Source organism: Haliotis rubra, unplaced genomic scaffold, assembly GCF_003918875.1.
Source record: "Haliotis rubra isolate DU_JTF1 unplaced genomic scaffold, ASM391887v1 Scf11, whole genome shotgun sequence".
NCBI classification, from domain to species: Eukaryota; Metazoa; Mollusca; class Gastropoda; order Lepetellida; family Haliotidae; genus Haliotis; species Haliotis rubra.
The window spans coordinates 3,103,804-3,175,892 of NW_025765003.1; the positions used below are offsets into that span (position 1 = coordinate 3,103,804).

A 72,089-nucleotide genomic window follows, 5' to 3' on the forward strand; every position below is an offset into this window, starting at 1 on the left:
ATTAATCAGGATGAGGAAACTAAATGATGCTCACGTCTCACGGTTGTTGATATTTACAGTACTGTTTGGTCAGATTGTGACGTCATGGTATCCCGACACCACAGATTGTATTTGTATGATGTCCTTATCAGTACCGGTTGTGCCTATGAATTATGGTTTGGAGTGAGTATGGTTTTACGCCGCTATCAGTAATATTCCAGCTCTCTGGCGGCGGTCTGTAAATAATCGAGTCTGGACCAGACAATCCAGTGATCAACATATTTTATTTGAAAATTGCAAAAGTAACAAGAAAACTCGAAAAGAACAGTTTATAATATTCACTTCTACACTGCAAGAAATCTGTCTTGAGTGAGTGAGGTTAGTTTTACGCCGCACTCAGCAATATTCCAGCTCTCTGGCGGCGGTCTGTAAATTATCAAGTCTGGACCAGACAATCCAGTGATCAACATATTTTATTTGAAAATTGCAAAAGTAACAAGAAAACTGGAAAAGAAAAATGTATAATATTCACTTCTACACTGCAAGAAATCTGTCTTGAGTGAGTGAGTTTAGTTTTACGCTGCACTCAGCAATATTCCACCTATATGGCGGCGGTCTGTAAATGATCGAGTCTGGACCAGACAATCCAGTGATCAACAGCATGAGCAACGATCTCCGCAGCTGAGATACGATGACATTTGTCAACCAAGTCAGTGAGCCTGGCCACCCGGTCCCGCTAGTCGCTTCTTACGACAAGCATGGGTTTCTGAAGACCAATTCTAACCCGGATCTTCACCCGTCTCGACTCGACTCGATTATTTACAGACCGCCGCCATATAGCTAGAACATTGCTGAGTACGGCGTAAAACGACATACACACAGATGGCGTGCTGTATTTGCAAATGGCGTAACGTATACGAGGCGTACTGTAGACTGATCATAGGTCAGAGAAGATCTACGTGCTAAATGTGTTCTATGGATGGACCTAAATACACCCAACAACCCTCCTCCGCAGACAACGACGTAGTCTGTCAGGAAGTCCATGAACCACATTATTTTCCTACTGCCTAAATGAAGCCAGTCCCGCATCTCCCATCTTACTGGGGCTCCTTTTCAATTTAAATGGGATTATTTGTTACTTTCAAAATTATATGTATTCAGAGACTAAGCGTTAGCCTTGGTTTGTTCACTAGCGTGTACAGGGCGGGGTTTGTTTCAATCTATCTCACAGTCCCTGAACCACATTGTTTTCCCTAATGCCCAGCCCTCCCTGCAATGCTAGAGCTCTAAATGAAGCAAGTCTAGATCTCCCAACTCAATAGGGCTCCTTTTCAATTTAAATAATATCATATGTTACCATCAAAATTATATATATTCAGAGACTAAGCGTTAGTCTAACCACGATATGAAACCATGCTCACGGGCTAAATATTGCTGTCTGACGTTGGTTAACTTCATCCAGACGCAGCAGTTGGGATCGTGTTGTTGCTGGAATATTGCTGAATGGAGTGTTAAACCAGAATTCACTCGCCTTCCATGCCGTCGCTGCATGTCGGGAACTTGTACACGAGAAACAACATGGTTAATTTGAACATCATGAAAACATACACACACTAAATAGCGAGATCATGATCTGGCTAGCGAGTGACCGTTTTCATTTACACTGTGCACGTTTATCCTTCCAAAAGTCATCTACATCCAGACACGCCATCAGGTTAAACATCGACTTGACTTTGGTCAATATTTATACCACAGCGTGACTACATGACGACCAACTCCTGCAACCCAGACATCAACATTGGGCGAAAATAATCGCCCCAACACGAGTCTTTTCTACGTGACTATTCATTTATTATGTTCTTATAATTCCTCTTAGTTCAATTACGTACATATCACTGTTTAACTAGATAAGCAGGGTTAGGTACTTATATAGACTAGTCCAGATGAAAGTTCTTTATTCTCCAGGGGAGCTTCAGGATGAACATCCTACTGCAGAGACGTCCTTCTGGTAAGACTGTTTGTCTACGTACATATCTGACAACTTCAGTGCCATAATCCTTAAGGACAAAACCTGGTTGCAGTTCACACTAATTCTCGACGTTACACCTTAGTGTTTTACCCGTGAAGATCCGGGTGAGAATTGATCTTCAGTAACCCATGCTTGTCGTAAGGCGACTAACGGGATCGGGTGGTCAGGCTTGGTTGACACATGCCATCGGTTCCCAATTGCGCAGATCGATGTTCATGCTGTTGCTCACTGGACTGTCTGGTCCAGACTCGATTATTGACAGACCGCTGCCATATAGCTGGAATATTGCTGAGTGCGGCGTAAAACTAAACTCACTCACTCCTTAGTGTTTTATGATCTAGTGATGTCACTGTAGCTATGGAGACAGAGTTAATTTATGTTCTTTAAACTATTTCAATAAAGTTGAAATCCATGTTGACATGCTGCAGCTTCAAATATGTTTTTAAAAGATATGGTACACTGTTTAGTTGATGGGACAAATGTTTGTTTCAAGATTTAACAAAAAGGGAAACTTTTGAATCATGATTCTTAATGTGAACTATGTGCGATCAACATTGAGCGATGTGGAAATGAATCCAAATCGATGTCGAAACAGTTAGAAAGTGACGAAATTGCGAAATTTGTTCTTTTCTTCTACATTAAATACTTTCTGAAATGTCCCTATCTAAGTAAACATGTAATCTGCGTCTACCTGTTTGCGACTTGTCTACATACGAGAAACCAATAGAGGGAGCACAATAAAACAAACATGCTAATAATGTTCGACTTGTCTGGTCCATTTTGTGCCAAGACTTACAAACTGACAAACGTTTGTCGACAATCACAAACTGTTTGAATGAATAATATGAAACTGCATTTTTATTATTTTAAAATGTGCATCCCGACATAATGCCAGCATCACTTGTAGAGCGTTTCACGGGTATGCCAGCATCACTTGTAGAGAGTTTCACGGGTATGCTAGCACCAGTTGTAGTGTTTCACAGGTATGCCAGCATCACTTGTAGAGCGTTTCACGGGTATGCCAGCATCACTTGTAGTGTTTCACAGGTATGCCAGCACCAGCGTTTCACGGGTATGTAGCATCACTTGTAGAGGTTTCACGGGTATGCTAGCCAGTGCATCACATCACTTGTAGAGCGTTTCACGGGTATGCTAGCATCACTTGTAGAGAGTTTCACGGGTATGCTAGCACCAGTTGTAGTGTTTCACAGGTATGCCAGCATCACTTGTAGAGCGTTTCACGGGTATGCTAGCATCACTTGTAGAGCGTTTCACGGGTATGCTAGCACCAGTTGTAGTGTTTCACGGGTATGCCAGCATCACTTGTAGAGCGTTTTACGGGCATGGTAGCACCACCTGTAGAGTGTTTCACGGGTATGCCGGCCTCACATGTAGAGAGTTTCACAGGTATGCCAGCATCACATATACAGCTTTTCACGGGTATGCTAGCGCCACATGGAGATTGTTTCACGGGTATGGTAGCATCACATGTAGAGTGTTTCCCGGGTATACCAGCATCACATGTAGAGCGTTTCACGAGTATGCGAGCCTAATATGTAGAGTGTTTCACGGGTATGCCAGCATCACATGTACAGCGTTTCATGGGTATGCTAGAGCCACATGGAGATTGTTTCACGGGTATACCAGCATCACATGTAGAGAGTTTCACAGGTATGCTATCATCACATGTAGAGTGTTTCACGGGTATGCCAGCATCACCTAGAGAGCGTTTTATGGGTATGCTAGCATCACATGTACAGCGTTTCACGGGTATGCTAGCATCACATGTAGAGTGTTTCACGGGTATGCTATCATCACATGTAGAGAGTTTACCGGGTATGCCAGCATCACATGTAGAGCGTTTCACGGGTATACCAGCATCACATGTAGAGCGTTTCACGGGTATGCTAGCATCACTTGTAGAGCGTTTCACGGGTATGCCAGCATCACATGTACAGCGTTTCACGGGTATGCTAGCATCACATGTAGAGTGTTTCACGGGTATGCTATCATCACATGTAGAGAGTTTACCGGGTATGCCAGCATCACATGTAGAGCGTTTCACGGGTATACCAGCATCACATGTAGAGCGTTTCACGGGTATGGTAGCATCACTTGTAGAGCGTTTCACGGGTATGCCAGCATCACATTTCGATGTATTTTGACAGAAATCGTCAATAAGACAATTCCTATGTTTGAATTCCGTTAATCATGTCGTGGTTGTTGTGTAATGCACGCACACGCATCCCAAAATGTGCTTGTAAACGTTTGTCATAAAAAATGCAGTGTATTGCAGGAAAGACAAGTTTTCCACATAATGCACGTGCAATGTGTCGGAACATGAATGGTGACATCAACTGTAAAGGGCGAAAGCAAATTGATCATTTCAATACGAAATTTACGACGTAAACGAAGATCAACAATACCAAGATTGAATGCTACTGACCGAAATATCGCCATCGATCATGACATCGATATACCCGCTTCCATTCGACCCAAGATTATTCCAGAAGTGGAAGATCAAGGGTGACCACTCCTACTCAGGATCGATCATCCGGGTGTCTCATCTACCTCATCGATTTGCTACAGCAACATATACTGCAGGAGAGGTGTCTGGTCTTCGCAGAATTTCTGACCAAACCATCAGAAATCGTCTGAGAGAAGTGGGAATTTGAGCATATCGACCGAAAGTTGGACCTGTCCTGACACGACTACACCAACAACGACGTGTTCAATGGTGCAACAGGGTACAGGCATGGAACCTGGAGAATTGGCCACGCCTTTTGTTCAGCGTTGAATGGGAGACAAGTTTTATCGACGTCGACACGAGCGTGGACAGATTTGGTGGAGAAGGCGTCATGGTTTGGGGAGCCATGTCCTGCACGGGTTGATCAGAGTAAGTGGTGGTTCAAGGCAATCTTACAGCAAATCGCTACATCGACCAAATCCTGCGACCTCACCTCCTTCCACTTTTTAACTGCCAGAGGGTGCAGTTTCAACATGACAACGCTCGACCCCACATAGCTCGTGTAACAGTTGCCTATCTCGCCAATGCAAACGCCAATGTTCTTCCATGGCCTTCCAACAAATCGCCTGATCAAAACCCGATCAAGCATCTAAGGGATATACTTGATCGACGCGTCTGTAAACGTCACCATCGTCCTCAGACATTTACACAGCTTGCCAATGTGTTGCAGGAGGAATGGCGAAGAATGGGGTGGGGTGGTCCAAGGCGGGTGGCAGTGACGGGTGCAAGGGGTGGTGTGACCAGGTACTGACCTGAAAGGCCCCATGTGTCCACACACATGCAGAGAGTGAATTGAATTAATGCTGACAATGACAACAATACATTTGTTCATCCCTGTGTCGAATTTCCTTCAGATAGTCCTTTATGTGGGATGTGCACCTCACAGTTCAATCTGTAACGTGAAATGAATTGACGATAGATTTCTTGGACCGAAGGTACTTCTCTTTGCGTAAATTGGCTCGGACGTGATCGTCAAGACCTTTGTCCCAGACTTTCGTTGATGGGAAGGCGGAATAATGAGTGTTTTGTTTAAGAAAGATCCAAGTCGACGTTGTGTGAATTGCCCACGTAAAACCACTCCTGGAACCTGACGACCACGCCCGACGCCATGGGAAGCAGCTGTTCTTCCGGCCTGGACAAGGGGAGAACGTTCTCAGACCCGGGACAGTAAGTAATGTTACGCACTTGCCACGTTCAACACACATGGGCTTGTAACACTATAAGCTAGCAGCAAATTAATTTTTTGCCAACTATTTTGGAACACATGTTATATTTGGGATTACTCTTTCTCAGATTCTAGTGCTGTAGTTGGGTTGAGTCCCATCCGGAATTCGAACCCACACCTTCAGAGTCAGGCACCTAATTGCCAGCACACAAAATCAGCCGTCTAACCCACGCTGCCACCGGGGCTTCGGTGTGTTGGCGATTAGGTGCCTAACGCTGTGGGTGTGGGTTCGAATCCCGGATGGGACTCAACACTACAAAAGTACTAGAATCTGTACGTAACTGAAAAAGGGGCGTTCCAAATATAACATGTGTTACCATTTGACCACTTTCTAAATGGCATTGTGTATTCACCAATCTATTATAGGGCATATTCACATACTGAGGCACATTCTGTTATTTTGAACTAACCATGAGCCACCTGGCAGCACTTGTAACATTAACTCACGTTCCACCCTCTCCTTGCTCGAGACCCGTGAAGGTCCGGGTTAGAGTATTGATCTTCAGTAACCCATGCTTGTCGTAAGAGGCGACTAACGGGATCGGCTGGTCAGGCTCGCTGACTTGGTTGACACATGTCATCGGTTCCCAATTGCGCAGATCGATGGTCATGCTGTAGATCACTGGATTGTCTGGTCCAGTGCGGCGTAAAGCTAAACTCACTCACTCACTCCCCTTGCTCGAATTGCCGAACTGTTGGCACAACATCTGCAATGTACCAGCCTTAATGTTGTATCTCGAAAGAATGATGTAAGCCACATGTTCCGGATATTTACGATATTTTCGGAATGAAACAGATGTAGGGTTGTCATCTCAGATTGTTTTCGTCTGCTTTTTTTACAATGAATGATAATAATAACTGAAAAGCTCGGGTTCGATTCATACATCGGTAGAATGTGCTTCATTCTGATGTTATTGCCAGAATAGCGCTTAGAACGGCTTGACAATAACTTACCCATTATTGCATCTAAAGCATTTAATGTTAGACCCATTCACACCATTACGTACGTCACCCGTGAAGATCCGGGTTAGAAATGATCTTCAGCAACCCATGCTTGTCGTGAGAGGCAGCTATCGCAATCGGGTGGTCAGACACATGTCATCGTATCCCAGTAGTGTAGATCAATGGTCACATGTCATCGTATCCCAGTAGTGTAGATCAATGGTCATGCTATTGTTAACTGGATTGTCTTGTCCAGTCTCGATTATTTACAGACCGCCTCCATATAGCTGGTATATTGCTGACTTCAGCGTTAAACAACAAACCAACCAATCAACATTACGTACTTACAACGTGCAAGTTAATTACAGTGAACGTGATATTGCGCTGATGGGTTCAGAACAATGGAACCCTGCCAGGTGAGGTGAGGTGAGGTGAAATTGGGTTTTACGTCGTGCTTGAGAATATTTCGCTCATATGACGACGTGCATGCGTGTGTATGTGTATGTGTATGTGCGGCTGCTTGTACTAGCCCAGACTTAAGCTGGTTTTATAGTGCTAGCCCACTGAGATACCATGCCGTAGTGAAGCATGAATATCCCACTCAGACACATTATACTGACTCCGAGCCGACCAGTCCTTGTTGTACCCATTAATGCCGAGCGCCAGGCAGGGGCCAACAAGTACCATATTTTAACGTCTTTTGGTATGACGCGGTCGGGGATGTCGTACAGGGTCAACCCCGTTATAGTTGAACCTCATCTGTACAAGAGTGAGTGAGTTGGATTTTACACCGCTTTAAGCAATATTCCAGCAATATCACGGCGGGGTAACAAGAGAAATGGGCTTCACACACTGCACCGATGTGGGAATCGGGCTTTAGGCGTGACGAGCGAACGCTTTAACCACTAGGCTACCCCACCCAGCCCCCCCACGATGCTCCAGAGTCCGTGGTTGGCTCGAGGAATCTAATGATACAACTAACTGTAGTCCAATAAAGTGAGTGATTTTAGTTTTACGCCGCCATTAGAAATATACCAGTAACATCACGGCGGGTGACACCAGAAATGGGTTTCACACAGTGTACCCATGTGGAGAATCGAATCCGAGTTTTGGGCGTGATGAGCGAACGTTATAACCACTCGGCTACCCCACCGCCACAGAGGAATCCTTGGACAGTGGTCAGCAGTATCCCATGATGTCGTAGGACCCTACTTATGACGTAGGTGACGTAACGACGTGTCACCCAGCTTCGTATGGCTTCTTTCTTCGACGGTGACTTGTCTCTTGTAAGATTGGATGTAGCCTCGCAGTCCCTGAACCACATTATTTTCCTTTCTGCCTTGCCCTTTTGGCAATGCTAAAACCCTCCGGTTCTGAATCTACCTTCTCACTGGGGCTCCTTTTCACTTTAAAAGGAATTGTTTCTTTCTATCGAAATTAGTAAATACATATTCCATTCACAACCTGTTATGAATTCCATGCAAACACGCAATTTCGTGCAAGAGTTTTTTTGTGATGCGCACGTGAACATGGTCCGGTTAACCATCCGATGATCCCGTCAGTCGCCCCAACGACAAGCATGGGTTCCTGAAGACCGAATCTAACCCAGATCTTCATGGGCCGTCGCTTATGGTATGTGACAGGCAGAACACCTTCAAAGGGTATTCGAGGACGTGTTCGATTTCAGAAACAAACAGTCCCCGAACTCGAGGAACGTTCAACCAAACAGTAACACATGAGACCACAGAAACAAACAGTCCCCGAACTAGAAGAACGTTCTACCCAACGGTAACACATGGGACCACAGAAACAAACCGTCCCCGAACTCGAGGAACGTTCTACCCAACGGTAACACATGGGACCACAGAAACAAACAGTCCCCGAACTAGAAGAACGTTCTACCCAACAGTAACACATGGGACCACAGAAACAAACAGTCCCCGAACTCGAGGAACGTTCTACCCAACAGTAACACATGGGAGGAACGAACTTCTACCCAACAGTAACACATGGGACCACAGAAACAAACCGTCCCCGAACTCGAGGAACGTTCTACCCAACAGTAACACATGGGACCACAGAAACAAACAGTCCCCGAACTCGAGGAACGTTCTACCCAACAGTAACACATGGGACCACAGAAACAAACAGTCCCCGAACTCGAGGAACGTTCTACCCAACAGTAACACATGGGACCACAGAAACAAACAGTCCCCGAACTAGAAGAACGTTCTACGCAACATGGGTATTCGAGGACGTGCTCGATGTCAGAAACAAACAGTCCCCGAACTCGAGGAACGTTCTACCCAACAGTAACACATGGGACCACAGAAACAAACAGTCCCCGAACTCGAGGCACGTTCTACCCAACAGTAACACATGGGACCACAGAAACAAACAGTCCCCGAACTCGAGGAACGTTCTACCCAACAATAACACATGGGACCACAGAAACAAACAGTACCCAACAGTAACACATGGGACCACAGAAACAAACAGTCCCCGAACTCGAGGAACGTTCTACCCAACAGTAACACATGGGACCACAGAAACAAACAGTCCCCGAACTCGAGGAACGTTCTACCCAACAAGTTCTACCCAACAGTAAACATGGGACCACAGAAACAAACAGTCCCGAACTCGAGGAACGTTCTACCCAACAGTAACACATGGGACCACAGAAACAAACAGTCCCCGGAACGTTCTACCCAACGGTAACACATGGGAACGAACTCGAGGAACGTTCTACCCAACAGTAACACATGGGGGACCACAGAAACAAACAGTCCCCGAACGAACTCGAGGAACGTTCTACCCAACAGTAACACATGGGACCACAGAAACAAAAACAGTCCCCGAACTCGAGGAACGTTCTACCCAACAGTAACACATGGGACCACAGAAACAAACAGTCCCCGAACTCGAGGAACGTTCTACCCAACAGTAACACATGGGACCACACAAAAACAAACAGTACCCCCACGAACAACAGTAACAGGAACGTTCTACCCAACAATAACACATGGGACCACAGAAACAGTCCCCGAACTCGAGGAACGTTCTACCAACGGTAACACATGGGACCACAGTAACGCATGGACCACAGAAACAAACAGTCCCCCGAACTCGAGGAACGTTCTACCCAACAGTAACGCATGGGACCACAGAAACAAACAGTCCCCGAACTCGAGGAACGTTCTACCCAACAGTAACACATGGGACCACAGAAACAAACAGTCCCCGAACTCGAGGAACGTTCTACCCAACAGTAACACATGGGACCACAGAAACAAACAGTTCCCGAACTCGAGGAACGTTCTACCCAACAGTAACACATGGGACCACAGAAACAAACAGTCCCCGAACTCGCGGAACGTTCTACGACCAACAGTAACACATGGGAGAACAGAAACAAACAGTTCCCGAACTCGAGGAACGTTCTACCCAACAGTAACACATGGGACCACAGAAACAAACAAGAACGTTCTACCCAACAGTAACACGTGAGACCCCTGAGAATCGGGCTACAATACTGATGTAGGGCCTACTGTCGATTGTTTCCTGAACACCACGTGGTGGTTATCGACTCTTTTTAACGCGACAGTCAACAATAGTCTATCTATGCTACGTCGGTCTTTGAACAATAACTCCTGACCTGACAATCTAGTGATCAACGTCATGAGCATCTATACTATGGGGTACTATGACATGAGTCAACCAAGTCATCGACCTGAACACCCTTCCCGATAGTATTCCATTACCACACTGGCGCGGTTGGCAAGACGGTTAAATAGTAATTAGAACAAACCCATGAAGATCCGGGTTAGAATTGGTCTTCAGCAACCCATGCTTTTCGTAAAAGGCGACTAACAGCATCGGCGCTGACGTGGTTGACACATTTCATCGTATCCAAATTGCGTAGGTCCATGTTCATGATGTTGTTCACTGGATTATCTGGTCCAGATTCGATTATTTACAGACCGCCGGAATATAGCTGGAATATTGCTGAGTGTGGCGTTAAACAACAGGAACAAGCAAAATATTGTCTCCAAACTATAATTCGTAGGCATATTTCATAGGCATAAAGCAGTGCTGATAAAAAAAAAATGAAGAAAATGCCATTGCCTTGAGCATGTACTAGTTGTGTGGATATGTGCGCTATATAAATATCATATAATAAGAAAAAGAAGAAGATGTTCGTTACAATAACAATCTGCAGTGTCGGGATACCATGACGTCACAACGTCACCAAACAGTACCGGAAGCATCAACAAGCGTGAGACATGAGCATCTTTTAATTTCCTCATCCTGATTAGTGGCGACATTCCTGAATACCATCCCTAGCGTGAGTGTGTGAGTGAGTTTGGTTTTACGCCGCACTCAGAAATATTCCAGCTATATGGCGGCGGTCTGTAAATAATCGAGTCTGGACCAGACAATCCACTGATCAACAGCATGAGCATCGATCTGCACAATTGGGAAAAGATGGCATGTGTCAACCATTTCAGCGAGCCTGACTACCCGATCCCGTTAGTCGCCTCTTACGACAAGCATGGGTTACTGAAGATCAATATTCTAACCCGGACCTTCACGGGTAGCCATCCCTAGCATTTGGTTTCAGAAAATAATGTTTTTTAATATTATCCTGAATATAAATCATCATAAACTGCATCTTTAATGTATTCTGACGTGAGATAGTAATCAAGCTTTAAATTATTCTACAAAAAATGGTTATTAACATATGGAAATGGTAACGGATACAAAACCAATTGAGTCGTCCTATACCTGAAATATTGCTGAGAACGACGTTAACCAACATACAAGACAAACAAATACCTGGAAACATACATCATCAAAACTATGTAACACTTATGTACTGGTAAGATTTTGTAGGAAGTTCATCATGATACAGTTTTTGTCGGTTACAATTCATGGTTGATACTCGCATATTGATATAGGTGATGATTGGTGGACCTGTGGAGGAGAAGTCTGACCACAAATTATTAGTAATTAGTTATTAAAGTACATAATAACATACAAAAAAATCGCAAAATATATACGTCACTACTTAGGTGGCTTCCAATTGGTCACACGAGTTCTCTGACATTGGAACCCCGAATGACTTGAAGGACAAGGAATTGCTGCTGAAGACGTATAGGGCTTCCATTCCCCAAACGTTAAATGCCTGTTATAATGTTAAACCTGTGCGTACTCGGCAGACCAGGACGTCCTGTGGTGGCCTTGGAGACTATCATTTGTCTGGATAATGTCCAGTGTGTGGTGTTTGTTTGTTTTAACCCAATACTCAGTGATATTCCAGCTCTATTGTCGGTCACTGGAGGCCCGTGAAGATCTTCAGTAACCCATGCTTGTCGTAAAAGGCGATTAACGGGATCGGGTGGTTAGGTTTGCTGACTTGGTTGACACATGTCATCGTATCCCAGCTGCATAGAGCGATGCTCATGGTGTTGATCACTGGATTGTCTGGTCCATATTCGATTGTTTACAGACCGCCGCCACATAGCTGAAACATTGCGGAGTTCGGCGTAACACTAAACTCACCCACTCAATCTTTCTAACAGAGTGTGGCGTTAATCAACCACCAACCAACCATCAATCACTGGATTGTTTGGTCCAGACCCGGGTAATTATAGAGGACATACATATAGTTTGAATATTACCGACAATAAACACAGCGGAATAGGAATGCGGCCCAGGAAGTTTAGATCTGACTCAAAGTTACATAAATCTGTGACTTCTAATTGCTAATCCATTCACACCTTATTTATGTCATGACTATCAGTGAAATGCGAATCTTTCATTCAGGTCAAAGGGTCCTCGGGGTCGGCAGAAACGCATTCACAGCTTGACGTCATCGAGTGACGTTAACTTGCACGTGGAAGAGTCCTCGAAAGCCGCCAACCAATCAAAGCCAGTCAAATCTGAAAAAGAGGCCAGTGCGAATGCGGAAAGCAGACCTGCGAAGCAGTTTTCTTCTGAAACTATTGAGAATAAGTCGTTCAAAATTCCAACCCCGGTTGGGTCTCATCGAACAAGCCAGACATCCATCGGCCACAGAGGAATCAGCCTTGACGATTATCCAAAGTCCGTGCAGCATTTGTTGCTAGGCAACGTGAACGAGTTCAAGGATGAGAGGCCCAGAGAGATTCGTCTCTTCGTTGCAGCCTGTGAATCAGGTAAGCTTCGTTAGCTCACCTGGATCCCGCTCCACAAAGCGATCATAAGTCTGTATTAAAGAAGTGGAGTTACGTGCATCTTAGTCAATACGTACACAACTTTGACAACTTACGCACAACTTTGTGGAACAGGGTCCATATTCGAATAGTTTTGCGCAAATGTCACGTTTGCATGATATAATATTGTACTGGACACTAATTCAACGTTTATTTACAGTTGTGATTTTAGGCTTCACTAAGCAATACATAAGCTATTAGTCTAAGTAAACTTAGGCTCAGTATTATTCGTTACACTGCTATAGTAAACTTAGGCTCAGTATTATTCGTTACACTGTTATAGTAAACTTAGGTTCAATATTATTCGTTACACTGCTATAATAAACTTAGGCCAGTATTATTCGTTACACTGCTATAGTAAACTTAGGCCAGTATTATTCGTTACACTGCTATAGTAAACTTAAGTTCAGTATTATTCGTTACACTGCTATAGTAAACTTAGGTTCAGTATTATTCGTTACACTGCTATAAGTAAACTTAGGCCAGTATTATTCGTTACACTGCTATAGTAAACTTAGGCCAGTATTATTCGTTACACTGCTATAGTAAACTTAGGTTCAGTATTAGGTTCAGTATTATTCGTTACACTGCTATAGTAAACTTAGGTTATAGTAAACTTAGGTTCAGTATTATTCGTTACACTGCTATAGTAAACTTAGGCTCGTTACACTGCTATAGTAAACTTAGGTTCAGTATTATTCGTTACACTGCTATAGTAAACTTAGGCCAGTATTATTCGTTACACTGCTATAGTAAACTTAGGCCAGTATTATTCGTTACACTGCTATAGTAAACTTAGGTTCAGTATTATTATTCGTTACACTGCTATAGTAAACTTAGGTTCAGTATTATTCGTTACACTGCTATAGTAAACTTAGGCCAGTATTATTCGTTACACTGCTATAGTAAACTTAGGTTCAGTATTATTCGTTACACTGCTATAGTAAACTTAGGTTCAGTATTATTCGTTACACTGCTATAGTAAACTTAGGTTCAGTATTATTCGTTACACTGCTATAGTAAACTTAGGCCAGTATTATTCGTTACACTGCTATAGTAAACTTAGGTTCAGTATTATTCGTTACACTGCTATAGTAAACTTAGGCTCAGTATTATTCGTTACACTGCTATAGTAAACTTAGGCTCAGTATTATTCGTTACACTGCTATAGTAAACTTAGGCTCGTTACACTGCTATAGTAAACTTAGGCCAGTATTATTCGTTACACTGCTATAGTAAACTTAGGCCAGTATTATTTGTTACACTGCTATAGTAAACTTAGGCCAGTATTATTCGTTACACTGCTATAGTAAACTTAGGCCAGTGTTATTCGTTACACTGCTATAGTAAACTTAGGCCACCATTATTCGTTACACTGCTTAAGTAAACTTAGGCCAGTATTATTCGTTACACTGCTGTAGTAAACTTAGGTCAGTATTATTCGTTACACTGCTATAGTAAACTTAGGCCAGTATTATTCGTTACACTGCTATAGTAAACTTAGGTTCAGTATTATTCGTTACACTGCTAAAGTAAACTTAGGCCAGTATTATTCATTACACTGCTATAGTAAACTTAGGTTCAGTGTTATTATCGCTCGCTCACTCACTCATGACACACGCACACACAAACTCACTCATGAACTCATGAAACAGTTGTTCAGGCCAAAAATGTTATTGTCAGAAAAAGACTATTTTTCAAATTTCCCACATCACATGAACCATGCTCATTAAAAAAATAATAATAATAATTATTTGTCTCACAACACTGCTCACTTGTCAGACAATAGTGCACAACCAACATTTGGGGTGATGTTTGAGCAGCCTTTGGTACTGAATCCATTTACTTGGCTCTCAGATTCATAGATGTACACTGAGATGATCAAGTGTGTCTCCTTCATTGAAGTCTGCTAATGAAAAATATAAAACCATCTATTGTAAAGAAGATCAATACTGGACTTACTTCAAAGTTGCCCTCAAGGGAACACCATCCCTTCAGTAAATGAAACAATTTCAAGCTTTCAACCATAGTTTTATGAGATTAATTAAAATATTGTTTTTGCAAGAGTATATCAATTCTAATGTGAATCATTATTCTATTAATAACCATGAGAAAAGTTAATAAAGGTCTTAAGGTCTGTGAGAGTCCTCCCAGGATCACCAGCTGAACCGATCTCATTGTGTTATTGATGTAAGCTTGCTGGCTGGGCTCTCTCCAGGCACAATGTCAGCAAGTATTTATTGGATTTCTTTGAGGGCGTGGACCAGCGGAAAGAAAAGTGTCATTACTTGAACAAATACATCAAGCTTAGTGCTCTCGTTAAAGCTGAACCATGGTTGTACAGGTGTAATTAGCCGGTATTAACAGGGGAATGGTATTGAACAAAGGCTATGATGCTGGTATTGATCAGTGGTTATGTGTTGTGTTATCTACCTGACTAAAACACTAGTTAGATAGCAACAGTACAACTGGTGGAGACATTACTCCAGGTAGATAGGGACATTACTCCAGGTAGATAGCAACAGTACAACTGGTGGAGACATTACTCCAGGTAGATAGAGACATTACACCAGTTAGATAGCAACAGTACAACTGGTGGAGACATTACTCCAGGTAGATAGGGACATTACAACTGGTGGAGACATTACTCCAGGTAGATAGGGACATTACTCCAGGTAGATAGCAACAATACCACTGGTGGAGACATTACTCCAGGTAGATAGGGACATTACTCCAGGTAGATAGCAACAATACAACTGGTGGAGACATTACTCCAGGTAGATAGCAACAGATAGCAACTGGTGGTGGAGACATTACCCAGGTAGATAGGGACATTACTCCATAGCAACAATACAACTGGTGGAGACATTACTCCAGGTAGATAGGGACATTACTCCAGGTAGATAGCAACAGTACAACTGGTGGAGACATTACTCCAGGTAGATAGCAACAGTACAACTGGTGGAGACATTACTCCAGGTAGATAGGGACATGGCATTAGGTAGAGACATTACTCCAGGTAGATAGGGACATTACTCCAGGTAGATAGCAACAATACAACTGGTGGAGACATTACTCCAGGTAGATAGGGACATTACTCCAGGTAGATAGCAACAGTACAACTGGTGGAGACATTACTCCAGGTAGATAGGGACATTACTCCAGGTAGATAGCAACAGTACAACTGGTGGAGACATTACTCCAGGTAGATAGGGACATTACTCCAGGTAGATAGCAACAGTACAACTGGTGGAGACATTACTCCAGGTAGATAGGGACATTACTCCAGGTAGATAGCAACAGTACAACTGGTGGAGACATTACTACAGGTAGGTAGGGACATGGCACCAGGTAGGGACATTACTCCAGGTAGATAGCAACAGTACAACTGGTGGAGACATTACCCAGGTAGGTAGGGACATTACACCAGGTAGGTAGGACAGTACAACTGGTGGAGACATTACTCCAGGTAGATAGCAACATTACAACCAGGTGGAGACATTACACTCCAGGTAGGACAGGGACATTACTCCAGGTAGATATTGCAACCAGTACCACTGGTGGAGACATTACAACAGGTAGGACATTACACCAGGTAGATAGCAACAGGTAGGGACAACAGGTAGGTAGGGGACATTACTCCAGGTAGGTAGCAACATTGCAACAGGTGGAGACATTATTCCAGGTAGGTAGGGACATTGCAACCAGGTAGGATAGCAACAGGTACAACTGGTGGAGACATTACTCCAGGTAGATAGGACATTTACAACCAGGTAGAGGACATTACTCCAGGTAGGTAGGGGCATTGCACCAGGTAGAGACATTACACCAGGTAGGCATTGCAACCAGATAGGGACATTGCACACCAGGTAGGACATTACCCAGGTAGGTAGGACATTGTGCCTGGTAGGGACATTACACCAGGTAGGTAGGGACATTGCACCCAGTAGGGACATTACACCAGGTAGGTACATTGCACCAGGTAGGGACATTACACCAGGTAGGGACATTACACCAGGTAGGTAGGGACATTACACCAAGCAGGTAGGTAGGACATTACACCAGGTAGGTAGGGACATTGCACCCAGCCAGGTAGGGACATTACACCAGGTAGGTAGGGACATTTGCACCAGGTAGGTAGGACATTACAACCACCAGGTAGGGACATTACACACACCAGGACATTAGGTAGGGACATTGCACCAGGTAGGTAGGTAGGGACATTACACCAGGTAGGACATTACACCAGGTAGGTAGGGACATTGCACCAGGTAGGTAGGGACATTACACCAGGTAGGGACATTACACCAGGTAGGTAGGGACATTACACCAGTAGGTAGACATTACATCCAGGTAGGGAGGACATTGCACCCAGGTAGGGACATTACACCAGGTAGGGACATTACACCAGGTAGGGACAGGTAGGGACACACCAGGTAGGGACATTACACCAGGTAGGTAGGGACATTACACCAGGTAGGTAGGTAGGGACATTGCACCAGGTAGGGACATTACACCAGGTAGGACATTACACCAGGGGACATTACACCAGGTAGGTACCAGGTAGACATTACACCAGGTAGGGACATTACACCAGGTAGGTAGGGACATGCACCAGGCAGGTACACCAGGTAGTAGGGACATTACACCAGGTAGGTACATTACAACCAGGTAGGGACATTACACCAGGTACCAGGACATTGCAGGTTAGGGAGATTACAGGTAGGTAGGGACATTGCACCAGGTAGGGGCATTGCACCAGGTAGGACATTACACCAGGTAGGGACATTGCACCAGAGGGACATTACACCAGGTAGGACATTACTCTCCAGGTAGGTAGGGACATTGCACCAGGTAGGGACATTACACCAGGTAGGTAGGGACAGGTAAGTAGGGACATTGCACCAGGTAGGTAGGGACATTACACCAGGTAGGGACATTACACCAGGTAGGTAGGACATTGCACCAGGTTGGGACATTATCTCAGGTAGGTAGGTGCACCAGGTAGGTAGGGGACATTACACCAGGTAGGTAGGTAGGGACATTACACACCAGGTAGGTAGGTAGGGACATTGCACCAGGTAGGGACATTACACCAGGTACCAGGTAGGGACATTGCACCAGGTTGGGGGACCTGGTGGGTAGGGGACATTACACCAGGTAGGTAGGTAGGGACATTGCAACAGGTAGGTAGGTAGGGACATTACACCAGGTAGGGGCATTGCACCAGGTAGGTAGGTAGGGACATTGCAACAGGTAGGTAGGGACATTACACCAAGTAGGGACATTACACCAGGTAGAGGGGACATTACACCAGGTAGGTAGGAACATTACACCAGGTAGGTAGGAACATTACACCAGGTAGGTAGGTAGGGACATTACACCAGGTAGGTAGGTAGGGACATTACACCAGGTATGAAGGGACATTACACCAGCTAGGTAGGGACATTACAACAGGTAGAGAAGGACAATACAACAGGTAGAAAAGGCCAATACAACAGGTAGAGAATGATATTACACCAGGGGCTCCTTTCACGAAGCAACCTTTACTAAGGTTAACCTTAACTCCCATTCTTTAGCATTGCATTAAGGTTACCTTAGTGACTTACGATCACCTGAGTGCTTTGTGAAAGGAGGACCAAGTAGGACAACACACCAGAAAGTGCTGAACCAACACACTCAATATTGACATATTTTTTTTCAGACAGTTGTGTGGAGAGGCTCGCCATTATGCGTGACGTGTTCCAGCCTCTCTCGGATATGTGTTACAGTAATGGCTTCAGTTTGGAAATCCTTGATCCTCACTGGACAGGTTCCAATCAGTCAGCACCAAACCAGAGCTATCTGACTCAACAACTACTGCGGGAAAGTGAGAATGTACCAACTGTTATGCTAGTAAGTACTTCATACCAAATACCATTCTTCTTATTCAACATCTTTAAGAAATCCTTAGATAGTGAGTGAGTGAGTTTGGTTTTATGCCCCTTTTAGCAATATTCCAGCAATATCACGGCGGGGGACACCAGAAATGGGCTTCACACATTTTACCCATGTGGGAAATCGAACCCGGGCCTTCGGAGTGACGAGTGAACGCTTTACCCACTAGGCTACCCCACCACCCCTAAGTCCTTAGATAACAGAATATAGTAGCAAATAGTTTTCATTTCAATACATTTTAATGCTTTTTACAAAGAAATGTTTCACTTTATTTTGTAAATTATATGATTTTTATGCATTATTTTCCTAAATATTTAGGAGAGAAATAATTAAAAATCAGAGAACGAATGCCTTCTTCAGTCAAGTCAGTCAGCTGGGTTACTGTAACTTAAATGCCACACTTCTCTAAAAATCAACATTGCATTTCTCTCATTAATCAGTCCCCAGCAAAGCTACCATATAATTTATTCAGAATGAATTTACGTATTAAGATTACAATATGAAATTAAAAAAGTTCGAATGAATTAATGCAACATTGCATTAAATCAACCCTCTCACCCTCTACCAACCAAACTTTATTTCAAGCAAACCCCATAGAGTTATGTCCCTTGGAACGGTCTTTAAGAATATCCTATAACACAACTTGTGATTGAGGCCAGTTCAGGACACACCCACATAATGCGACCGTTTTCGATGTACGGATTTACATTCCATACATGGCAAGTGTTATCTGTTTGGAAGCTGTTCGCCTCAAAGTTGTAAGGGATAATTTTTGTATCAATATGAAGCTAAAGTGAGTGCATATGCCCCAATATATATATTATAGACCAACATATTGTGGAGCATGACATTGTGCCTTTAACGTTAGACAATAGCTTTAATCAAGATCTGTCAAGATGGGTCATATCAGATTTCTGTCAATGTAGCAGTAAATATTATAAACCTTTCTTTCCCAGGTCTCAAGTTACTTTTTTAATGTCCAAATAAAATATCTGTTTTTCCAGGTTTTGCTAAATGACAAGCTGGGCAGTTGTCTCCCCTGGATAATACCGGATGATGTTTTCACAGACACTTTGTCACTCATTTCTGATGAAACTGAAAAAAAGCTGCTTGAGTCAAGTTACCGTAGTGATGACACTGTTCAACCTCTCACCTATAACCTGACAGTGGTCAACTCAAATGAAAGTAAGAAGGTTAAGAACGCACAGAAGAAAATGGCTCAGATCGAGGAGGTGTTGAGGAAATACATGAGCGAGGAACACAAGGAGAAATACCTTAAGTCAGGTAAAATGGTTGATAAGTTCACACAACCCATAACCTTAGTATTTACCCATAGTGAGTGAGTGGGTCTTACAACGCTTTTAGCAATTTTAAAGCTATATCACGGCGGATGACACCAGAAATGGGCTTCACCCATTGTACCCATGTAGGGTATCGAACCCGGGTCTTGGTGTGACGAGCGACCACTTTAACCACTTGTCACCACCAACAGCAACATCCAAAACATTCTCTTAGCAATACTATCAGCCAAACAAGTCAGTTAAAATGGTATGGGTTGCCCTATGTGGTAACATAGGATTTGAATCCCATACATTCAGAAAGAATAAGCGGACGTATCTTGTTCCAATGTAATGTTTACTGTGAACTTTAGTATAAGCGGCACCATCACATAGCACTTAGCCCCTTGCATGCATTTCCTGTGAGGTCTCATTGCATAAGATTGTATAGGGACCATTAATTTATAATAATAATAATAGTCCATTTATCATGCACATTTCTCCACGCATAATGCATGCTCGAAGCACCCAAACAATCTGATTATTATTACCCCGGATAGCCAAAGCTGCCTGTGAAGCGTTGAAGGTTAATAGTCACATGACTTATTCCACCGTGTACGTATTTTCTGCTGGGTGAACAGAGGCGATTTTGAATAAACTCACTTGCCTATGGTGAGCCCACACGTATCACGTGCTTCATCATGAGACAGGAATGAAGTCCTAGAAACTCTCAGGAGTCAAGCTGCCAAACACAGTCACCTATCCAAGGACTCTCCATGCTCAACTGATGGCCCTTGTGTATTGTTGTACTGACTGACTGAGTTTAGTTTTACGCCGCTTTTAGCAATATTCCAGCAATATCACGGCGGGGGACACCAGAAAGTGTATTGTTGTATGGCTATGAGCTTGGAAATTTTTCTTCTGACTGTTTAAATTCAAAGTCTCCAATTCAATTCCAGTCTCTGAAAATATATCAATAGATATTTGTCATTTTATTAAAATACAAAAATACTTTTCGCACTGCTGCCATAAACATACAAACATTTTCCAAGAGTGAGTGAGTGAATTTATTTTTACGATGCTTTTAGCAATATTCCAGCAACATCAGGGCAGGGGAACCAGAAATGGGCTTCACACATAGTACCCATGTGGGTATTCGAACCCGGCTCTTCTGCGTGACGATGCGTGACGAGCGAACGCTTTAACCACTAGGCTAACCCACCACCCCATTTTCCAAGAAGCATGCATCATATTTTCAGCTTTTCTCATGAAATAGCGCATGAAAATTGTTTAATGTCTTTGCATTGGTCTGTGGACCCTTGAAACACTACATTCTGTGATATAATTCAAACTCTGGTATTGTTTCAAGGAAGTTCACTCCCTCACTCTTTCATTAAAGTATTCATTCATTCATTCATCATTCATTCAGTACCAAAATCACTCCTTTGTTGCATTCACTCTGACATCATACATTAACTCATGATCTCACACTCGGGCGGTGGGGTAGCCTAGTGATTAAAGTGTTCGCGAGACCCGGGTTCGATTCCCCACATGGGTACAATGTGTGAAGCCCATTTCTGGTGTCCCCCACCGTGATATTGCTGGAATATTGCTAAAAGCGGCGTAAAACCCAACTCACTCACTCACTCATGATCTCACTCATTCCCACCCGTAGAAAACAATGTCCCCTCAGATGATTAAAAATCCAACACAGCAAGTATTCAGCAATATTACAGCTGTTGTAAATGGGACGGTGCGGTAGCCTAGTGATATTGCTGGAATATTGCTAAAAGCGGCGTAAAACTAAACTCACTCACTCACTCACCTGTTGTAATTGATGGAGCACAAGAAGCAGCGATTCAGGTGGTCGGAGTGACATCATGCTCATTCACACATCATACACATCCATCACTATAGGCTTACCCGGGTCTTCGGGGTGACGAGCAGAGACTTTAACCACTGGGCTACCCACTGCTGCACTTGAGAATGTAGAGCACAAAGTAATTAGAGCTTTTCACGAAAATTTTTAAAATTTCATTTTAATTTCAGGTTTGGAAACAGAGATAAATCTTGGCCTTGTATCGAAGAGAGTTCAGCCGGACAATGTGTTTGTGGTGATGCGGTCTTTCAAGGATGTGTCGAGCGTGTCAGAGGTGCACATGGACGTAGTGAACGGGGAGAGGGACCAGCACTCCCTGGAAACTATACAACATTTGAAGGAAATTATCAACAATAATGTGCCAAATTCCAACATTGTTAAGTTTGAGCTGCAGTGGACGCCGTATGACTTTGACCCCGCGAAGGTTCATGAGCATGATCAGTACATAGAGAATCTCCGTGAAACCATTCAAAAGGAGCTGAGAAAAAAGTTGCAAAGCATCATGGACAACTACAGCCCGACCATCTTACCATTCAGTGAGTCATATGCATGTGTTTTCTATTAGTTCAATGTTATCTCGTCTTAGTACATTGAACCTGAGTAAACATTACCTATATGTTCTCTTATGAAAATGTGTTAGTTCAGTCAATGGAGTTGTATTGGCCTGCTCTTAGAGTTAGGCCTGTTAGTTTTATCTAACTTATACCATTTTCTCTTTCTCTCAAGGAATCACATTTCAGGAAATATACACAAACCCATGCATTGATTTCCATTAGTCTCAGAATGTGAAATTACCTCCCCTTGTTTTTCGTTAACATTTTACCAGGAAACCAAAAGTGAAGATAAAGAAACCGTAAGGGGAGGTAACTCATATTGCCTAGGAAGCAAAGCTTGCACCTGTTTGGATGAACATGAAGACATCCTCTCCAACAGAAATAATTTTGATGGCCTTCTTTTCCATCTTAGTCAGTTTTTCAGTGTTAAATTTCTCTATTGTAATTAATGGGACAGGCCGTCATGTTGAAACTATACCAAACCCAACCTTGAGCCTGTTTGTAACTCACATACTAATTAATTCATTAGAGTTGGTAGTGTAGCAAATCACACTGGCCTTGGAAAAACAATGGCAGGTAATTTAAGATTTACAAGAACCACTGGAATCAGAGACCATATAATAAATTAATAGAATATTTATATGGTCTCTGCTGGAATGCTTCAAGGAATTTGAGTCAGTTTACTGAAATGCGAGCCTTGGAGATAAAGAGGAGGAAATATTTGTTGCTGCCATAAAATTCCCTATCCCCACAAACCTTGTCCACATAACCTCAGTGTGCGATATAGTTTCCAAATTTTGCTAGCCAGTTGGGCTAGTTATGCCTGAAAGTTAGTAGTCCACCACAAAATAATTCACAATCTTGCATGATTTAAAAATGTATTAGAACTTAACAAGTTGGAGAGAGTGATATATTTACAAAATGACCCCATGAAAATTCACTAGCCAGTTGGGCCAGTGACTGTGGAGATGTACTGACCCGACTGGATTTTTACTGGCCACGTGCTAGCAGGCCAGTGGCTATTTCACACACTCCATAACCTTGTCCAAAGAGATTAACTCCATCCACTAACTGGCAAGATAAGGATGTCAATTGTGGGAAGAATACTGGACTGCCACATTGTCTCTGAGTAATCATTTTGATAGAAACAATGAATTCATGTTTAATTAAAAAGGAGCCCCAGTGAGTTGGGATATTCAGAACCCGAGGAAATGTAGACCTACTTCATTTAGGGTTTAGCATTGCAGGGAGGGCTGGACAGAAGGGGAAATAATGTGGTTCAGGGACTGTGAGACAACCTACATTGCAGGGAGGGCTGGACAGAAGGGGAAATAATGTGGTTCAGGGACTGTGAGACAGACTACATTGCAGGGAGGGCTGGATAGAAGGGGAAATAATGTGGTTCAGGGACTGTGAGACAGACTACATTGCAGGGAGGGCTGGACAGAAGGGGAAATAATGTGGTTCAGGGACTGTGAGACAACCTACATTGCAGGGAGGGCTGGACAGAAGGGGAAATAATGTGGTTCAGGGACTGTGAGACAACCTACATTGCAGGGAGGGCTGGACAGAAGGGGAAATAATGTGGTTCAGGGACTGTGAGACAACCTACATTGCAGGGAGGGCTGGACAGAAGGGGAAATAATGTGGTTCAGGGACTGTGAGACAGACTACATTGCAGGGAGGGCTGGATAGAAGGGGAAATAATGTGGTTCAGGGACTGCAGAGACAGACTACATTGCAGGGAGGGCTGGACAGAAGGGGAAATAATGTGGTTCAGGGACTGTGAGACAGACTACATTGCAGGGAGGGCTGGACAGAAGGGGAAATAATGTGGTTCAGGGACTGTGAGACAGACTACATTGCAGGGAGGGCTGGACAGAAGGGGAAATAATGTGGTTCAGGGACTGTGAGACAGACTACATTGCAGGGAGGGCTGGACAGAAGGGGAAATAATGTGGTTCAGGGACTGTGAGACAGACTACATTGCAGGAGGGCTGGACAGAAGGGGAAATAATGTGGTTCAGGGACTGTGAGACAGACTACATTGCAGGGAGGGCTGGACAGAAGGGGAAATAATGTGGTTCAGGGACTGTGAGACAGACTACATTGCAGGGAGGGCTGGACAGAAGGGGAAATAATGTGGTTCAGGGACTGTGAGACAGACTACATTGCAGGGAGGGCTGGACAGAAGGGGAAATAATGTGGTTCAGGGACTGTGAGACAGACTACATTGCAGGGAGGGCTGGACAGAAGGGGAAATAATGTGGTTCAGGGACTGTGAGACAGACTACATTGCAGGGAGGGCTGGACAGAAGGGGAAATAATGTGGTTCAGGGACTGTGAGACAGACTACATTGCAGGGAGGGCTGGACAGAAGGGGAAATAATGTGGTTCAGGGACTGTGAGACAGACTACATTGCAGGGAGGGCTGGACAGAAGGGGAAATAATGTGGTTCAGGGACTGTGAGACAGACTACATTGCAGGGAGGGCTGGACAGAAGGGGAAATAATGTGGTTCAGGGACTGTGAGACAGACTACATTGCAGGGAGGGCTGGACAGAAGGGGAAATAATGTGGTTCAGGGACTGTGAGACAGACTACATTGCAGGAGGGCTGGACAGAAGGGGAAATAATGTGGTTCAGGGACTGTGAGACAGACTACATTGCAGGGAGGGCTGGACAGAAGGGGAAATAATGTGGTTCAGGGACTGTGAGACAGACTACATTGCAGGAGGGCTGGACAGAAGGGGAAATAATGTGGTTCAGGGACTGTGAGACAGACTACATTGCAGGGAGGGCTGGACAGAAGGGGAAATAATGTGGTTCAGGGACTGTGAGACAGACTACATTGCAGGGAGGGCTGGACAGAAGGGGAAATAATGTGGTTCAGGGACTGTGAGACAGACTACATTGCAGGGAGGGCTGGACAGAAGGGGAAATAATGTGGTTCAGGGACTGTGAGACAGACTACATTGCAGGGAGGGCTGGACAGAAGGGGAAATAATGTGGTTCAGGGACTGTGAGACAGACTACATTGCAGGGAGGGCTGGACAGAAGGGGAAATAATGGTTCAGGGACTGTGAGACAGACTACATTGCAGGAGGGCTGGACAGAAGGGGAAATAATGTGGTTCAGGGACTGTGAGACAGACTACATTGCAGGGAGGGCTGGACAGAAGGGGAAATAATGTGGTTCAGGGACTGTGAGACAGACTACATTGCAGGGAGGGCTGGACAGAAGGGGAAATAATGTGGTTCAGGGACTGTGAGATGGACTAGAAGAATGTATTCCCTGTTGTATTAACATCAGTAAAAGTTCACAAATTGGAACTGAAAATTTTCACTTTTCATATTGATATATGGTTGATAATTTTGTTTGTAGCTGAATAATGAAAGATCAAGTGCACACTGATCAACTGATGATAATAATACATTGCTTCAAACATACATTGCGAGTGAGTGAATGAGTGACTTTGGGTTAATGCTGCTTTTAGCAATATTCCAGCAATATCACAGTGGGGACACCAGAAATGGGTTTTAACCTGGGTCTTCAGCATGACGAGCTAACACTTTAACCACTTGGCTACCCCACCACCCCTGTAGAAGTGACTTGTATTTTGGATAACAGGACCAATAGAAGTTTTAATTCTTAGTTTCATATTCAACATTTATTATATTTGAGATTACAATTTTTCAGGAAAGTACAGATTCAAGTACTTGTTGCGGTTAAGTCTAACCTAAACAGCTTTAATGAGAAAGTGTAATCTGAAATATAATGTATGTTGCATTTGACCAACTCCTTAAAGTCATAGTGTTTGCATACTTTTCTATTATTGCATTGATTTCAGTGTTAAAAAAGAATCATAATACCTGTGAAGTTAAGAAAACAATTCATTATCTTTAAACAAAATATATTCTTTCTTTCCAGCTTGCCTGCGAAAATATATTCAAAACAAGTCATTGACTACATCATTCTAAACTATTGCTAAGGTTGATCTTTCATGCCATGACAGATCAAGTATATTGACATGAAAGAAAAAAGTGTTCTTTACTTATTTTGAGTACTATAACCTCAGTAAATTATATGATGAAAGATACCTGTGAAGATCCGGTTTAGAATTGGTCTTCAGTAACCCATGCTTGTCGTAAGAGGCAATCGGGATCGGGTGGTCAGGCTCGCTGACTTGGTTGACACATGTCATCGTATCCCAATTCCAGACTTATGTTCATGCTGTTGATCACTGGATTGTCTGGTCCAAACTCGATTATTTACAGACTGCTGCCACATAGCTGGAATACTGCAGAGCGTGGCATTAAACAACGAAAAACAAAAACTTCATGAAGGAGCAAGAAGGAACACAAACTATGTTATCAGAAAAACAAACATGTTATCCATCTCCAGAATCAAAGACGATCCCACATGTTTTCTAGACATTCCAGACAAGATGTACCAAGAGGTGAAAGCCCACACAACGTTGTGCCACAACCTCCAGCACATCTACACACCAACACTGCCAGTGCTGAGTCGCCTCTCTGCTTACCTCACCAACTCCGATGAAACCCCGATGGTGCTGGTGTGTGACACGGAGGTCGACACACATGCCTTCACCTCCCACGTGGTGTCGCTGATCACAGACAAGAACACTGCAACTGTGGTCCGCTTCCTCGGACTGACCCCGGAGAGCAAGAGCATCGGAGCCATGGTGGCGGGAATGTGCAGGCAGATCGGACACCTCTACAGTCAACCCGTCTCATGTTTAGATCTGGTAAATATTGATGTAAATATTGATATTGATGTAAATATTGATATTGATGTTGGTATTGATATTGATGTTGGTATTGATATTGATGTAAATATTGATATTGATGTTGGTATTGATATTGATGTAAATATTGATATTGATGTTGGTATTGATATTGATGTAAATATTGATATTGATGTAAATATTGATATTGATGTTGGTATTGATATTGATGTAAATATTGATATTGATGTTGGTATCGATGTTGATGTAAATATTGATATTGATGTAAATATTGATATTGATGTAAATATTGATATTGATGTTGGTATTGATATTGATGTAAATATTGATATTGATGTTGGTATTGATATTGATGTTGATGTAAATATTGATATTGATGTAAATATTGATATTCATGTAAATATTGATGTTGATGTTGAAACATTCTGCATACAATGAAAAAAAATTATACAATGAAGGAAATATATTCAGTTTGGATATATTTGCTTTAAATCTTACGTCCAAAGCTCTCTTAGTTTGTAATATTACTATTCTAATTCTGAGTCCATATTACATGCAAAACCAGACAACCATGGTAGTGCTTGACCCAGATCAGATGAAAAAGATAGAGAACTTTAAAAGACACAAGCAAGGTTATACCTGAGTAAAAACAAAAAGCTATTGTTATGCATATTACTTCTGTTGGTGAGATATTACAGGTATGATATGATGGACTGAGATATTTTTTAAATTTAACAGACATTGATCAACACCCAGATTCACTCACATTCTGCACTAAAACATAAAAAGGTTTAATATAGACTCTTCAAACATAGATTAAAGCATTCAAGAATCATGGTTGTACTCATTAAATCAAGATCACTGAGCTTCAGAAATCTACATATCTATATTAGCTGTATATATATAAGCAATATTTCGTTTGATGATAGTTCGATTCCCCACATGGGCACAATGTGTGAAGCCCATTTCTGGTGTCCCCGCCATGATATTGCTGGAATATTGCTAAAAGCGGCGTAAAACTAAACTCAGTCAGTCATTTGATGATATACCTGTTGTGGATATAATGTTTTGAAGTGATTGAATTTTAGGGTTGTTTTCAACACTTTAATTAAAATACAAAATCAGTGGAAAGTTAAACAAGTTAAACTGCCAGGATAAGGAACAAATACCCCTTAAAACTGGATTTTACCTAACAATTACAGATGTTTATAGAATAGAAAGCTTGGAGTCCAAAACATGATGATTGTTTCATCACATCACAATCAAATAACCATTTGCTGATTGTTTGGGTTTTTATTGTTTCATTACATCACAATCAAATAACCATTTGCTGATTGTTTGGGTTTTTATTGTTTCATTACATCACAATCAAATAACCATTTGCTGATTGTTTGGGTTTTTATTGTTTCATTACATCACAATCAAATAACCATTTGCTGATTGTTTGGGTTTTTATTGTTTCATTACATCACAATCAAATAATCATTTGCTGATTGTTTGGGGTTTCATTACATCACAATCAAATTTTATTGTTTCATTACATCACAATCAAATAACCATTTGCTGATTGTTTGGGGTTTTATTGTTTCATTACATCACAATCAAATAACCTTTGCTGATTGTTTGGGGTTTTATTGTTTCATTACATACTAATCAAGCCATTCATCACAGATTCTGTTCAAAAAATCTGTGAAAAATTGATCTTACCCTTATGATAACATTTTAGTCATAAGAGGCGACTAACGGGATTGGGTGGTCAGGTTCGCTGACTGGGTTGACACATGTCATGGTATCCCAATTGCGTAGATCGGTGTTCATGCTGTTGATCACTGGATTGTCTGGACCAGACTCGATTATTTACAGACCGACGCCATATAGCTGGAATATTGCTGAGTGCGGCATAAAACTAAACTCACTCACTCACTCAATGAAGTAACTAAATAAAGCATAAAAATAGTCACTGACTGAATCATCTCATTTATCATACTGTGTCTAGTGACCACACATCAGAGTGAGTGAGTATGTTTTTACGCCACCTTTAGCAATATTCCAGCAATACCTCGGTTTGGAGAACCAAAAATTGACTTCACACATTGTACCCATGTGGGGATTCGAACGTGACAAGTGGATGCTTTAACCATCAGAATACCCCACCACATCAGCAAAATCCTATCTAAACTTATTGGGAACATTTGACAATTTCTTTTGTGATAAAGAAGCAATATATGCTTAAAAATAGTGTTTGCTTGATCGCCTCATGTGAATATTTAGTGGACTCAACAATTGCAATCCATGGATAGTTTGATGCATCGTTTCAGCCCTAACTTTATATTACTTTTATTGCGTCAATAACACTATCAGTTATGTGATTTTTAGTCTGTCTCACAGTCCCTGAACCACATTATTTTCCCTACTGCCAAGCCCTATCTGCAGTGCTAAAGCCCTAAATAAAGCAAGTCTAGATTTCCTCAGGTTCCTGAATCTCTAGTCTCCCTGGCTCCTTTTCAATTTAAATGGGCTTGTTTGTTACTATCAAAATTATATATATTCCGAGACTAAGCATTAGTCCATGTGATTTTCTTCAGCCTAATTTCCATGAGTTGATGCAGCATGCCAGCGAACAGCGCCCTCTCATCATAGTGCTAGGGGAGGTAACTGAGTCAGTGACTGACTGGGTGCCGGAACAGCTGCCTCCTCATGTCAAGGCTGTGGTCTTGACCTCCAACCATCAAGTGGTCCAGGAGATGAAACGCCAGGTGAGATTGTCTTCTGCTGAAGTGAAAGTACATACAAACATAAAGTTGCTTGGTTGTTTGATTGGTTGTTTGATTGGTTGTTTGATTGGTTGTTTAACGCCCCATAGCAATATTCCAGTTATATGGTGGCGGTCTGTAAATAATTGAGTCTGGACCAGGCAATCCAGTGATCAACATCATGAGCATTAAATCTACCTAATTACGATGACATGTGCCAACCAAGTCAGCGAGCCTGACCATCCGATCCTGTTAGTTGCCTCTTACTACAAGCATGGGTTACTGAAGAACAATTCTAACCCCGATTGTCACGGGTCCATACAGAAGTAAAAGTACATACATGCATCCATCGATCTACTCGTTATATGGCTGAAATAATGCCAATGATATGAAAAATCTTAGCTACCTCACTCCCATCAATCCATCCATTCATTCGCATGCATGCACACACACAAAGATCAAGTCTTGCCTCAAGTCAAGAAATATTTTTTGTAGGTCAATGAAATTTGGTAAGTTAAAGCTTAGTTTGGGGGATCAAAGCGAAAATGAGTTATTAAACCTGTCATCAGTTGTCATACATATAAACTGATGTACAAAAGAAAGTTCATTACTCCTGGTGTTTTGGTATTATTTTCCCCACTGATGATGTAAATATTTGAAAAGTATTTTGATTGTGTCGTACAAGTCACAAACATTGTGTACATGTTGCCAAAATATTTACGTTATTAAAATCAATGCCAGAGCAACAGGTGTGTACTTACTTTTGTACATCAGTATGACAAATGATGACAGTGCTTGAATAACAATTGTTACATTGAACTGTAGGCAGATAAAACAATATGTAGCAGGGCATGGACATTAACCCCATTTGTCATGTGGACAAGGCGTGAGTTTGGATCAAAAGGTTAGTTGGTCGAAAGACAGGACTGAGAAATGTTCAGTCTGCTACAAGTACACTAAAGGCATCAAAGATGTATGGACTTGTCAGTGCCTGTAGGAAGTTCATTCATTATGTAGTTCTGCCTGATTGAGGACTGAGAAAACACCCTGTCAGTTTGGAATTGAGGATAATTGTCCTGAGGTGCATATGACTTTGTTAGATAGCTAGTGGCTTATGACTTTCTGTATCTGTCCTTTCAGGAGAACCATCAACCACAACCAATGCCATACTCAAACATCACCTTGTCATTTGCCGTTGTCTTTTCTCACCAGTTTTGATCAAATATTAACGCTGAAGGGGTCGTTGTCGGCACAGGTACTACAGATACGTACATCAGGTACGTTTCTGTATACAGATATGTACCCTAAACAAAGTCAAAATACAGAAACGTACCGGTACCCTAAAAGCCAGACGAGTCCATATTCTGCAATCTAAAACCAAAACCGTATGTAGTTGTTCCCGTTCAACTGATTCCGAGTGGTATTCAAGTGCATCGCGAAATATCCATTACTGTGTATTCTCATTACTTACATAACGCAATCAAATGTATCTAATACTACAGTATGACAGTTCCAGTCAAGAATACGACACAATGGGAATGGAATCAGCCTAGGGTACGTTTCTGTATTCTCATTATGGCCAAGGTACATATCTGTAGTACCCGTGCTGACAACGACCCCTTCAGCAATATTAATAATATTCCAATGACTATTCTCTTCATTTAGATGCCAAGAGATTGTTTTGTTCAAGTGCCATCCTTGCCACCTGAAGCGTCTAGTGAGATGGTGAAGAAAATGACCAAGCTCTCCAGTAATGAAGATAGCACAATTCCTTCTGTGATACATGACCAATCTCATAAAGCAGTTGCCTCCCTTGGGGTGCAGCTATTCTGTGATTTGTCAAGCCTTTCTGTGATATCCAGCGATCAACCCACTGGCAATGAGTTATCGTTCAATCAACTGTTTCTGAAACTGGAGAGCATGTTCAGTCATATCATCGTGTCAAAACTAGTCTGTTTTCTCTTACTGACACAGTCAGGATTGTCAAGTTTTCATATCGCAGCTATTTTGTCCCAAGATGAAGAAATATTGAAAGCACTGAAGCTTACAGATCCGACAAAAGTTTTCCACACATTGTTTTTGATATGGTTAGAGGTGAAGACATTACTGCAGCCATTTTTACACATTTTTACCTTCAACGGTGTTTTGCTTCATGTTTTGTTTAGTACACCTTTACGTACATTGCTCATTCGAAGGTATTTAGCAGACAAAGGTGGAAAAGACGTCCATCAAATTCTTTGTGCTTTCTGTGAAAATGTCGTCTGTGATAATCAAGAGCAAGCTACAAAGCGTTTGTTCTTCTTGAAGAATTTTGAAATGTTGAAATATATGGAATACCCCTTCCAATATGCACAGTGCAGAAGGGAACACTTCAACAATAAGTTTATATTCAATATGAACTGGCTTAGGACAAAGATTGCAGCTACAAGCACGCTTTGTGTTTTGGGAGATATGGATGAACAACAGAAGATAAACCCAGAAGTCAAACTTCTCTACCAAGCCATTGCATTGTCCGCTGGGGCGCTAGATATCTGTCACTCTCAAATCTCCAGTCAGTTCCTGTCTAGATTATCAGAAATACTAGACCATTCCCAGCACACAAACATTGGGAAGCTGTTACATGGTATCCAGGCTGAGACAGATGTTCGTCTGGAGGCCATGTCTACATGTCTGCGACATCCCAACAGTCAGATCCCGGCACCTTTTTCAGACGATGAACTTTGTGGTTTGTATTGGGTGCCGGGTCATACTAATTTTATCATAAGTCTGTCTTGTAACTCAGGCGAGATAACCGTTTGGGATAGAAAAACTCATAAATTTGTTCGCAAGTTAGTAGGAGTCCATCGCCCCCAAGATTTGAAAATGGTTGATTCATTTCAAGCTGTGGTTCTGTGCAATCGTGAACTGTTAATATATGACCTTGATCAAGGATGTCTGGAAACAAAGTTTCGGGGAGTGCTGAACCTCAAGCAGCCAATGTTTGGTGTTCGGAATAATGAAAGCGTGATCACCTTGTCCAGAAACAGAATGTACATCAATGTCCTTGACATTGAGTCAGGCGACACTGTGGCGACATTCAAAGCTGGTGAGGATCGTTTTCTCAACAGCCTCCTTATCAGTAAGAATGGTAAGATTCTTGTGTGTGGTGATGAGACACAGAAACCGTCACCTCTGTTGGTGTGGGAGCTCCAGGAACGGCGTCTACTCCATGACCTGCGGATGGCCCAGCATCAGTTCATCACCAGCATCATGGACATCACAGACGATGGTCACTATGTTGTCTGTGTGTGTGAGGTAAGAAATGCTATTAAAATTCAGTGTTGGTAATTTTGTCATCTTAAGTCGTCTAGTGGATATTATTTTTGCCTGAAGAACAGATGGTCAATGCATCAAACACCTGGCCACCACTTTGGTCTTGTGGATATTACATCTGTATAGAGAGCGAAGGTCAGGGGTTTTGTCATGGGCCGCCTTTGTGATATAGTGGACAGAGTGTCTGCCCAGAGAGCAGACGGTCAGTGATTTTATTCCACTGGGTTCTTCCTGAGAGCAGAGTGAGGGAGTGAATTTGTTTTTATGGCGCTTTTAGCAATGTTCCAGCATTATCATGGCAGGGGACACCAGAAATGAGCTTCACACATTGTGCCCATCAGGGGAACTGAACCCGGGTCTTAGGCATGACGAACATGGTCTCAAGTCATTGTTATATGAAGTTAACACTGTCTACATGATAAAAACAAGTAAAAAGATTCATTTTGTTATTGTTTCACTGAATATACTAAATAATACATCAAATGCTGACTTGTATTTGTATTCGTTACCCAATCTTTGTGATACGCGTCATATTTGATTCATAGTTTATATGTTGCAGCCCAAGAGGTATATTCCAAATTGGGAATCTAGATTATATCATATAGATTATATGGTCTCTGGCAAAAAATAATAGAACAACCCATAGCTAAGCCTTGCTCCAAGACTGTAAACCAGTCTGTTATTTTGTATTCTTTTTAGAAATGTTTATTTAAATCATTGTTTATTACCTGAGAGGCTTGTGCAAGTCTACCCATAGCTCTGTGGAACAGCAAGTCAAAACCATTCATAAGGTGTTGCATGGAGGTATGTTAGCTAATGTTATAAATGACGTAACTATCTGTTGTGTCAGGAGTTGGAATCAACTGCCCCGAACTTCCTGGTGGTGTATGATCTGGTCACTGGTCAAGTCTTCAAGATCTGGAAATGGGAACACAGCTGCACATGTCTGGCCGTTGTCTCGGCAACCAAGTCAGTGGTCAGCATGCTGGACACTGGGGATGTATTGGTGTGGGACCTGGAGTCAGGGAGCGTCAGGTCAGTTGCCTTGCAACCACACAACACCCGTGAAGATCTGGGTTAGAATTGGTCTTCAGCAACCCATGCTTGTCGTAAAAGGCGAACCTGTGAAGATCTGGGTTAGAATTGGTCTTCAGCAACCCATACTTGTCGAAAGAGGCAAACCTGTGAAGATCTGGGTTAGAATTGGTCTTCAGCAACCCATGCTTGTCGAAAGAGGCAAACCTGTGAAGATCTGGGTTAGAATTGGTCTTCAGCAACCCATGCTTGTTGAAAGAGGCAAACCTGTGCAGATCTGGGTTAGAATTGGTCTTCAGAAACCCATGCTTGTCGAAAGAGGCAAACCTGTGAAGATCCGGGTTAGAATTGGTCTTCAGCAACCCATGCTTATCGTAAGAGGCGAACCCATGAAGATCTAGATCGTAAGAGGCGACTAATGGGATCAAGTGGTCACACTCGCTGACTTGGTTGACACATGTCATCCCAATTGCTTAGATCGATGCTCTTGATGTTGATTACTGGATTGTCTGGTCCAGACTCGATTATTTACAGTCCGCCTCCATATAGCTGGAATATTGCTGAGAGTGGCATTAAACAAGAACCAAACCAAACCAAACCAAAATATAGAGGTTGACATCCACAAATTCTTGCCTTTAGGGACCAGTCATTTATTAAGGTGGGGGTCAGCATCAGGGGAATTATGAAGGCGTAAGACTATACTCTGAAATGTGATGTTCCTCAAAATAAAGAAGTTGACATCCATAGATTCTTGCCCTTATGTGTAAGATTCACTTCTAAATGCCGATGAGATTCATGTGCACACTGTTCATTTGAACTTGACAATAGAGTGGCGTTGTGAATGCGACAAAACGATAGATTTGGTACTTTACTCACTCACTCACTCACTCACTCACTCTGACGCAGGTTTCAAATGAAGGGGGTGAATGCAGTCTGTAACAACATAATCTTGGCGTCTCAGTGCCACATGTGTGTCACGTGGTACAAAGGGGAGAGCATCCTGCCTAATGCCAGGACAATCTGTGTATGGGATCTGGAGAAAGGTTGGTGGACTGACTCACAGCACTGCAATATTTGAACCGTCACAGTTTACTATGTGCATGAAAATAGAGCATGGAAACAACTTCTATCCACTGCAAATCCAATCTTTTTCCCTCTTTTGGGGATATAATCTTTTATGATTCCCAATCTTTTTCTCCCTTTTGGGGGGTAAAATCTTCTAGGATTCCCAATCTTTTCCCCTTTTGGAGGTCAGTTCATGAGATCCTTTTTACAAATTGTCTAACCTAAGTCTAACCTAAGCAGAATAAATTCAGAAGCAGCTAATAACATAAATCAATTTCTTGCAGGTTGTATGGAGGCTGTTGTCTGACACTAGTATATAAAACCAACGTGTAATCGAGTTCTCCTCCTATTTACCTCCTCTATATTTTGACTCCATCATCTTAGGTCTTCCAGACGAGGCAGAACGACATCCTCACCTTCAGTTTGACATCTGTGGAATCTGACATAAATCATCAGAGTCAGGGAGGATGGATGAGGTAAAACCAACGTGTACGGAGATCCCTACCAACAGGCAGAACGCCATCATTCAGGTGTGAGTCAGGGAGGATGAGGTGCTACGGAGACCCTACCAACAACAGCGCCATCATTCAGGTGTGACGTGACATCTGCCACAAACTAACGGACCATTTTCGTCCTTTGTGTCTCAGGAATCATGGAAACTTTGTGATAGAGAAGTTATACAAACATACAAGGGTCCACGTGCACAAAGCGATCTTAGTGCTACGACCATCTTAAAGTTATGTGACAGTATGCGAGTTACAGTCATCGTAGAGCTAAGATCGCTACCAGGTCTAATTTTAACGCATAGTAATGTACGTTTAAAATGAAGATGCTTATTACAAAATGACCGATATAACAAACTGGGCTGTCCTGGACAAACTACAGTCATAACAAACTAAAATGAGTGGTCCCTTTTAGTTTCTTATACTAGTAGTTTTTCTGTACTGAGGATGAAGAACCAGAGGCCCACAAAGTTATTGTAGTTCTACAGTTTAAGTCTGTGTAATAGGAGTTATGACAGCGCTACGATTACCTTGTCAAACAGGGCTCTTTGGCTAGTTCTAACAATGACATTCTTCCAAGAAGCCATGAAGGGCTGTGTAGGGAGGTCACAGCAGAAGGCTCCAGTTCACTTAAGTGCTATAAGTCCTTGAACGTCTCTTTCTGATTTGAGACGTTTTAATACATGAAGATAGTACAACATACAACTACCTCTTATGATTTCATGCAGCATCTGACCCGTGAAGGTCCGGGTTATAATATTGGCCTTCAGTAACCAACGCTTGTCTTAAGAGGCGACTAACAGGATCGGGTGGTCAGGCTCGCTGACTTGGTTGACACATGTCATCGGTTCCCAATTGCGCAGATCGATGTTCATGCTGTTGATCACTGGATTGTCTGGTCCAGACTCGATTATTTACAGACCGCCACCATATAGCTGGAATATTGCTGAGTGCGGCGTAAAACTAAACTCACTCAGTCACTCATGCAGCATCTAACATGTTTCTCTCGTCACACCAAAGACCTGGGTTTGATTCCCCACATGGGTACAATGTGTGAAGCCCATGTCTTGCGTGCTGGAAAATTGTTAAAAGCGGCATAAAACTAAACTCACTCACTGTAACATGTATTACCGAGTCATAATCGCTTGAACGTAACTGTCATGACAACATTTCCCTAAGTAAGGAATATCTTTGTTTTTACAGTATCATTGGTCCAGATTTGTTTTGCATACAATCAATGTCCTAAATAACTGAAAGTAGGACTGACAAAATACCCTTGACATCTCTTACTGTATAACTGCATATTTGTAAGACAAAGAAATTGCTGTGAATTGTTTCAAGAGACTGTTTTAATGGAGCAGACTTTAGGAACAGTGTGAGATGAGGGTTGCAAGGCAGATTTATATTTTTCTGGGAAAATTACTGAACAGTGAAAAAATATTTGTAGAACAAGTAATTAAGTTAGTTTTTCCTTGATCTTAGTACAGTAACCTTAAGAAAAATGGAAGATTGTGCTGTCTGGAGGACAGTGTAGAGGATGGAATGAATGATATTCCATTATGAAAGTTATGGCTCAAATCCTGTGTTATTTGAAAATAAATAAATTCTATTCTTCTCAAAATCATCATATGACATTTATATTCATGTTTATATCTAGTTATAACAAGGTTATAAAGATCTCATTCAACAGGTCTATGTTCCTTATGTGTATCTTGGGACCGTAAAATGATTCTTCTTTTGACTTTCTATCAAAAGAATGTCATTTTTGTTTCCAAATCAGTGTCATAAATATTGAATGAATGATGTTTAACACCTATTTAGCAACCCATCTTTATATACACAGTAGCCATAGTGACCATTCATTCCACACAGTAGCAATTGTGACCTATAACCCAACCAATAGCCATTGTGGCCAACCAATCCACACAGTATCCATTGTGACCAATCAATCCACTCAGTAACAATTGTGATTAATCAATCCACTCAGTAGCCATTGTGACCATTCAATTCACTCAGTAAACATTGTGATTAATCAATCCACTCAGTAGCCATTGTGACCAATCAGTTCAGTCAGTAACCATTGTGATTAATCAATCCACTCAGTAGCCATTGTGACCAATCAATCCACTCAGTAGCCATTGTGACCAATCAATCCACTCAGTAGCCATTGTGACCAATCAATTCACTCAGTAACCATTGTGATTAATCAATCCACTCAGTAGCCATTGTGACCAATCAATCCACTCAGTAGCCATTGTGACCAATCAATCCACTCAGTAGCCATTGTAATCAATCAATCCACTCAGGTGCTGTTGCCATCAATCAGTCCAGCCAGTAGCCATTGTGACCAACCAATCCACCCAGTAGCCATTGTAATCAATCCATCCACTCATCAAGAACAATAAGGCTGTTAGAAAATGTACACAATCTTCCAACCAAGATATATCCTCTTAAGCACAAGGAATGAAAGATTGTCTGTTACAATTCAAACTGATTCTATATGAACAAAGCCTCGGCAAACAGAATCTATTTTATGGAACAGTTCAACAGGAACTATTAAAATCTTTCTGAATCACCTTCAGAAATCATTCTAAAATCAACAGTTAACATATATTAGAAGATGGGGATAGACTTAACATGCAACAGAACAGTGATGAATGCAAAAAAATTCAGCAACAATTTGGTCGTCATGTTATTAATTTGCTGAAAAAATATCAGGAACCCCCCATTGGCTCTTCAATCTGGATCCGCCAATGAATAGCACCATCACTTTGAAAGATTGTCAACCGTTATCCTCCACTTTATAACCTAATCTTACACAAAAATAAGATGAAAATGACTTTTCATCATGTTCTTTCTTTGAAACAATATCTAAATATGTTCCATTCTGTAGTGTTAGTTAAGCCACCAATTTATTGTGCACAATTATCCTGAAAGTTTTGTTTCTTTTGGAAGTTGTTACTTTCAAAGTAATAAATAGTGCTTTTCAGATTTTTATTTTTCCACTTACTGCAAATCAATGTCTGTCAATATTTTTCTTTACACCGTGAAATTATCAAACTGTAGACTCAAAAGATGTTCATTATAAATGAGACTTAATTTTGGTAATACAAAGATCCAATGCAGAGGACTAATAACATCCACAAATTATTGTCCAAGGCTGAAAAATAGTGTTAGTTCTCAGGCAATTTCCACTTGACAGTGCTCACAAGCACCATTTTCCTGTCTTAACACCAAGAATGTTCTGAAAGAGCTGACATATTTTGCTCTACAGAAATTTATATTATCTCACTCTCAACTTTCATAAAAGCGGACTCGTCCGCCGAAGACCGAGTTTTACCTGAGAAAAATGGATTTTGTTCAGCCTTATACCTGAGAAAATAATTATGAAATGATAAATTTGTTTGGAAGTCATGTTTGATAATGGTGTCTTAGGGCCTTGTTTTTTTAATAGATGGTTTTCCGAAATTATTTACTTAAAATCCAAGTAGATGGTTGTAAAAATATGTGAATAAATTCCATTGGGATTAGGACTGCTACTACTGTAGGTATGACCTCCATGGAGGTAGGTATGCAAATGATACCAAAGGATAATTGATTGTTTGGGTGTTCCTTAAAAATATTACACATATTCATAAACAGAAGCAATAAAATACCTTGCTTTTTTCATTAACTATTGTCAGTGATCACACCAAACAAAAAAAGGAAATTTAAAGTAATCACACATGCTACAGTTGTGTTTATTCTCTGGTGTCATAAACCGCCTATAAAAATATAAGGCCTGAGGATCCTGTTTTGAAGGAGGAGTAGGTAAACGTCTCATCTAATTTGTCATTAGGCTGATTTGTTGTGCAACATCTTGCTCTGCTCTCTCCCTCTTGCACCGAACTATTCAAAGTCCTCTGTACCATATATTTCTGTTACATTTAATGAATAAACATGTGAGTTTACAAACAGCCTTTGTTCATCTTCTTATTGAATCTCCATTTATGGAGGTGGCTTTATTCACTATGCATCCATAAGGCATGCCAGAAACCAGTGGTCTTGGGTTTAAATTCAAGATTCACTGTGAACGACAGGGTAGGTTGGTTTGTTGTTTAATGCTGCACTCAGCAATATTACAGCTATATGGTGGCAGTCTGTAAATACTCGAGCATGGGCCAGACAATCCAGTGATCAACAACAAGAGCATCGATCTACGCAATTGGGATACAATGACATGGGTCAACCAAGTCAGCGAGCCTGACCACCGGACCCAGACATGTTGGTATAGCTGCTTGATAACGGTGTTAGCAGCTACACTGAAACATCACTCACATTAATAACATAAAAGTTGTATAATCGTAGAACTCTCCCTGTTGTTCATCACACCAACTTCTAAATGCCACTCAAAGAAACAAGATTCACAGTGGTAACATTTTTCTGTTTCTAAGCACTATTCCAGTGCTCGTGATTTGAACCAATGTGGTTGAAAGATTTCAGTTCTCCAACATCCACTATGGCATTCCATGATGACTGAATTAAATATGAAAGCAACATGAACCTGTCTCTCACTCTTTGACAGCAATTTAGACTGAAGAAAGAAAGTAAATATCCAGCGCCTTTGAGCAGCTGAGCTGAGCTGGATATCGGGGCTATACAAATGTTAGTATGTATGTATGTATGTATGTTTGATGGTGGCTAAAAATGGCTGTACAATGCTGATGTATGTGGCACTGTCTTCATTGTACCCATGAGGATCCGGATTAGAATTGTCTTCAGCAACCCATGCTTGTTGTAAGAGGCGACTAACAGGATCGGGTGGTCAGGCTCGCTGACTTGGTTGACACATCACATCCCAGTGGTGTGGATCGATGCTTGTGATGTTGATCACCAGATTGTCTGGCCCACACTAGATTATTTACAGACCGCCACCATATAGCTGGAATATTGCCGAGTGCGGCATTAAACAATACACACACACTGTCTTCATTGTCTTTTGAAGCTAAAGTACTTTTTGCATATGTTTAACAGTGTCATCAAATGTTTATAGATGTTCATGCAAATAGATGTATCACCTGTCTCAAAGCATCCATCATCCCAATCAAAACCAACTATCTGCTGACACTGTCAAGTTTTTGATGGAGTCAGTTGATGGAGATGGTGGATTTTAGGAGTGCTTCTGAGTGATGGTGACAGAAGTTGGGTAAAATCTCATATTTGTCACCATCAGTGCCAGTGTTTTGGGGATTCATCAGGAATGGTCTGGACCAAGCTGTGAACTAATATTTTTATCAGTCAAATCATTCGTCAAGAATATACTTTCGAGATATTGTTATTGGGTAGGTAAAAAGAGGACCTAGGATGTTTACCAGGTTTTGTATGATGTGTCTAAGGAATGTATCAGCCTACAGATAAGCATTTTTGTTTTTGTTATCTCTTGATAATAGTTATTTTTTAACTTTATTATACACCGCCACAAAGTGGGAGGGGGGAAAGGTGTGAGCACCATCTGACCGAGATGATGGGGACAGATTTTCTCAAAAATCATTATAGATAGGGAAACCAGGCCCCGATTTCTCGAAACAAACTTAAGTGTTTACTCAAATATCAAACTGAGTTTGACAATTTGAAACAGCTGAATTGTCTACTAAGTTTGAGTTTAATATTGATTTCAGTTTATTCTGGGAAATGCATTTTCCTGCGTTTTCTCAAATTTGAGTAAAAACTCAGACTTAAGTCATAACTCAGACTTAAGTTTGTTTCGAGAAATCGGGGCCAGATTTGGTATGTTTTCAGGACATGAATGCCTTGGAGTTAAAAAACGAAAATCATGTTACAATTTGTTACAGAGTTATGACAGGGTTTTACACAGTTTTAAAAATGGGAGTCGTGGTGACTCACAATATTTATTTTTGGGAGTCATTTTCAATATTTCTGAGTCATGTAAATTTAATATTTCTTTGTGTTTATCATTCTCAGTATGTAACTGTGTATGTCACACCACCAAATGAAACTACAGCATTGTTCAGTTCAAACAGCCAGGATTACTGTCTCCTCTGAATTCTCTGGAACAATCTGACAGCTCTGTAAAAGTCAAACTATCATCGAACAAAATCATTATTAGCTTATCAAATCGATTTTATTGAACTGAATTGTGAGGGCCACCTATAAAACTTGCGTCAAGATTGATTTGTATGACAGTTTTTTGAAAGTCGTTAACCTGTAAAACCCTGAGTTATGGCCCTTGTCATGTGTTTGACTGATTACATTATCCCTAATAGGAACAGTGAGTGAGTGAGTGAGTTGGGTTTTACGCCACTTTTAGCAATGTTACAGCAATATCACGCGGGGACATCAGAAATGAGTCACACATTGTACCCAAATCGAACCTGAGTTATGGCCCTTGTCATGCGTTTAACCACTAGATTACATTATCCCCGAATAGGAACAAATTTTCTCAGTAACCGTTACAGATAGGGAAACCAAATGTGTTTAAAAACAGGAAACCAAATAGGAACAGAATACTGTGGCAGGGGATATTGATGACCATGCCTTGTTGTTTTCAACATTTGTTGGCAGATACATAATCCAAGTGAGTGTACAAACTGTCATTGTGCCAGTTTCTAAATGACATGTATATTGAATAATTTGTCATTATGCTAGTGGCTAGAGGGCATGCACAAAGTGTCACTGGTTAAAGGCTCATTTTCACTCCTTTCAATTAGATCTTCAAATTCCATCAACAACCACTTGGCCAAAACTCTAGAACACTGATCAAAATCAAATACTGCATCTGAAATGAAACTTTATGAGATTATTTTAAGTCCAAAACTATCTGTTAAAATCCACACAAGTTAAATTTAAAATAATTTTTAATGTCTTGATATTAGAAACAAAACGATCAATAGTCATTCAGATACCTGCAGATAACATATTATGTTTCCGTACACTGAGCAGACCTTGAAAAATATAACAGTGAATGACACAGACTTACTCTCAAATGTTCATGGACAGATTTGTTGAGGTAAAATTGGGTTAAATAACACGCAAGAATATTTTGCTCATATGTCGATGTGCATGTGTGGCTGCTCGTACTAGCCCAGAATTAAGCTGGATTTATAGTGATAGCTCACTGAGATACCATGCAGTTAAGCATGAATACCCTACTCAGACACATAACTCAACCATACATCGTTTCACCCATTAATGCCAAGCAGGGAACAAGTACCATGGTTTTAACGTCTTTTGGTATGACATGGACGGGGATCTAACCCACGACCTTCCGCTCTCCAGGTGGACGCTCTAACCACTACGCCACGGAGTGTGTCGTATGTAAGAATATTCTACTTGTGCATGCAAGTGTATGTGGCTGCTTGAATAGTTTCATACTTTTGCCCGTTTGATAGTGTTGGCATACCATATACCAAGGCAAACATTGATACCCAACTGGCATCGTTGCTGCTGGGAATCTATTGCATACAACGAGTCTAACCTCAGGATAATGGCGAACGAGGTGAGGTTAAATTAGGTTTAACGGCACGCTTGAGAATATTTTGCTCATATGACGACGTTCATGCGTGTGTATGTGTTGGTACGACTGCTTGTACTAGCCCAGACTGAAGCTGGTTTTATAGTGCTAGCCCACTGAGATACCATGCCGCAGTGAATCATGATTACCGCACACATTATACTGATTCCGGGCCAACCAGTCCTTGTAACCATTAATGCCAGGCGCCAGGCAGGGACCAACAAGTACCATATTTTAACGTCTTTTGGTATGACGCGGTTGGGGATCGAACCCACGACCTTCCGCTCTCACCACTACACCACGGAGGCGGTCAATGGCGAATGAAAGTTGGTTTCAACAGAACATGTCAGTTATAATACCATGTTGGGTTAAACATTGCTTGAAACCGTATTCCAGTCATAGTGATGAGTCAGCATACACTGGGAGGAAATACCCGAATCAAACAGGTCTTGGACATACAATTTTTGCAAAACCCGTGGTAGTGTTTACACTTAGAAAATATGACAGAATCCAAATGTTGGTGCACGCGACATAGAACTCTGAAGAGCACCATCCACCGCCTAAGGCTATGACTGGGCTTCTTGTTCAGCCACACTACACTGATGAGAGTGAGTTTAGTTTTACGCTATATGGCGGCGGTCTGGAAATAATGAAGTCTGGACCAGACAATCCAGTGATCAACAGCATGATCATACTAATAATAACTGACTGAGTTGGGTTTACGCCGCTTTTAGCAATATTCCAGCAACATCACGGCGGGGAACATCAGAAATGGGCTTCACACATTTGCCCATGTGGGGATTCGAACCCATGTCTTCGGCGTGACGAGCCAACGCTTTAACCACTAGGCTACCCCACCGCCCCTACTAATAATAAAGACAATAAGATGGATTAGTGAAAGTAAAATTTTATTTTACCTTTTTTTATTCATATGAAACAAATATAATAAATAAATCCCTTTTTTGACCATTTGGCATTATCTGAATGTACAACATCTAAAATACAAAACTTTGTAGTGTAAATTACAATATTCTGCTAAAAACATGTCGCCCATCTGGAATAGTTCGATTAACATTTGCACAATGCTCAGCCCAACTGCATATGCATTCAGCAGCAACTTGAAAGACTTTGTTGAAAGACGCTTTCTGTGTAGCAGTGCACAGACACGCGCTCACACACACCACATTCAACACTACACAAGACGGGCCTGGAGCTGTCGCTACTCCTGAAGCTTCTATGCTAAGATTAGTACAGAGCAGTATGTGCTATTGCAGCACTGGAAATGAACAAATATGGTCAAACGTTATTGGAACAATGTAACCATATTTATTTGCTAAAATCAGTTGGATGTAATGAGACATCTTCACAGATCTTGGAGAAGACTTAATGAATGAGAATAGCTAAATATAATTAACACATGCACCCAAGATGTTTACCACTTTCTGCTACGAAAATATAGTTTGGTCTCCATATCCAATAGGAACAAAATGGCCTATATACCATGAACATTACTGTTGTGCTGGGGTACATAAACTTCCGATTCATTTTTGGACATACACAAGGTGAGGCAAATGACCTGCTCTGGTGGGGGTCCTACATAAAATAAAAAGTTGACTTAGTTTTGTCCATGGAGGGAGGGTAAACAAGCAAGGGGGGCAGGTTCCCATATATCATGCCCTAAATTAGCTCAAGTTCTGCTCGATTCATACAGATGGCACCTTTAGATAAGGCACTTACTGAAAAATCGAAATGTCTAAATACAGTTGAGATGGACCAACTTTTAAGATTTTTTCGTTTACAGGCTATAGTATCTACCAAGTGCTTCCTCTATCTTCAGCTCTGAAATGCCAGTTATAGATATAGGTCAAACTAGCACTGTTCAGGAAAGAGCTTCTAACGAGGTATTGAAAGTGAAACATAAGGTAAATAAGAAGTATAAAGTAAGATTGATTCTGATCCTAATGCTTGGTCAGTCGTACATTCCGAGACAAACGCAACCTTCCTGGGTTGTTTGGTTCAGGAAGTTACATTTTCTAGTTAACTTCTTTGTCCGTCTCATAAGGTAATAGAATAATTTGTGAATTCTACAAAGCATGTTTCACATGTATCTACTCTTTCAGGTCAATAAGCAGTTTTCTGTTCAGAAAATTCACACTAATATTCAGACTATTTGGACCGAGTATAAAGGCTAATCGTCTTACTCCTTTGTATGCAGTGCTGAGAATTTGACAAATGTGGTCTGGTTAATGAATAAAAAATACAAAACAATAATGGAATTGATGTGGTTTACATTTTGTATCTATTATAGTTACTTGAAAAAATGAATGACTGCATAAATAGCTAAGAAAGCTTCTGCCTGAGTATAACATACCATGAACACATTCCCAGTGTTTAAAGGCAATCTTAAACATGTCGGGCAATTCAAACCACTTTTTCCATGCTATGCACAACTATCTTACAAGATGCCATGAAACATCTATGTCAATATATCCACACTTTCCCGATACTTTTGCTTTTTGATTGCCTGATAATCAGACGATAATGACTCGGTATGAAGAGAGCGTGTAATGCAGATGTCAACTCGAGACACCTGTCAGCAGCGATGTCAAACCTGAGGTACTGTTAGTCTAGATGGGACTTCAATAATCGCAAACTAATAACTACATCCTAGTCGCTTGGAAACTAAATCACTACGTTGGGAGTATCATCACCCATCCTTACTGTAAAGTGCATCACTCAGAAACTTGAAGCAAAACTTGTCAATAATATCACTGGCAAAATACTGTAATCTTCAGATCAACTATAACATTAACACTGTCAATATATTATTGGTACAATTACAAAGCAAAGAAAGACTGTAGTGTCGCTTTGGTAACAGATATTCACAAGAATACAAGGTGATTGTCCAACTTGACTTACATACTGAATTCTTTCTATTACTTCAAAACACATTTAACAGTGGACAAGCATTCTTAAACTCTGATTCACTCAATTTGAAAACCAACTACAGCTCTTACAAAAACATTCACAGTAAGAAAACAATCAGTGCAATCAACGGTTAATACATTGATTATGCCCAAGCAAATATTGATTTTCAACTCCAATCTTCATAGTGTAGTAACACAGATTCTTAAATTACAGTAAAATATTTCATTCATAAACTAGTTTGTCAATGGTGAAGATAGTAAGAAAACAGCGTATTGAACATCTTAGTGTAAAGGTAACATATGTAGGGATTACAAGGTGTAATAGAGGGAGCCAGCAAGGCTAAATTTACTCATTGGTGACAACAGATACTCATTTGAATCACCATATTGTGCAGCTAGCCACCAGATATGTGCAGCGCTGTAACATATCCCGTGCATCATCATGTAAATACTTCATCATCACAGACAGTTGGATGTAAATTTACATTTGTACAGAGTGGAGAGGTCTGTTTCACAGTTGCCTCCCTTGAGTGTTTTGGTTCCCCGCCATTTGTTGTCCACCTGAGACGTAGTTACCCCATTGAGTGTTTGAGCACCATGGTGACGTGATCACAGCAGGTTAAACAGGCACCTGCAAAGGAAAGATTTTCCTTTAAAATCACCTTTCATCAAGATGTTTCATCAGCAATTTGGTTCAATGGTGGCAGAGAACAGAAGAGAGAGCAAAAGAGCGAGACTGACGGACAGTCCACTGAGCGGTTGCCCTAACCCTCAGGTGAACCTACTTACATAATCATGCAACTAAAGTGAAAAGGTTATTACTTTGGGAATAAATGCAAAAATCAGTATTTATCTTCTTAGCCAGCTATATCACGGCAGCGCGCAATAAATTTTTTTAGCTAGTCTAAATGTCATCGTTCCCATCTCAGCAAAAATGTTCAGTATTTCACACTAAATGGATTAGATAAATGTGAAAATATTTCTTGCTAAATATCTCCCTTTTTAATTTGCATAGAGTCTTTTGGACACATTTCATTGGAGATGTTGTATACACGCTCTTTGTACATATTACAGGTGTGATATTTATAAAACTAAAACATTCTTCAAAATAGAACAAATCAAACCTGGGTAAGGCAAGATTAACAATGTTTGCAAATATTGATACAATCTAACCAGCCCCATCCAATAAATTGTTTTAGTTAGTTCATGAGAAAGGACGTCACATAGAGAACGTGGGACCTATTCTGCCCCAGAATACAACCAAGTACTCATCAGCAAAGTCAAGACCATCCTCATAATGACTATCCACTTATTTACGATCTACTTTATATGAATCCCCTAGTATGGTGTAATGCTTAGCAGGTGACTGTCGGCATCACTCACTGTGTCATGCGGGGAGGAGATGGTAGTCTCGGGATGCTGCGAGACGAAGAAGCGAACATCCCTGTCGGTATCGGCCTGCAGCTTCTGCAAGGTTGCTATCAGCTCTTCATGCTGAGGGTTCTGTTGCGACGTGAAATATTCTGCAAAGAAAATGGACTCAGTGTGGTGAGGTGAAATTGGGTTTAACGTCGTGCTTGAGAATATTTCGCTCATATGACCATGTGCATGCGTGTGTATGTGTATGTGTGACTGCTTGTACTAGCCCAGACTGAAGCTGATTTATAGTGCTAGCCCACTGAGATACCATGCCGCAGTGAAGCATGATTACCCCACTCAGACACATTATTATGACTCCGAGCCAACCTGACCTTGTTGTAACCATTAATTCCGAGCGCAAGGCAGAGACCAACAAGTACCATATTTTAACGTCTCTTGGTATGAACAGGTCGGGGATCAAACCTGTGACCTTCCGCTCTCCGGGCAGTCGCTCTAACCACTACACCACAGAGGCAGTATGGACTCAGCGTTAAAATTACCTGGGTTTGACTGACTGACTGAGTGAGTTTGGTTTTATGCCGCTTTTAGCAATATTCCAGCAACATCACGGCGGGAGACACCAGAAATGGGCTTCACACATTGTACCCATGTGGGGATTCGAACCCGGGTCTTCGGCGTGACGAGACAACGCTTTAACCATTAGGCTACCCCACCGCCCCACTTGGGTTTGAAATGATGTGATAGCACAAATAGTCAAGCCTTCAAGAAGATGGCATCCACCTAACAGAGTCAGTAGGACCATGACAATAAGTATTGGACCTATATCTATGGGCAATTTCCACAGGCTGTCAAAAGGATGTATGTACTGATGTATTGTTAACCTTATAAAGAACTTTCAAAGAAAACCTGAAGAGCTTAACGAGGATCCTTGGTGCTGGAAAGTTCATCTGATGAATCTGAAGACAATTATCTAATCAATTTCTATAAATGTTTTTGAAGACAGGGAAACTGGCTGCCTAACTCTTTCTTACCTAAAGGCACAATGCATTGTGCTAGGACTTTAGCCATGGACAGGCGGCGTACATTGGGTATTGCATCTACTCCCAGACTTAAAAGGCTTGGAAGAAGTTCCTCAGCAAACATCATAGGAGGTAGTGAATTCTCTTCCAGGATCACATGGCAGATTTGGGCAAAACTGCAAAGTAAAAGTTAACAATGAACTGATGGTTTGTTTATTGTCTAGATCTTACTCCTCAGCAATATTCCAGTCATATGATGGTAAATAATCTTGACAAGACAGTGATTAAAATGATCCTGATCCATGCCATCAGGGTACGCAATCAAGTCAGATTATGGCGACAAATTCCAACAAGTCGCATCTTAAAACCAACATAGGTTGCTGGAGCACCTTTTTTAAAACACAGAACGTTGGTAAACTGAGCAAGTAAGTACAAAGCATCAAAACATCTTATTAAAACAGTTCAAAGTTGTTCATGAATCAATTATTTACTGTTCACTACACATACACTGAAGCACAGCAGGGTTTTACACAGCCTTTTAAAAATGGGAGTCATGGTGACTCACAATATTTATTTTTTGGGAGACATTTTCAATATTTAGGAGTCATGAAAAGTTTAATATTTCTTTGTGTTAATCATTTTCAGTATGTAAATATATGTCACACCACCAAATGAAACTTACAGCATTGTTCAATTCAAACAACTAGGAATACTGTCTCCTCTAAGTTCTCTGGAACAATCTGACAGTATCATTTTTTCGCTTATCAAATCGATTTTATTGAACTGAGTTGTGAGGGTCACCCATAAAACTTGCGTCAAGCTTGACTCGTATGATAATATTTGGAGAGTCGTTTACAAAATTGTTGCGTCGAATACGCAGGAATCACACGTCATGTAAAACCCTGGCACTGTACTGTTCACAATCAAAGCTACCCTTTGTTGGAACAGTCATTTTTAAAAGTGAACGATTAAATAATATATATTTCAAGACCATGTTAAATCAAAGATTGAGCCTATCCTAACTGACAGGAGTGCGGACTCACATTTGTCTCCCGATCCAGCGGGCACTCAAGGCAAATTTGTCAATAACTTCGCACACCAGTGCCCTAAGAAGGTTCTCTTCATTTTCCTCGAACATCCTATGTAGAATTATGCTCAGCTGAAAGAAACAAATTGAATTTAATTGACTTGGTGGGTATAATGTGTAAATCCATTTCTGGTGTCCATGTCATGATATTGCTATAAGTGGTGTAAATATAAATCACTACATGGCTCTTTCTTCCAAATGCTGCACTCAGCAGCAACATTCCAGCTATATGATGGTGGCTCGTAAATAACCGACTCCGGACTAGACTATCTAGCCTTACACACATCGCGAAACAGTTGGAGTACGTGAGCGAGTTTAGTTTTACTGAATACCAGACTCAAGCAATATTTCAGCTGTATTACAAATTGCCTGCTCATCATAAGCATGTCTGAAAGCCAGTGGCTCACATGAGCAATGTTCCTGCCATAATGGCAATGAAAAGGACTTTTTCTATCAATGACAATCCTTTGATTTTATGTCCTCAAGAAGGACCTGAACTGTGGATCAGACAGCCAGGCATCAAGCATTGCCTGTTACTTACCAGCCTGTAGGCCATGTGTCTGACCTCTGAGACCTTGTCAGAAGCTAAGGCAAGCGACATGGGTACGATGTACTGGCGGATGTCTTGCGGACTGTACAGCTCACAAAGGAGAACCAGCTGGCTGGAAACACAAACACATTTGCAACAACTCATTTTAACAAGCATAGATGCCTACTTTCCCAAATTACAATTTGTACTCTTAATGGTTGGTTCACCAAACCCTGATGAAAGTCTACAAAATACAGTCAAATCCCGATGAGTGGAATGCCGGTGTCTCGAATATTATGCATAACTCAAATTACCTGTCGGTCCCGACCATTCCCTGTTATAGTTGTCATCATTTGAATACCGGTTACACGAATTCGTCTCATAAATACACACGATGACTCGAAAAGGAAATTTGGTCCCATGAGATTCAAACAACAGCAATCTTGTATACATAAGCCAAAGTCAGTCAATGAGAAGTTGATTGGTGTAGCAAACTGATCCAATTAACAAACCAGCGCGGCTCACACCTTTCCGCCATTGACTGGTGAGTTCAAAAGGCAGATTAGTAATTTACGGAAATCACTGTCTGTGCTAATCAGACTGGAACTGATAAGGTGCCCCTATTAGTGATATGGAAATCATTAGATAAAATGCTTAGGCAGAGGAATTTTTTTCTACCCTAATATGCATACCTATGTCTCGAATACATGGATAAGTCGAATTTATTACTTGGTCCCCAGCGATTCGACTCATCTGGATTTGACTGTAAATGCATTACTGTGGAAGACAATTGATAATCTTATCTGTGATTCTTAGTCGAAAGTGGGTTGAATGGTTTAACTGGACATATGAAACAGTAACAAACAAGGCGAGCTTGCATATTTAGTTTATTCAGACCCCCCAAAAAGAACCTCTTTATCTGTATGAACATTAAGTCCTTGACATACTTTCAACATTATTCCTGTCAAACAAAGTCATGTTATTCACCACCAAGTTCACTCGTCACACGCACTGGTTACCATGTGATATAGTCATGGCAATAAACTGAAAGTTTACATCTATCAGCAAATATAAATCTACTCACACAGCCAGCTCCAGCCTGAAGCGCCAGTTTCTATGGTTATCTGTAGACATGAAGTCCTGCACCTTCTTCAGATAGCGTCGTCTGACATCAGGCCGCAACAACTGAATAAAGCCATCATTGTTTAAAATTGAATCTGTATTAGTTGGACAAAAACATGATTTCTTAACTGAAGAAAACTACACCATACTATTTACAAATCATTCTATTACAATCTTAGCCCAAGTCTTCAGTCTACTACCTTGAACATGTCTCTCTCAACATTTTCAATAGATTTTACAGTTATAGCATCTGACATGTGTTTCAAGTCTTAGAAAATCTGTTAAAAAAACAACTTTTAACTAGAATTTTTTACTAGAGAAAATGTCAAATTTAAGGTAAATTAACTTTGAATAACTGTCAGACATACCCTCAAAAAATCTGCTAGGTGCTTGAGAACACCTATCCTAACTTCGTCTAAATCTTTCAAGAATCCATCAAAAACTGGCACCAAATCCTTGTGGGTAATCTCTTCACCAAGGATCATAGCCATTTCATGAAGTGAGAAAGCCAAAGTCCTGCGAACTTTCCACTGAAATAAAGTAAAATTCAACTTATGTGAGCATTTTCTGACCATGTACACATTGTGCTTTGACATGTTCATATTGCTGAACAACTTCAACACTTGGTCAAATTAGCCATCCACAAATAAGATAAAGCTGCATTACTGATTAACCAAGAAAATAACTGCACAACATGAATTACAATGTGAATATCAGGGGTGTGGAACAAAGCCTGACTCATTATAGAACGAATATATCCAAATTCAGATGTCTTCCAACAACCAACAAATCAGATGGACCAAGTCATTCATTATAAAAGTATTCATAAGTAACAGTATAGTTTTGAGAACAAAGCAAAAGTGACCAAACCAAACACCCTGTACATTTAATGCTTTTCTTCATGCTTTAGAACTCATGTTTGATCAATGTCGCCAATTGTACAAACAGCATGTCATACACTAAAAATAGAACAAATGTGGCGAAACTGCATGGCACATCACCAACGATCAAACAATTCATATTAACAGTAACCACCCATTTTCATGGTAACACCAATTTCGGTCAACAATCTGGACAAGTTAATAGTCATTAAGCCAGTGAATTGCAACTGTATACGTCATGGTACAATTGTTTTTCAACATCCCTGAACAGTGTTCACAAAATAGCGTCTGACCCTCTGACAAATCTGGTAGATTTGCCAACGGTCAGACAGAATCTACAACCCGCCTGCCCCAGTGTCTGACTGTATATATTTCACAATGACTTTGACTGAAGTTGTTTTATGTGAAATGTGACACTTGTTTGCTGTTTATAAATCTTATGATTGTTAATAATTTCAATGTCAATTATAAGATATATTAAATCTGAAATGTGTGTTTAATTTTATTGCATGGGTCCTGTGCATTTTCAATGTGTCAGACAGACATCTGAAACTTACAGGACCCAATATCCTGTGACTTTGAAACACCATTCGTGAACACTGCCCTGAATCCACAAAGTCAAGCGTCTTTAAAACAAGGTTTAAATCTTTAAATAAAAGCAATGAACACACAATACATACAGTGCAAGAGGAGAAGGTAACATTCAGCATGCATCTGTCATGGCTCAGGTGACCCACCAGACCACCCACAACACATAACCAGGAACAGTGCAGATACTTAGAAATATAGTAAGTAGGGAGTTTACCTCATTTACCTGCATATCTTGGGCCAAAGTTTCATACAGGTTTTTAATGCAGTGCCAATTTTGTCTCCCAAGTGTGTAGGCCACGGCAGGGAGATTGTATGCACAGTGCCGGGTAATCTCTGTGTCCACTGTCTGTGCGCGAGATGGGTCAACCATACCTAGGTAGTTCTCCAGAAGAGACTGTGGCACAATGTCCTGAAAAACAGTTAGAATAATTACAAAGGAGCAAGGGTGTGTCGGTGGTGACCAAAAAGGCAGCTGCTACAGGACCTGATCTCCTGCAGGTGTCAGCTGGTCCTTTGCAACAACTTTTCAAAAACTGGGTAGAGCCAATTAACTTTTATTTTTTGCAGGAAATGAAAATAGCAACAGTCTATATGGTCTCTTTACTAGTATGCCCAACTTATCAACACTTGGTCCGTAAAGTTCAGGTTTACAATCAATTTAAAATGGATATGCCCCGCCCCACTAAAAACGTATTCTGTCTGACCTGACCAGTGCTAAGTGCTAGTGCTAGTGCAAGTACACTCTTAAAATGTCTAATGTCTAACATCAAACCACTAATCCTCCGTTCAGGCTGATAGTCTAGTCACATCCCTAAAAATGGATAAACTTCAATTAGGCTTACTTATAACGATAATACCATCACAAAGCAATTATTAAAGGACTGACAGCAGTTGTAAAGACTTTCGTAAAGTAATGATTACATCCTTAACTACTCGGCATCATTACAACAACTCACATTACCCTGAATTTCGATACAGGACTAATGAAGTTGGTACAAAAATTACGATCTGGGACATACCTGTTGTTGAGCTAGTGTGGCGTCATCTATCAGTGACTGTTCACGAAGACTATCATGGGAAGACAGGGATAACTCGCTATCAATATAGCTTATACTACTGGTACTTAGGTCTGGAAAGTAGAAGAGAAAACGTTCCAACAAAAAAACAAGTAATAAATTTCAATCCACATCAAATTATCCCATAATTCATCTGAAATTCAGCATATGTATCATTTACTGGTTAGCTCAGGACTGACTGAGTTTAGCTTTACGCTGCTTTTAGCAATATTCCAGCAATATCATGGCAGGGGACACCAGAAATGGGCTTCACACATTGTGCCCAATGTGGGGAATCAAATCCGGGTCTTCGGCATGACGAGCCAACGCTTTAACTACTAGGCTACCCCACCGGCCCAGTTAGCTCATGAAAATTTCAATGGCAAATTAAAGGACATTAGACCTTCCTGAATTTTGATGACAAAAAGTCAGTTTTCAAAATTACCTGATGTTTACTCTATGAAGCAATTGATAAAAGTACTCTTGCACAAGAAAGCCTGACAAGATTTCATGGCTAGTTGGTGTGTGTTTTATCGAAGTTAACATGTATTCCTGTTTCTGAACTTCATAGGACATGTAGAAAGTATGTTTATGAACTATTTGTCATACATTCATGATTGTTTTTTAAAATTTCAATATAGGAAATATTTGTTTTCTTACATTATCTAAAGGTCCACAAACAAATTCTTGAACATACATGAGACCTGTTCACTAATCACACTCAAGCAGTATCCCCCTCCAACAAATGTTTCATTGTCAGAACAGCTGCAATAGCCATGTCTTTGATCCTCAAGAAGTATACAGTGACCTAAGGCCTTTCTGAGACAAATTACTGAACATAACAAACCTTTCTGCTTTAATAGAAACCAATTTATCGACTCAAGAGACCAGACATTCTAGTCTTCACATATGCAATAATCAAAGACATCAGAAACTTTCAGTATCAACCTGAATACCATGGTCAAAGAACTACTTCCCCTGTCAAACATACAGACTAAATAGTGCACAATTCCATACTGCATTTTAAGACTTTCAAAATGCTGTATCAAGAAGCAGTTCCTTTGTAACAATTTTAGCCATCCTAACTTATGTCCATATTTTGATAAATATGTCAACTGTTTTAATAATAAATGCAAGAATGGATATGAAAAAAATACAGGATGCAAGCACCTAGCCAGTGGAATGTCGCATACAGAGCTGACTAGTTCAATCCAACACACAGAACTTGCTTCTCTAAACATTTCTGTTAATTATGTCCAATAAGTACTTCAGTGCAGTAATGAATGAAAACTGACTGGCCCCATTTCCACTTAAGCCAAGGTTAGAAAATGCTTCCAATACTTGCTTTTGGCTATGAAGCAGTCATCGTAAATGTACACGAGACAAAGGGTTTGAAGAAAAATGTTTCATTGCAGTAATGCACGATACCTGGAATTTGTTTACTCGGACAAACCAGTCATAGTGCTTTTCTAAAGGTCAACTTATATTTTGTGTTATTCAAATGAAGCATTTCAGACCTTCAAAACATAACCAATTTTATCAGCTCAAACATGAATTACACATTTGAGCATTGTCAATGCCAAGCGCACATATTTCATATTTGAAAAAAACAAAACCCAAATATCAGTAAGGCTCCAATGGATCAGGGACACAAGCATGCAGAACATGAAACATTTAATTATGAACTTCAGTGATGAATCTGAAAAAATAATTTCCAGTTGGAACAAATTTTCAAGAGGCCACCGTGATTTGCATTTAAAGGGCCTTCAAGATCCCAATTCAAGGGCTTTGTAAACTAATATCTACCTTAACCCAAGCGTTATGGCCGAAAATTTCCTGAAATATCACTAAAAATTCACTGGCAATTATATTTTGCTGGTTACTCTCAAGCAGAAAATATATAGACCTGTACATCAACTGTGCAATATCAGTTTATCGATTTTGACAATACATTTCTGGATGAACCCATGCAAATGTTCTGACACTGAAACATACACAGAGGATATATCTACATTTATATTGTAAATGTTCACTCTAAAAGCTGCTCTGTTCTGATCTCAATTACCATACTGTATAAGGTTGGGATACAAGTTAACCTGGAACATGTTGCATAAGTAACTGGACCTAGAGTCTGGTCAACAAGGTCTATTAACTTTCAACATTTAACTTTTTTTTTCTGTTGTATTTCGTACATTCAGGTGTGCCCCTTTGAAGATACTAACAAGTGTGCCAACAAGACTTTCTCGTCCACATTAAAAGTGAATTTCACTTTAAAAGAGAAATTTCTGTTGAAACATTGATCCCTTCAATAACCAAGTCCTGGGTAGCTGCTGACACGAAGAAATTCCTGCTCATTGCAGGCTGCTTACCTTGCACAACACCATCCACCACTGCCATAGGCACTTCATTTATCTGCTGCCCTATCACGTGGGTGCTGCCAATATGGCTAACTGTCTCCACCTCACTCACAGTGCTCACACTTGCTGTGTGAATCTTCACGCCAGCTTGCTCCACAGCAGTAGTCTGAACAACTGGTGTCGCCTTTTCACTTACATGCATCTGAGCTATGCTCGTTGATACATCCTGAAGGCCCCTTGAAGATACAGCCACGTTCATTTCTGTTGCATAGACCTTTTTGTCGTCGTCCTGCACCTTTGCAGTGATGTGAATGTTGGTTGGGGCTCCGTCAACTAAATCAAAATCAAGGTCAACTTGGGGGAACGGTGGGCGCCAGAATTGGAAAGAATTGAAAGACTCTGTACTGTCAATATGTACATGGGTTTTTTCCAAGTGTCCAAGAGGGCTGCCAGCAGCCTCTTCTCCAGCTCCTACAGACTCCAAGGAATTCTCAGCGTCTGTAGCACCGGAGGTAGATGTGTTTTCATTTGATTTGTCTTCACTTACTTCTGTTTCTTCTTCCTCCTTTCCCTGTTGGTCTGTGGCCTGTTCTTCCTTTGTTTCCGAACTTCCAGGAGAAACTTCTTCAGGAGACTTCCCAGCCTCAGACTTTTCCTCCTCGGGTTTCACAGCTGAGTCTGTGTCATTTACATCACCGTCTGTTGATTCCCCAATCTCTTCCAAAGTCACTGTTGATTCACTGCCATCAGTGGCCACTGGTTCTTCAACTGTTACTTTGACATTGTTCTCGTACTTCTCAGCTCTCAATTCTTCTACAGACCTTTCTTGATCGCCCACAGCTGATTTCGTTGTTTCATCACTAGCTTTCACCTCTTTCACTTCTTCCTCACCATTATCCACAGCATCAATCTCCATCTTCTCCTCCCGCAAATCAGTCCCATCAGAAGAGCCCTCTTCACTTTCTTTCTCATGTCGGAAGAGCTCAGCTTCAAGGTCATCAATATCACAGCCCAAGGCTTCTTTGGCAGCTCGTTTGAAGCTCATCTCTGCCTCCGCTTCACTGAAACATGAAACCAAAACTTAATTCTGAACCAACAACACTTGCAGCAGACGTGACAGTAGTTGTTTACATGAAAATGCAAGTCATTTGTAACAGAGCTCTCTAACAATCTTTATCACCAACTGAAACAGCATAATTGTTGGCTTCAGTGCACATATTACATGATATTATGAAAAAACAATACCATTTAGCATGTGGTTTAATGTAACATATATAGACATATATGCAGTGGCTGAGAGACTGCTGACTTTGCGTGCTGGCAATTATGTGCCGGACAGTGTTGGTTTGAATCCCAGATAGGACTCGACCCAAAAAGTACTAGAATCTGTACTTAACTAAGAAGGTATAATCCCAAATATGACATGGCACATATGCTTCACTTTAAACACTCTTTGCATCAATAACTCAAACTACTCCATTTCTTTACAGAATGGTGCTAAGACTACATGACAATGAGACATTTTTTTTCAAAATCACTAATGCCAGCAAATAATTTGTCTTCCATATCAGGACAGGACAGTCAGTAAATAATGTCATGCAAACTAGGTGCGAAATCCCACACTGTCAGAGGTGGAAATAACCCAGTGCTTTTTTCTGTCAGGCAATCAAATTTGTATATCACGCTGTACCGGTGTCCAGTTGACTTTCCAATGATAATAATGTTGTTTATTTAAAAACAACAAGAAAATGGACGGTATAGTGGAAAAATGATCAGGGCAAGTGATTTTACATGTGCCACTGTACCGGAGTACACTAGCAATTTTATAGTTATTTCCACCCCTGATTGTATCGGCCATTTCACAGCCTAACCACTGGAGACTTAAGTGCTTGTCTGCCCTTGAATCTCACTGGCTTATTCGAAAAGGACTGAGTTGCTTACCTCTGCTGTTCACCATCAGGGTGGATAAAGGTGATACTGCCATCATCATTCACCACCAATCCTGTGCTGTTCGGGTCAGCAAAGGTTGAGATGAACGGTCCAAGCTGTTGAAAGGCAGCCATCTTCACCTGTGCAAAAAAATCACACCACCACCACTTGAAAACATTTGCCATCAGCTTTAGTAAGTCTCATAATAACAAAATAGACATGCGACTTTCAATTTTCAACCAGAGAAAATGTTATTCAAAAGATTTCCCCCAAAAAACAATTACAAATTGCCTCAAAGCATTCAGACATCAGTTATGGGGATTGAACACAGCTTTGAACATTATTCCAGTTTCGTGTCAGCTGAAAGAGGAAAGACAAGTGACAAGTCGAGAGATTCACCAATGTGGATGGATACATACCCATCTTGACTGGTCACAGAGCAGATTTACAAAGAGACTGGCCAGGTCATTTCGTCGGACTTCTAATGATGATGCACAGGAGACATTCATGAAACACTCGGCACATGCTTTCCGTACACCCCAGACCCCATCCTCACAGAGATAGTAAAACTTGGGAAGCTGAAATTGAAGTCACACATGACATCAAATAAAAACAACAACATGGTGACATCACAGCTGTATATAAATACTGTAAGTAGGGACAAGGCAACAATTAATTGTTGCTTAACACACATGGCGTCGATCTATAAATAATCGAGTCTGGACCAGACAATCCAACGATCATCACCATGAGCATCAATCTACGCAATTGGGATAAGATCATCTAGTGTCAACAAAGTCAGCAAGTCTGACCACCCAACCCTGTTAGTTGCCTCTTATGACAGGTGTACACCTCCGATCACACTCTTAGTATCTAGGAGGACCTATACTAGGGTACACAAAAAAGCATGGACATTAAGTTTTATAGCTCTTAATTAGAAATAAATAACTTCATGGCAACCTTTGTCTTCAATTCTGGAATCTAATTTCACAAAGCATGATAAAATTTGTAAATAAATACCATATGTTCCTCTGTATTTTCAGTTCCTACTACTGCACAGAGTTCTCCAAAATTTGCAGCACAAACCTGTAATACAAAATTAATTAAAAAAATAACAGAGCATCACAACATTCATAAATTTAAATTTTCATTCTTGAAACAGAAACTAGTTTGGAAATGTCTAAGATTTTGTTGTCATCCATGTAATGTGCCCACAAATGTAGACAGGATATTAACCTGCAACTTTTAAACATCACTGTCCTTGCGCATGCCTATCTTCACTACCCAATTCGATGGCAATTTGTTAAATATATTTACCACACACGCGCGGAGACCCATATTCCAAAGCATACATCAGAGGATGTGCATTGCAGTTAAATTATTTGCTTAGCTAACAAACTTGCTCAATTTTCTTACCTTTCTGACATGGAAGAGTGGATCTGTGCACATCTCACAGTATCGAGAGAGGAACTGACGCTCTGTGATGTCCTTCCCAAGGAGGGGGGCCATCTTGCTCATCAACTACAATACATCAAAAAAGGGCATCAAACAGATTCTCCAGAAACATTTCTCAAGTCCACCAATCCTAAAATGTACCGTCACAATATGAACTTCAATGAGACAATGGTACAATGTTGAGACCAGATTCCGTTGTGAACATAATGCCTTAAAATTATTTTATGAAATTTTGTCTTAATTGCCACTTACAGAAGTACTAAAATAAGAATTTCAAAACAGATGTACCAAAGACATCCGAGAAAACCAACTGTAGAGTTAAGATTTTGGTGTTTCACTGCCTAATTTGTGCATCTTTCATTGATGGACACATTAACAATTATTAATTCAAATTAACATGGTTACGAAATTAAATCAAATACAATTGAACAAACCAAAACAGCTCTTTGGGAAATTGAAACCTTTCTCAACACATGCAAAAAAACTTTCCAAAGTTGTCCGTGATGTCACGTGAATGAACCTCTGTCATCAAAGCTGGCTGTGATATGGAACAATGTCAGCACATCCCAACCACTTTGATGGAAGAGACACCAACACTTTTGCCTCTGACTCAAATTCCTCTTCAGGTACGCTGCAAACTAAAGGCTGAAAGGGTTATGCATGTTTAGGAAGGTATTCTGATGATAAGTCAAAGAATCAAGCTCATCAAAGCTGGCTGTGATATGATTATTTCAACACACCACAACCACTTTGATGCCTAAATCCCCTGGGTATAATCTGCAAACATATTACAAAATCATTTCGATGACAGTAGAGACTGGAAGCTCATCAAAGCTGGCTGTGATATGATACAAAAAACATTTCACCACCACTTTGATGCCTCCCAATCACTGATTGGTATAAACATCGAACAAACACAGAAACACAAATGAAATTCACAAAACACAAACTTCATGAGGATGGCAGATCAACAGAGCTCATCAAAGCTGGCTGTGATATGATCTGAAACACATTTCACAGTCACTTTGATGACCTTGTCAACCCATGTATATGTCCACGTTTTTCTTCTGGCTGCAACAAATACAACACTACTGATCCAAGCAGGCTGTGATATGGCTTGTACAACACATCCCAACCACCTGGTCAGCAGTGGCATACTTCGAAATAATCTTCCGTCGGCAGTAAACTTCGGTTAACAGAACATTAACAAACTTAGCAGTGTTCAAAATTGAGAAAATGTCTTTTTGCCTCCCTGCAAATGTGCAACATTAGCCTCAACATCTAATTTGCCATTATCTTTGATATTAGTCTTACAAAGTCAAGAAATGGCTGATTTTGCCAGACCAGAAGATAGTTGAACAGTCTTTTGACTGGAGGCTTACACTGCAGACTGCATCAGTATTTCAATGAAGAGACCTGCAGTATTCTATACTTTTGAAATTGTGAGACATTCTCAATTTGGAACACCACTTATTGATCAACTTTCTACATCAAAACTACATCAGCAACAGAACTTTATAAACACTTCCTGAACATCCAACAGTGTGAATCCAAATCAAAACTTGAAGCATGCCCTTCTCAAACTCCTCAACCAACCTGTTCCTGTAGATTTGTGCTGACCTGGTCACGACAGGTGTCATGGCTCATCAAGGCTGGCTGTGATAGAGACTGGAGCTACAGTATAACATCCAGCGTTGACGTTGCATGACATCTGTAGCCTCACAACACTCAAATACTGCACTCAAACCACAACAATGAAACAACCACCAGAGATGCATGCCCGGACAGTGTGCTAATCACATGGAATCAAGTTGTTGCCTACACTCTGTGCAAAAGACAGAGCAGTAAGATGGATTAGCAGAACATCTCACTACCCATGTCTTTCAGGCAGAATGCAGCAGATTTATCAAGTCTATGAAACATACAAGGCACTTCTACAGCTATACATTCTTGACTACTAAACTATCTGTGAACACTGCATCACTCACAGCCACTGCCTCTGTTCTGTAGTCATCAAGACTGTCAGGACAAGCCAGATCCAAGATTACATGGACTACCTGCTCCTCGATGTCAGCTGCAATAGAAAATCACTTGAATGATACTGACTGTGACAGAACTCCTGGCTTAAGGTTTGTGATTGTTTTAACCTTAATTCAAGGTCTTGTAAATATTCCCCCCTCTTCCCAAACCCTCACCTTTGACCATGAATTTAAGCGGTCAACTCATCGTCACATTAAGCAATCTGGCTTTAGTCATACATTTTCATGAATCAAACTTCAATGTCTGTGAAATCCTAGCGGGAAAACTTCTGCTTAGCCCTCGGGTGCCAGAATTATCAATTTGTAAGCTTATTTTGCTGATTAGTGTGCACTCACTTGAAACAGCTACAGAGGTGTCTCTCTGCTCATAAAAGATAACCATGACCTGACAAGCATACATCCTTCATTTGGCTGTCATTGTGCATACATGACATTGCCAGCAGAAAACTGACCATTTGCTCATTGTAACTTTTAACATGAATAGCTGGATTTATTTTATGAGAAATGAAACAATGTTTTAAGCAACATTGGGTTTCAAATAGTTTAAGTCTTTGGTTGAAAATACCAATACATTATGCAAAGAAATCTATCAATAAACAAAGTGACAAAGAATATGTCCACAAATACCTATTTGGAAAAATATCTCCAGTCCTGACAATGCTTTCAAGCCTGGTCATTTCACACTGAACCAAACAATGTAGTGGACTGTTTCTACTACCAGATACACAAGTACTGACATGACGGCATCTCTACACGAATCTCTACATAGACTATTAAATAGCAATCAAAGGCTTCCAATTTAGTTAGAATATATTTTCACAAGATTCATATCCACCGTACCTTTGTCAACAAGTTCCTGCTCTAACAGCACAAGGAGGGCAGCTTGACTTGTTTTGCGCACCTTCAACAAAAAATGACAGTCAAAACACTGGTGCACTTCAAAATCAGTATTTCCAGATTTAAATATACTGTTAACAGCAATATATCAAAGCAACCATTCACCTATTACTTTTAATAACAGTTTTGTCAGCGAGTATTAAACTAAATCAAATGCAGTTTGAATTTTTAAAGTAATGTCATTAGTGGATCGCACATTCAACACATGCTTAATAAACTCTGTCAGAGTATGCACATGCTCAGCATTCCCAGATAAAGAAATAAACTTAGGCATGAACTGTCTCGAACAAGGTGTGCAATCTTTTTTAAACCTTTATTTTTGCAAACATCCAAATCCAACCCGCATAAGAGGAAGTCTTATTTCACCTGGTTATTGCCATCGTTGAGATACCGCACAACCATTGGTAGGATGTATGTGGGCACCGCATTTTCAAACGTTTCTATGTTTTCCTGACAATACACTGCTATATGAGGTACTTGCTCCATCAACTCGGATCGTACTGTTGGTTCTGAAAAGAACATGACCATTCTTCACTTACAGGTACATGCCAAACACCCAGTAAATTTATATCACATGTATTTTATCCAAGCCTAAAGGCTCAATTTTAGTCAAATGATTACAGATAGGTAGCATCTTAGCATGGTGATATTTTCCAAAACTATATTTTCTGATGCATGAACTTTCCTATCTCTACTTTTCCTGTAATCCTTGGCTTGAATTCAGATTAAACTATTTCCCACACAAATGAGGAATAAATGAGCAAGATAGGTTGAAATTTGAATTTGACAATGCAATACCAACATAAGGTTGTAAACCAAAGTTTGGTTATCACAGAACTATCACTTACCAGAATCTTCTGATATTTTGACCATAGCTTTAAGGACGGCATGAGCCTCCTCCTCATTGGTGCCAACCGCTCTAAGTGTGTCCAACAAGCCCCTGGCAACCATTTGTCTAAAAATAGGACCACAATTTAACTCAAATCAACAACACAATCATCATTCAGCTAAGTGCACATGAATTTTATCTTTTACTGGTTGCCATGTGTGATCAACTTGCATTGCAAAAGCGTTATATTGATGAACATGCAGGAATTTGGAAAGGTGGGGACCATGGGCCATTTTGCGCATTAGAATAAAAAATGTCCCATTAAAAATTTTAAGTTTACTATTGATACAAGGGCAATGGCCCATCTAAATTCAGAACAATGGCCCATATAAATTCAGATCATGACCCCTTGTCAAAGTTCTCTATCCCAATCCCTGAACATGACAAAATACATTGCATGCTTTCAGACTTACAAAAACCTCAGTTACAATTATCAATTTTACATCACATTATGTATTTGCTTTTAAAAAAATACCTGTTGAAGATGTTGTCACTGTCGAGATATTTCTGTAACCTTTGGAGGGGTGACAAATTGTCATCTGTATCTTCACCAAGTCCATCATCGAAGCCATACCCTACAAGAACAAAATGCAATGAAAACTAGGAATCTAATAAATTAATTTGGCAAAACGTCAAGACACAAAAATGTTGAGAAAGGTTTAGACAAAAATAAACCTTCAAAATGCCATGGGAAAACAGCACAATCAACCATTCATTCATCCAAGATGTCACATTTCCAACAGATGCAAAACTTGACCAATGGTGAAGCAACTTCATCTAAACCATACTTCAAATTTCCCAAATCCAAAAGAAATTGTGGGAAATACAATTTAACTACAGCTAAATCCATAAGCTATTCATAATACCCCTCAGTTACGTCTTAAAAGTGTAGTTCACCGAAACCGTGTGCATCAACTCCTTTCAAATAAGCTAAATTTCTTTTGGTCGCATATATCTCGTCACCATGAGGAAGCCAGTTGAATTTTATTCAAAACATTGCAGAAATCATGGTGCATAAAATCACTATATAGTAACAGAAATTAAAAATGACATTTACACATTTGCAACACAAAAGCATACCTCGTACAACGATTAGTAAAACGACATTTGCTTTGTCATCATTGAAAGTTTCTCACAGGTATCTACCTCAATGAGAACAGAAGCCACGACGGTTAGTAAAAACAGGTAGGAATAAGAAATGTTCATTCTTGTATTACACGAAAATATAAAATGAATGTAAATATTAAACTATGCGGTAACAATTACTGTCAAAACCATATATCTAAACGGAATACTTGCGAAAAACAAGCTAAGTTTGGCCCAACACGTGGTTTACATGGCGCCATGTGCACGGGTAAGTCGATGGAGTGTGTAGTAACCTTGACAAACTCATCCTATTTCACACACAAATAATAAAACACAATATCTATCTACGTTAAAATGTTTGCTTACATATATCGCCTTGTATCTATGTCAAATATACAACTGTCGTCCGTGAAAAAAATACCAAGTCTCGATACTCACCTATGAGAGGAAGGGGAATTTGGCGCGCAAGAAGCCATTGGCCAAACTGTCGATACCGAGAGACCTGACCTACTTTGCGATAACAACGTGCTCTGCTTTCTCACAGCCTTAGTCATTCATGACTCAAGTACACACTATTGCAAACAGCTATCTACAAGTGCATCGCAAAACACTAACTGCGAATATGGTGCAAAAAATGACGGATACCTCATCAACAGTCGGTAATTGAAGCATCAAGCCGCGGCAAGCGAGTGGCGGGAACAGAAATGCAACGCTGAGCCAAGTTCAAAAGGTCGGCGGAAACCCCCGGTCACATGACCCCCACCATCATGGTATCCAAATCTTGGCTTTCGTCACTGTTGTGTTTGAATTGAAGGCCAAATATTCACGTGTTTTCGTGTTTCTACGATTGACATCTAACACATAGGATACAATAATAGGAAACATAGCATCCTTACGCATAATTTATAAACCATGTGATCTTTGTATTGTTTGATAACAAGTAACGGCGCGAAACGACATGAAAATCCAAGACCGTGGGCACATGCAATTTTACCATCTTCTCTCTGTGTCAAGTATAATGACAGGACATATTAATGATAATAAATTTGTAACTCACCATCGTCTTGGGTATCATCTGAGTCATCAGCATAAAATTCAATATCTGAAACGAAATTAAGGTACGTTAAAAAAGGCGCAAAAGTTCAAATTTTGAGAAACAAAGTAGTGATGTGAGGTGGACTCACCCGCCATGTTGGGGAAAGACCACGAGGTATGTTTTGAGAACTATGATTGGCCAGTACTTCATAGGGCGGCGCCTCTGATTGGCTGATGGGATTTGTTTTTCTAGGCCCTCACGGAAATAACCGATGATGGCGACGGAAACTACCGATGACTCATGCATCTTACACAAATTGCTCGTATCGTTGTTTGGGTTTCTGAATGAACTGAGCAGAGTATGATAGTAAACGCGTAGTATTACGGAGAATATCGCTTGTAACACTTCTTTTTGTGAAATGGGCATGATTCTACAAACCCTTAACATCAGTATCATCCAGATTGGGAGCAAGGCTTGTGCTTGTGTATCGCATAAACGGACAAGAACTTGTCAACACTGGCCCAGAGAAACAAAGAAAGTTGCTCGTGCGTTTTGACATTGACACGGAAAAATCTTAAAATAGAAACCAGGCAAATCAGTGCAACAACAAAGAAAACCCTCCACACGCGCGTGATATACACGATTGAATTAGTGCAAATTGTTCGGATATGTGAACGTATTACGATTATAAAGTTTCGCTGCTCGTGTCCAAATATTATGTTTGTTTATAAAGCGAAGTTTGAACACAAACAAAGGCACCCCCACCATAGCGTCCTATTATTACAATGAGGCCTGCTTGTAGGCACATTTGTACCAATTCATCACCCATTAGTGAATGAAAATGAATGAAATACTGAAATTAACAAATATGGCTTTTTCCCTAAAGTGTTCATCTTTTTTTTAATGATGTAGAACCAGTGTTGAGACTAATATTATGTTAATAAAAACTCGCATAATTAGTGAATTTGCATATGCTGACACGACCATGACCTAGATGTCATGTCGACCTGTGAAATCTTTTTGTTTACATTTTTCAATCAAACAATTTTATTTGCCATGGGACATTTTCCAATTTTTCTCTGGGGGAAATTTAACGACAGGTGAATGTTCTGATGCAAAATTCAGATGTCAACTCTGTTTTCTAGAGACGTGGAGAGGACAACAATCCAACACGCTTTGTTGACAATGACAATGAGCATATACAATCAACACACCTGTAAACGTGATTTTTTTTCTCCTATATAACCTGATGCCATATGACAGACTAATTTTGTGGTTTAAAGCTAAAACAACACTGTAAGCTGAAACTGACATGGTGGTTAGGGCCCACGGCAGTCAGTCACAAATAACCGAATCTCAACGTGATGCAAAATGAAAAATGTCAGATGAATTCAACATACCGTTATTGATGCATTCTAGAAGATTGATCTGCTTACATTTCCTCATTTTTTTCATCCTCGCCCTCTGAAAATCGCTTCACATCGAATGACAAATCAAGAAACGTGCCTACCTCAAATATATTGTTCCATAGTAAATCCATTGTATCCGTTCCCGCTCTCCACTGCTTCGAACACCTGAAAAGGACTTAAAGCTCCACGCAGCGTACTTTCCTGACCTACGACTGGTTGTACTCAATGGTTAACGGTATCGACGATGATGACGACCGAAGACCTGTTCTCTGCTTCTTAAAGCTGCTTTGTGGTTGGCAGCCTTCCTCACATGTGTATCACAAAGGGTTTACTTTTGATGAGTGATCGAGGCAGTTGTTACACTGGATATTAATAGGTCAATTATTCCGATATTCAGTACAGTTTTAGTGGCTTGTGTAATACAGAATGCCATTGTTGGGACAATGTTGATTAATACAAGGCGACTATTTTTTGTAAAATAACTCGAGTGATTATTTTATTGATTTTCTTACTTATATTTCTCAAATGGGTTCCACATTTTAGTGTATTTAACTTTAACTTGTTTGAGTGGCATTTTTAGAAGTTGAGACGTATAATATTGACTTTAATGCAACATTTTGTATGAGATGATGTAAGTTATCACAAATATATCCTTTAAATATACATGATTCGTGTTTTTTATTGCTATTATTTTCTTTTATTTTTATTTTTCAAATTGATATTATCTCATTTTTGTTGTTACCATTGTCTTTCTTGTTATTGTTGCTGTGCTTAACGTATTTGATGCAAACGCAGTCAATGTAGGACTTCACGACATGGCGGGAGGGGGGTTATAACTGACAAACGTTGAAGCCATAATTTAATGATTTTTTCTCTTTCTTTTTTTTCAAAAGAGGTTTTGAAATTTTATTGGAACATGGGGATGGCCTAAAAGATGCTCCTGCCTTCAGAAAAAAATATGATTATTTTGAGGCGATGAGTAAGAATATCCAGTCTCTCAGGGGTTATTGTGAAGCTATACCAGAATATTACAGGTGTAATATTTTTTCATCACACCACATCGCATCATTTAACATCATATCATATTCAAATCAAAAGTACAACGCTGAATACATTCTGCAGTGTGTACATGGGTAAGCACGCACAAGCATATTTCATGTAGTGCAGGTATGACTGCTACGATTGTATATACATGCATATGTATGAGGTAGTATACAAATATAAAGTCGGTACGATTCCTGTTGTCAAGGAAACGCTGTTGTTGCGGGAAAACACGCGAAATAACACACGCCCAACAAAGAGATATAGGAAAGAAAAGACTGAATATTGATGATAACAACAGTTCATTTAACACCAATATTACAACCCAATTCACCCCACGCCCCCACCCCGTGCAGACCCTCCACCATCTACACCCCCTCAAAAAAACAACAACACACACACACCCTCCAAGTTTCCTCACCGCTGGGTAGCCCAGTGGTTAAAGCGTTCGCTCGTCATGCCGAAGACCCCCACATGGGTACAATGTGAGGAGCCCATTTCTGGTGTCCCCCGCCGTGATTTTGCTGAAATATTGCTGAAAAGCGGCGTAAATCTAAACTCACTCACTCTCCCCGCCCTGGACAGTACGCCACACAGACATTCCCATCACACTGTTTGTCCTTCCCACCGTATACAGACATTCCCCCTACGCGCGGACCGTTTCTACCCACCCTAGACATTTTCTAGAAACCCTTCCCCTCCCCTCCCCTCGCAGGCTTTGGGCCTAACCCTACAGTTTTCCGACCCACCCAACACCATTCCTCACGCCACCGTCTCCATACCCACACTTCTTAGGGAGGTTTCCTATATCCACCCCATGCAGACACCTCCCAAGACGTTTTCTATATCCGCCAGACCTTTCCCACCCCGTGCACGCCTTTCCACTACCCGTACAGTTTTAGAAACATCTCCAAACAGTTCCCAACTCTTCTTTTCTTCCAAACATTTCTTCACAACCTTGTTTTCCACCCCCAAGACTCTTCCTACCTCTTCTAAACTTTCCCCCTTTACGATCTTAATTATCCTCCTTTGACCCTCTATCAAACCTTATAAGAACCTGTGGAGATGTGAGTTAGACTTGGTCTTCAGCAACCCATGCTTGTCGTTAAAGGCGGCAAACGGGATCATGTGGTCAGTCTCGCTCGCTCTGCTGATTATACTTACGTATAGGTAGATGTTCATGACGTCAGTCAGTGGATTGCCTGGTCCAGACACGATAACTTACAGATCGCCGTAATACAGCTGGGGAATTGCTGGGTGTGGCGTTAAACAACAAACAAACAAAAATAACCTCACCTTAGGCACGTCATTCACCTGGTACCGTTATCAACCTGCTCCATTCCCCATCCCAAACTGATGCTAGCAAGGAGTACCTTATCTCCATCAAGTGAGATGAGGTGAGATGGGGTTTAACGTTGTACTTTAGATTATTTCGCTCATATGACGACGTGCACGCGTGTGTATGTGTATGTGCGGCTGCTTGTACTATCCCAGACTTAAGCTGGTTTTATAGTGCTAGCCCACTGAGATACCACGCCGCAGTGAAGCATGAATACCCCACTCAGACACATCATACTGACTCCGAGCAGACCAGTCCTTGTTGTACCCATAATGCCGAGCGCCAGAAAGGGACCAACAAGTACCATATTTTAACGTCTTTAACGGGCGGACGCTCCCACCATGTATAGTCAAGTATATGGTAGGCTCGTCTGGACCAGACAAACCAATCACCGATAGTCGTCGTACAGATTTCAGGGTAGAATAAATTAGTCGTTACAGGCAACAAAATGGATAGCTTGGGATAAGGGTCCGTGATTTCTTTGATAGCGGGTGTTGGAGGAGTAGCTTAGTCGCTAAAGTGTTCGCTCGTCACACCGAAACCCGGGTTCGATTCCCTACATGAGTCTTCTTCGCCGTGATTTTGATGGAATATTGCTAAAACCTCAGTCACTCACTCGCTCGTTAATCATCGTGTGCTGTTGTTCACAATCTCAATAGATTGTCTGGTCCAGACTCGATTATTTACAGGTCCCCGTCAACAACTGGAATGTTTTAGTTCGGCGCTGTGCAACAGAAAATCGCAGCTATCGTAAAAATATATACTGTTTAAAGGAAGCACATGCTGTACAACGGTAGCCTAAGTTGCTGACGGTTTGTTCGCTTTTGTCACATGTATCGATATTGCTGTAATCAAATATTAGAACTATAGACGAAATAGTATTAACAGTGATGCTATTATCAAAATGGGAAGATATGTCGTTGGTCAGGTTTAACCCTTAGGATATGTAAGTCTTAGCGATATTATAAAAAACATTAGTTCCTGAGCGTTTAATTTCTCACATATCTTAGGTGTTACCTCTGTCTAATAATCGATAACGGTCCAACCGTATTCTCTAAGTTTCAAAAATATTTCATCCTCGAGAAGATAAAAAATGTCTTCCAAGAAATCTTTTGTCAAATCTGTAAATAACGTAGCTTGCTGAAATTGTATCTTTTCATCTAAATCTAAATGACATCCAATCATATGATTGTGTTTCCGAGAGCATAAACACTTTTCATGATTTTCTCTAACGCCCTAGGTATTTCGTACTCAATTACCTTTTGAATTCCGAAAAGCGAAGGAAGCTTAACATTTGATACAAATTTGTTTCGTAATGTAACCACTTCGGAAAGTGTAAATGGAATTCTATTTAGAGCAGTGATTAAATGTATGATTGCGGATAAATAACTCCATTAGTTTGATGATATGGTATTCCCCCCTATTGCATGATGCTTGTGTAAGTACATGTTCTATTTCGTATGTTTATGATTATTATAGGTCTGATGTATCTCTGGAGATGAACCGGTAAACAAGATGTGCTTTATACTGAATCAGCCAGACAGGTCCGTTAAAATATTTTAAATCAAAACAGATCACCACAATATGGCGTACACAGACCCACGCACGCACGCGCATACTCACACGTAGACAGATAGATTTAGACATTGCAATTCAGCATAATCTGCTCTTTGAAACTGGAACATCGTCTTGGTTTCATTTGGTCAATCGTCTAATAATTAATTGATTTTGTTCATTGCAAGTTATACAAGAGTGAGTGAGTTAAGTTTTACGCCGTAAAATCAAATTCACTCACTCATATTCCCCGACAAAGAGTAACGATCGAGTGTTATAATCACTTCTTGTCAGCTGTCAGAAAGGTGTATACGACTTATGTGACGAATTCGACATTTACACTGAACAAAAATATACCAATGCTGAAAAACACAAACAAAAGCATTAACATATCAAATTTCGTTTTAAGTAGAATCTGCATTTCAACATTGTAAGTTTAAATATTGTGTTACGATTCTCACAATATTTCCGATTCCAATGCAGTATGGCGTTATTCACCTGTAATATTTTGTTCACACATTAACGTTTCAAAATGACCGTCGATGTCCCTCTGTTGGAAGCGCGTGGTGCCAGAGCACCTGTTATGGTTAGTATTGAAGATGAACATTCCAAACGCGTCTGGCCGCTTCTCCCAACTTTGATTGAGCAGATAACATCTAATTACTGGCTGTTCAGGTCGAACAGTTGTCTAAAATAATGTATCTAGCTCCAAACGTGGAACGCAAACGCGCGAGGAATCTCACTTCGTTATAGTTCGTCTGTCAACACACAGACTGGGCTATAAATGAAACCAACCAACAGAGAAGAATTTTTCAACGAACTATCGCACATATTTCTGTGCACAACCCGCAGTAATTTTTATTATCAATATCTGAATTAGTCTTGGTGAGAGTAGCACATCAGATTCCGATCATTGCT

At 40.7% G+C, this 72,089-nt stretch overlaps 2 protein-coding genes across 6 annotated transcripts; one reads left to right on the forward strand and one right to left on the reverse strand.

Annotated features, from left to right (window-relative positions):
- Nucleotides 1-5,396: 5,396 nt before the first annotated feature.
- Nucleotides 5,397-35,865, forward strand: LOC124285681. Its single transcript, XM_046721956.1, has 11 exons — nucleotides 5,397-5,702; nucleotides 12,529-12,899; nucleotides 18,661-18,851; nucleotides 19,898-20,177; nucleotides 22,220-22,585; nucleotides 27,037-27,371; nucleotides 29,957-30,127; nucleotides 31,790-33,418; nucleotides 34,287-34,471; nucleotides 35,378-35,514; nucleotides 35,821-35,865. Exons 1-11 carry the CDS (start codon nucleotides 5,644-5,646, stop codon nucleotides 35,841-35,843), a joined length of 3,747 nt encoding a protein of 1,248 aa, XP_046577912.1. The 5' UTR covers nucleotides 5,397-5,643; the 3' UTR covers nucleotides 35,844-35,865.
- Nucleotides 35,866-44,440: 8,575 nt separating this feature from the next.
- Nucleotides 44,441-67,360, reverse strand: LOC124284739 (serine/threonine-protein phosphatase 4 regulatory subunit 1-like). Of its 5 annotated transcripts, none has more exons than XM_046720867.1 (21): nucleotides 67,339-67,360; nucleotides 65,850-65,894; nucleotides 64,182-64,281; nucleotides 63,666-63,772; nucleotides 63,184-63,326; nucleotides 62,761-62,821; nucleotides 61,870-61,955; nucleotides 59,843-59,947; nucleotides 59,447-59,512; nucleotides 58,846-59,004; nucleotides 58,439-58,566; nucleotides 56,510-57,558; nucleotides 54,105-54,214; nucleotides 53,300-53,494; nucleotides 51,982-52,143; nucleotides 51,576-51,676; nucleotides 50,504-50,624; nucleotides 49,919-50,034; nucleotides 48,888-49,051; nucleotides 47,860-47,999; nucleotides 44,441-47,107 (listed from the first exon to the last, which is right to left on the reverse strand). In XM_046720867.1, exons 4-21 carry the CDS (start codon nucleotides 63,766-63,768, stop codon nucleotides 47,096-47,098), a joined length of 3,021 nt encoding a protein of 1,006 aa, XP_046576823.1. In that variant the 5' UTR covers nucleotides 63,769-63,772; nucleotides 64,182-64,281; nucleotides 65,850-65,894; nucleotides 67,339-67,360; the 3' UTR covers nucleotides 44,441-47,095. The 5 variants fall into 5 exon arrangements, with proteins under 5 accessions (XP_046576823.1, XP_046576810.1, XP_046576803.1 ...); XM_046720854.1 differs by lacking the exon at nucleotides 67,339-67,360 and adding an exon at nucleotides 65,977-65,996 and having other exon boundaries at nucleotides 53,309-53,494; XM_046720847.1 differs by lacking the exon at nucleotides 67,339-67,360 and adding an exon at nucleotides 65,977-65,996.
- Between the last annotated feature and the right edge of the window lie 4,729 nt (nucleotides 67,361-72,089).

Excerpts from the sequence above, each read along its gene's own strand:
- LOC124285681 (XM_046721956.1), top strand. The coding sequence starts at position 5,644 with ATGGGAAGCAGCTGTTCTTCCGGCCTGGACAAGGGGAGAACGTTCTCA. Across the intron at positions 12,900-18,660 it reads CGTTGCAGCCTGTGAATCAG|ACAGTTGTGTGGAGAGGCTC; the intron begins GTAAGCTTCGTT and ends ATTTTTTTTCAG. Across the intron at positions 18,852-19,897 it reads ATGTACCAACTGTTATGCTA|GTTTTGCTAAATGACAAGCT; the intron begins GTAAGTACTTCA and ends CTGTTTTTCCAG.
- LOC124284739 (XM_046720847.1), bottom strand. Across the intron at positions 50,625-51,575 it reads TTCAGGCTGGAGCTGGCTGT|CCAGCTGGTTCTCCTTTGTG; the intron begins GTGAGTAGATTT and ends TTGTGTTTCCAG. Across the intron at positions 48,000-48,887 it reads ACAATGCATTGTGCCTTTAG|AATATTTCACGTCGCAACAG; the intron begins GTAAGAAAGAGT and ends TTTTCTTTGCAG.